This window comes from Siphateles boraxobius, unplaced genomic scaffold, assembly GCF_051911475.1.
Source record: "Siphateles boraxobius isolate OS27281-9 unplaced genomic scaffold, OSU_SipBor_1 56, whole genome shotgun sequence".
In the NCBI taxonomy this organism is placed as follows: domain Eukaryota; kingdom Metazoa; phylum Chordata; class Actinopteri; order Cypriniformes; family Leuciscidae; genus Siphateles; species Siphateles boraxobius.
In genome coordinates, this window is record NW_027509182.1 from 9,649,041 (window position 1) to 9,721,129 (window position 72,089).

General features: G+C 38.0%; 1 protein-coding gene and 1 long non-coding RNA gene across 2 annotated transcripts; both read left to right on the forward strand.

The window, feature by feature from the left end:
* The first annotated feature begins 8,928 nt into the window (after positions 1-8,928).
* Positions 8,929-55,213, forward strand: LOC143714820 (uncharacterized). The gene is made up of 57 exons (XM_077206253.1): positions 8,929-8,977; positions 10,232-10,315; positions 11,033-11,487; positions 11,645-11,879; positions 11,921-11,971; positions 12,074-12,168; positions 12,422-12,469; positions 12,587-12,965; positions 13,189-13,365; positions 13,557-13,682; positions 13,803-13,897; positions 14,181-14,228; positions 14,346-14,724; positions 15,055-15,114; positions 15,289-15,414; positions 15,534-15,628; positions 15,899-15,946; positions 16,064-16,442; positions 16,663-16,839; positions 17,023-17,148; positions 17,270-17,364; positions 17,635-17,682; positions 17,800-18,178; positions 18,402-18,578; positions 18,763-18,888; positions 19,010-19,104; positions 19,375-19,422; positions 19,540-19,918; positions 20,142-20,318; positions 20,502-20,599; positions 20,932-21,076; positions 21,253-21,453; positions 45,218-46,576; positions 46,679-46,773; positions 47,028-47,075; positions 47,193-47,571; positions 47,781-47,957; positions 48,387-48,481; positions 48,769-48,816; positions 48,934-49,312; positions 49,526-49,702; positions 49,887-50,012; positions 50,133-50,227; positions 50,498-50,545; positions 50,663-51,041; positions 51,262-51,438; positions 51,623-51,748; positions 51,871-51,965; positions 52,236-52,283; positions 52,401-52,779; positions 53,003-53,179; positions 53,364-53,489; positions 53,612-53,706; positions 53,977-54,024; positions 54,142-54,514; positions 54,738-54,914; positions 55,098-55,213. Exons 1-57 carry the CDS (start codon positions 8,929-8,931, stop codon positions 55,211-55,213), a joined length of 10,542 nt encoding a protein of 3,513 aa, XP_077062368.1.
* On the forward strand, positions 43,732-44,506 carry LOC143715057 (uncharacterized). The gene is made up of 3 exons (XR_013195669.1): positions 43,732-43,785; positions 44,189-44,288; positions 44,417-44,506. It is a non-coding gene; the product is annotated as an uncharacterized LOC143715057 (long non-coding RNA).
* Positions 55,214-72,089: the final 16,876 nt, after the last annotated feature.

Here is a 72,089-nt window from a genome sequence, read left to right on the forward strand (position 1 = left end):
TATCCAGGGTAAATCTTTATCCCTTACGTGTGTTTTATTTAACTAAATACATCATAATCGGCTAAAACGCATGCGCAGGATACTTTACTTCCTGAACAAGTGCGCATCCGAGTCCGTGTTGTTTTCACATACACGCGAATCGCAGCACGGTTCGGGAGCAACAGAACTCAGACCACCTCCTCCAGGCAGTCTCGAGTTCGTTACCCCAGTGCGCACCTGGGTCCCATGACAGCGTTCACATTAGCGATTTTTCATGCGAACCGTGCCCCGTTCCAAACTAAACTGCCAGTGTGAAAGTCCCCTAACATGATGGTATCTTGTGCAATGCCAACTGAGGGCTCAAAGGTCACGCACCTTCAACAGAGGTCTACTGCCTTACCCAACACAGACTGAGATTTCTCTGGATTCCCTGAATCTTGTGACAATATTATGTATGGAAGATGATGAAAGACATAAATTGTTTGCAATCTTGCATTGAGAAATGTGATTTTTTAATTGTTTGACAATTCTCTCATGATATTTGGCACAAAATGATGAGCCATGACCCATCTTTGCTTAAAAAGACTGAGAAGCACTTTTACACCCAAACATGATACTCTCAACTATTACCAATTCACCTGCTCATTGTGGACTGTTTCAAAATAGTTGGATAATCTAATTTGGATAATCTTTTCACTTTTATTTGGTCTCTGTCCCAACTTTTTTGGGCTGTGTTGCTGTCATCAAAATCAAAATTTGTTCATATTTACAAAATACAATTATGTTGGAAAACATTGGAAAACGTTTCTTTGTACTTTTGTCAGTTAATAAAAGGTTAAATAGAATGAACACATCACAGATTCTTGATTTTATTGCATTTTACAAAATGTCCCAACTTTTTCTGATTTGGGGTTGTAGTAAGAATTCAATTAGAGATCTCTACAAATAAATTTGTACTAGTCATATGTTTCCATTGACTTCCATTCATTTTAAATTTTAGGGCTCTCTAATTGAATTGTTACTAGTAAGAATGCAATTTCTGAACTCTCTAATTTAATTTTCCTAGTAAAAAAATGAATTAAAGATATGTATAATTGCAGAGCTCTGTAATTGAATTAAAGAGCTCTGCAATTGCATTCTTACTAGTAACAACTGAATTAGAGAGCTCTCTAATTGTAATTGCTACTAGTACGAATTGAATTGTAGAGCTCTCTAATTGAATTCTTACTAGTAAAAATGCAATTACGAGTAAGGCTGGGTAGAATTTAAGCTAAAACGGCTTGCATAAGAACACATTCTCATCGACTCGGCGATGCAGTCGAAAGTAATGCAACGTCTCCTTGTCACATCGGAGACATGCTCTCCTTCGTGTGTTTTCCATGTAGGGAAAACGCAAAAACTGTAACGCATGGTTCCTACGGTTTCCACGAAAATTGTGGTAGACACTGGAGCAGTTTTTCACACAACAGTGTTTTCCAGGCATTCTAAAATAGTGCGACAACCTCCTCTACTACAAATACAAACAATGAACGGTGCTGGCGGGTATCCTCCAGAAATGTCGGAAAGGGAAGGAGGTCTCTGGGGGCGGGGTGCTGTGTCGTGACGACATCTCCTCATTCTCAATAATTTCAAACCTGAACCTAACATATTTTTATTCAAAGATCAACAGTCTGTCATAGTCTTTAGTTTGCCGCAAAAAACAACAACATTAAAATCATGAACTCAAATGTCATTGTGAAAAAATATTTAAAATATTTTGAATGAAAATTAGCTTATCAATGCACATAGATATAAACACTACAGGTGTTTCTCAATGTCAAGGAAGGATCCTCGGAAGCCGTTATTTCGAGGATGCTACGTCATCGACATCCGTCGAAGGACTGTTCCAATGTCGAGGATCCTCAGAATTTCAACCAAGGACTATGCCCTTCGTTCGAAAAATATCCCATACACAGGAAAGGATGCATATGTGTAGCCTTCGCGCTCTCAAATCACCCACAATCCTATGCGCCAGCTTTACTATCTTTTTCAAAAAATAAAAAATGTCAGACGTTAGCGGAGTCGGAGCAATAACGGGGCACTATGCTTGTACATCTAAGTTACCATACATTTGTTATAACCGTTGTACATATAAGTAAAGTTTAACGTTTAAGTGCAAGTACAAATTACTACCGTATTGATATAACAAATTATACAGATATATACAAATTACGTTATTCATGGCTAACTGAACCGGACCTGTCATTTAGCTTGGTTGCCGTCAACGGCATTTCTTTTATAAATAACTAGTTAAGTTGTACAAAGTAATTTAACATGATTAGCAGAAGAGAATTCTTTTAAAAGCATTTAAAATCGTACTGGCCCCAAACTTTTGAACGGTAGTGTACATCACAACTTTTTGATCTTTTTGAATTTTTGCAGCGCCAAAAGCGGATCTTTTCACTGACGTAATGACGCAATGACGTGCACTTGCTAGCCTGTTCCATTTACGTGTTCTCCGAATGCTAAAGAGGAGCCTCGCCTAGCCTCTGAAGGAAATGACTTGGAAGGATCAATCCTGCCAAGGAAGTATCCTTGACATTGAGAAACTGCTTAGATGTCGCCTTGGCTACGGCAGTTCATTGGAACGAATGCATCAATAGAGCCGCCATCTTGAAACAGGGGAGCCCCTCCTCTTTGCATCAGTGTCAATGTAGGAAAAGGTCTAACGGAAATAAAATCACCATAAATCGTCATGAATACGATTTTCTAGTTGTTTTGGTTCCTTCCAATGGTCAGATATGTATTTATTATAGAGTCCAGAGAAATTAAAAAAAATGTAAAAAAATTTCACAATCTTGTGAAATGCAATCCCTTGCTGTCTGGTTTTTAGATGTCGTTTGTGTGAACATCCATATGCAGCACAAAAGCCCAGGATCATCCATGAATTCAGCGTTACCTGTCTACTTCCTATGACAAGAGCCCTGTTCCAAGATGGCGGCGGTTTTGACGCATGCTTAGAACCCCAAGGCGACATCGAGTGTATATATCTATGGTCAATGCATATCTAAGTTCGCCTACTGTAGAACGTCAAAAAAAATAAACAAAAAAGATCCTGCTGCCGGCAGCGGCTGGCTGCAGGACGACTCAACCTCCACGGACAGTTTTTAATGTTTTATAAGACAATAACTATTTAAGATTTTGCTTTAGTATAATTTCCGGGACAACAGCATAGATTTCGGGTCTGTCCCGCATTTTTCGGGACGTCTGGTCACCAGTGGCGGTTCTAGACCATTTAAACTGGGGGGGCCAAGATGGGGCCAGTTGTACTGTTAGAGGGGCCAGTTACATTTAGACTTTATTGTTGTCATATCATTTTCTGCACTGCACTGCAGGCATTAACAGGCAAAATACCATGTTTATAATCATTCAATGTATTTGCATTTCCATTATATTTTTACATTTGCATTACATATTCAGTATTAGTCACAGTAACTGTAATTGACATGATGTCCTTCTTTCTCTTCATTTTGGTGAGAACTATAGAGCAAAAGCAATGGGGACCAAGAAGCTTATTAATTCATTTACTGAAAATAACTGACTTGCTAGGTAACTATGTCTAACCGTTTACAGGGTTCCTGCACACTTTTTAAAGTCAAATTTAAGGCTTTTTAAGACCTGAAGAAATCTAAAATTAATACCGTACATTAGGGGTGCGCAATATTGACAAAAATATATCTCAATATTTTCAACGTTTTGTTGATAATAATTAGATGATACTGATTGTGTTTTTGTGCTGGTGCCATGGCTGGTTTAGGCCTGTTGTTGACAGCAGACTCACAAAGATATTCATATTTTTCATATTCTATGCAGTGGTCAGCTCACAGCAGTGACAGAAATTAATTTTTTAATTAAGGGCAAAATTTGCCACCTTAAATTGATTTCCAGGGGCAATTTCACCTATGGACATTCTTTCTAAACTTATTTAGAGTTATGCATCAACTTTTATGTCAAATACTAACATTCAAATTATACAGTAATTTTACTTATTTATACAATAATACTTAATTATACAATAATTATACAGTACCACTGTTACCAGTCAAATTAAATCATTCAATCAAAATCCATCTTTGCAGTGCAGAGGAGACACAGAAGCGGCATTAATATATTTACCCTCCATTTACAATTGCATAAATAAAGCTATGAGATTTTTTTTAATCAATGTTTAAATATGAAATGATTTCGAATTTTGAGTTTTAATTAAAGGGTACTTTAAATATGAAACTAAAACCGCCAGTAGGCCGCGGTAAGTCCCTGTCTTAAGTGAGTTGAGGGAGTCATTCATTCAACCGATTCGTTCAAACGGCTGATTCATTCGGGAAAGAAGCAAGTGATTCCTTTCCAAACGCGGATTTCAGTCAAGTAATCATCGCTGTCTGACTCTGCTACGGTTTCATTTTGAAATTCTAGTCGGCGAAATAAAGGGAAAACAAACAATATTGACAATATTGTGTCTAAAAAGTAACTCCCAATGTTAACTTATTGTTAATTTAACTGTTGTATAACATCAATCACAGTTGCAATTGTGCACGGGAAACAGCGCACTTGTTGATTTGATATTCTAATATAAGAACATAATATGATATAAATATAAGACAAAAACTAATTTGGGGGCATAGGCTACCTATGAACTGCACACAGCAGTGAAAGGACGATAGACAAATGCGATGTCAGCTCACAGTGCCTCCTACTATAGTTTTGATTACAATATCATAATAAAAAATACACATCGCACACCCCATACGCACATAAAGAATGAACTTACAACTGAACTGACATTTACCAGCTTTCTTCTTCTCTCCTCTCTCGCGTGCATGAGACAGACGTTATTCTGCCGCGATTCCCGCGAATGTGATGCGAATTGTCACGTCAACAAGCAAATCCACAAAAATAGAATAATAAAAAATGATAGGCATACAACGATAACAATGATAAACAACGATAGCAAAAAACAGTTTTGTAACTTTGTAAGTTTTGTAATTATTTCACACTCCACATTTAGGGGGGCCACAAGGGGGGCCAAGCTTGTTGTCACAGGGGCACTGGCCCCCCCTGGCCACCCCCTAGAACCGCCACTGCTGGTCACCCTAGCTACATTCCAGTCGTCGTCATAATATAATAGTAGCCTTATATGAATGCAATTTTTACACACACACACACACACACACACACACACACACACACACACACACACACACACACACACACACACACACACACACACACACACACACACACACACACACATATATAAATGTCTAACCACACCTAACATTACTTTTATTTTGAAAAGAAGGAAATGGGTGTAATCTGTTTTGTATCTAATGAATATGAGTTTTATTAGTAATAATTGAATTAGAGAGCTCTCTAATTGTAATTTTTCTAGTAATAATTGAATTCGATTATTAGTCTGTGCGCTGCCACGCTATTAAAACTTATTAATTCCCTGAAGGCCTATAGGTGTGAAATGCACGGCCCGCCACTGATGAATTTTATATAGATTATGTATTTTTAAATTGTTAGATGACATGACATCCATAACGTTCTGGCAAATAAACCTTAAATCTATATTTAACTATACAGTGTTTCGCCACATGTTCAATTCTGTTTTGTGAAGGACTAATCAAGGAAAATTTCAGTTTGTTTTGTTGTACTTTGTTCAATAGGTTCAAGGGGTAGACCAAGCTTAGACGTGACCAGGGAACCATTGACCATTCAGTGCAGCTGTTGCTTAAGCAGGGGTTCAAAGCCAAGGCCATGGCAAGGATGCTTGGATGCTCAACCTCCTACATGTACCACAAACTCCGTGCCCTAGCTGGGAATATGAATGAGGGACCGATTTACCCAAATTGATGATGATGCTCTAGAGCAGTGTGTACAAAGGCTTCATTGACAGTATCCCAAATCAGGTTATGAGGTATGTCTAAGCATATAAACACACACACACACACACACACACGCTGAACAATGTTGGTCAAACATTTTGTAGCTCTGTACGTGCTTACTTTCTTACTAATTTTTTTGAAAATAACTATTTGGGGGGGATATAAGTAAAATGATGTGCATATGAGACATTTCCAGGCTTAAAAAAGGCATCAACGTGTATTTGCAACTGTAGACATAGTTTGGATTCAATTTCAGTTGCAGATTTTTACTCGGCTTGTTAACATTAATGTGGGGCATTATTGTTTCTAATCAACCATGAACAAGCACTCTGTTTTCACAAGTTTCTGTTTCAAAACAGATGATGCAAGGATACCTGTCAGCTGAGGGGATTCATGTACAAAGACAACGTGTGCGTAAAATGCTCAGTAAAATTAACCCAGCAGCAGCAGCTGAACGGTGGAGCTGTGCTGTTGCAAGACGAACATACTTTGTCCTGCATCCAAACAGCACATAGATGGGCACATGCACCTTATAAGGTATTAATTTAAACATTTCATCTGTGCACTTAAATTCATTGTACATTCACTCTCTCACACATACACTTTAAATACTCTCACTCTCTTATAGTTGCAACACTCAATCTCTCTCACACACACACTTTGTTTCTGTCACATATAGTTGTGGTCAAAAGTTTGCATACACTTTGCAGAATGTGCAAATATGTTATTTTTAACAATTAAATGATCAAAAAGATATTGCATGTCTTTTTTTTTCTTTTTTCTTTTCCTGCCCAGAATGAGCTATTTCACATAACAGACGTTTACATCTGTATACTCAAGACAAAATTGCTGGATTTATAAAACCATTCTAAAGTTCACACCCACTTTGATTCTTAATATTCTGTTGTTACCTGGATATTTTCACATTCTTCGATAGTTGTTTACTAGTTCCTTATTTAACCCAAGCAGTAAAACTGTCTACTGTACTCAAATTCTCCAGATCCTGCAGATTCATGCATGATTTTGAGATCAATCATTCAAAAAGGGGGTGTAAACAATATTTGTGCAAAATTTAATAATTTAATTTATGTACACAGATGGGGAATAGTGACACATGGAGGGATTGATGGACACTCACGAGTCATCACTTACCTAAGAGCAAACCTTGACAGTGTTGGCCAGTTTTGTTGGAGCAACAATTCAGTATGGACTTCCATCCAGAGTGAGGTCTGACAGTGGTGGAGAAAACACTCAGGTCGCTTTGCTTATGAATCTGATTTATGGTGATGAACGGAGGAGTCACATCACAGGAAGATTTTCTGTACAACGAGTTTACCTGCCAGTCATTCAGGAAAGATTGGACACTTTCAGAGCAGCATGGAACAGTCACTGGCTACGTACTGAATCAAATCTTACACCCAACCAGATATGGATGGAAGGTATGGTTGCGAACCGTCAACAGGACACAACAGCCATTAACAATGTTTTCAGCAGAGACCCATACAACTTTTTTTTCTTGAGTTTCAATCAAGATGGGAAAATGAAAGGTCAATTAACAACATTTATGAATTGTGTGTTTATGAACACTATCTCTGCTTGGATTTTGGCTAAATTAAAGATACACTTTGTAAGAATCTACAAATGTGGTGCATTCAAAATTTAACAGACATCACAAATAAACTTTTTAAAAATATTTGTCCTCAGGTTAAAGAAAACTGTAATATGTTTTGCATGACGACCTTTAGTGTCAGTTTAGTGCTTTGAAAATCAACAATTACTAAACATTAAAGGTGAATCCAGTTTTCTGGGAAGCTAATTTGCATTCTAAAAATCACAACAATTTGGATAATAATGTGTTTAGAATATATAATAATATTGACTCATCCATTTTCTTAAAATAATGGTTAAAAGGGTTGAAATGTGTTGTTTATTATTTTATATACTTTTTTGTTTTGAGGACTGCTGATTCTATTTTCCCACCCAGAATTTAAAGTGCATCAATGTTGGTCTTCCCCTCCTTCTCACAACCTGTTTCATGAGGTTATGATGCTATTTTACTCAATGAGCAGCACAATTTTTTGTTTGTTTAAAACAGAGATCACAATTCAGCACGATTCTGAAGATAACTAAACAATATATAATATATTTACTAGAGGTTCTGACAAAATGTTAGTTGCTGCAGTCCATTAAAAAAATATTTAATTCATTTGAATAAATGCTTCAATGATTCATTCATAAAGACATCACTTGTTTCATTCTGGGTGAATCAGTGATTTTGATTAATGATTCAATGACAAATACAAAAACAGTCACTTGTCGCCACCCACTGGCGGAACGATGTAATTGATATAATTTTTATTTCCTTTCAAAAGTTGATCTACTCTATTTTGATCAATAACAATAACCTCAGTGTTTTTGTACATTAACAGGATGCAGTAATAGAGTGTAAAGGACTATATTTAATAAAATTATTAAATGGATGCTGACTCATTGGGACAATAAAGCCCTCCCTACACCAAACCTAACCGATAAACACTTTATTATTAAACAGTCTGGGCACTTTATTTCCACTTTTCAAGTATTTTCTTCATTTTTATTTAAAATAAATGCCATTCCGATAAGATATGTGATGGGCAAAAGGCGATTTTGTACTCTGGTCGAATGTGTCAAAGACTACATGCTGGTGCCACACTCCCTACGGCCTACTCCACAGCAGACGTAAAGTGGACTGCGTCTTTTAGACAAAATAAACAGGCTATTTACACTTAGAGCCACTCCATTATCAGAAATGTAAAAAAAAAGGAAAACATTTTTTTAAGTGTGCATTGGCCCCTGGCCCTGTGTCCATAAAATGTCCATTGGATAACCCAGCCCAAACTCTCAATAGCGGGAGTGTGGGGCTCGCTCCCATCCTCTCATACTCCACTGGGACTCCCACGACATTGGTTGTTACAGCCGCCTCGCACACCTGGTCAAACGGGCTTCCCTCAGACTCTGATCTTGTAGAAAGTACACAAACACAATGAAGACACAGAAGAGACCGACAGCAATGAACAGAAACAGGAACTTTGGTACACGTGCAAACAAGGATAATTAATGACACACACCTCAACTGAATAACAACTAATCTGAACCCATGACAACAAAATTCACTATGGAAACAATGCAAACTGAAAACAAAGTCCAGTGGGCATGACAGACTGCACACAATACTAGGCTACTATAAATAGTAATATTGATATATAAAAAAGCACTATTAAAACAAAACAACATAAATTATTTTGACTTTTTTTCTATGCTATAATGTGTTTATATAATAAAAACATACATGATATATGTTAGCTTTCAAGGAATATGGAAGCAAAATGACCAAACATAAAAAATAAACTTCACAGCCATGTTATCTTTGCAAGCACGGACTGTTAGTTGAATCAGTCTTTCTTTTTATTATATAATTAGCATTAAACAAACAATATCGTTTTTATACACAGTGATAAAAGATTATTAAAATGAAAGATTAAAAAATGATTACAACCACCAAATAGGTGGCGATATATTTACCAAGAATGTAAATCGGCATTAAACAAAAGAAGAAGAAAGTAGAATGGCGCGCTTGTTCTTAACGTCCGTTTCCATGGTGACTCGTCGATTCGTAGAGGATGCGAGTTAACTGTGAACATACTCAAGTTTGGCTGATGTTACTCCCGGATGAGTATTTAGAACCAGCATACCTCGAGTAAGCAAGGTTTGGTTTAATCAACCACGAGTTAAGTGTATGTTTGACGACAAGATAACATTGCTTTCTTCAGCGGCTGCGCAAATGCAGATTTGAATGTTCGCTATGATAGTAACGTTATAGCTATTAACTTACTTTTCAAATGTTTAATAGACACAGCTGAGTCGTTGTATACGTAATATCGCGTGTTTGTTTGAATCGAGATCACGATCTTTTAATGATTAATCGTGCTGCTGTTATACAGTATTTGTGTCTCAGTCTGATCTTTTCAGGCTAGACATCATTATTAAAAAGAGTTTAGTTTACATGAAATCCGATTAAACCTGGGTAATTTCAGATTTAATGCACATCAAATTGTCAGTTACGCAGAAGCCCCGCCCACAGAGTGACGATGACCAATGACGCAGTGACCAGCCTGCATAGGAATGCGATATAGAACGTGACGTCACAGTCGCATACAGGTCAATTAAAGCACAATTTCACACATTCTCTTCATTACTTTGCTGACCGTTTTCTACTGGCATTTCTTGCAGCGTAGTTTGTTAGCATTTGAAAATGGGTTCAAACATATCTTGTGTTAAATGTGTAGATGTTTCTGACAGTGTGGACAATTTACACAAAAAAGAGAAAGGCAAGAGGAAGGCAAAAACCAATGAGACCAGCTCTAGTCAAGGTAAGAAAGAGGATCAGACATGTCAATGTTATTGGTATATGTAGAATATGTAAAGTTCTGTTTTTAAAGTCTAATAAATAATAATAATAATGCTCAACCATAAATTGAAAACCTTTACTAGAGAATCAGTAACATGATATACTTGACATATAATGGACACTACACACCTTTAATGACAGATGCGTAAATGCCTTTTAAACAGACATTAAAATGTATTACCAAGGTGAAATTGCTCAAGAATAATACTAATTATTTATTAATTATGCCGCGTGATGTTTGCCCATTAGGCCAAATTCATTGTCTGAAAATGAAGATGTTGTGCTAATCAGATGGCAAATTAATGAATTCTACATTTGCGCATGTATCGTTACCTAAAGGGTTACCAAGCAACATCTGGATTGCCCAATTAATATTCACACAGACACAACTGAATGAAAATTAATGTATGGGTCTTGGTGTATGTTTTGAAATTTGAACTATTTTTAATTTGACACTTAAACAGAGAACAGAACTTTCCTGCATGTGCTTACTGACTGACAACTGAGAAAGCGGAATACATGAATTAGACCTGTGTGAATGCCCCAAAACTCGCTTCATAATTTACAGCAACCTTAGTTGTAGCAATATTAGTGTATAGTAATGTCTACGGTTATGCAATCTTTTATTAATAGTATTTCATTAAAACCATCTTTTGGTTGATATGATTTCCCCCTTTAGATCAGACTTCTCAGCATGTCACCAGTACCAGCGAGCCTGAACTCCTCAGCGTTGCAGAGGAACCTGGTCATGCTGAAGTCGACGACGAGTGGAGTGATGACGCCTTCCAGGACTTAGTCGGAGATTCGTCAGAATGGGGTGCCGACGTCCTCAACTCTTTGAGTTGTGTCTTCTCAGACTTTAATGTCAATACCATCCAAACTCCAGTCTGTGTTGCGACTGACTTGAGTGTTGACGTCCTCCAAGCTACAGTCTGTGCCACATCCGACTATAGAGTTCCAGTCCGAGATGTGGCCTACTATAGAGCCAATGTCCCTGGAGTTCCAGTCCGAGATGTGGCCTACTATAGAGCCAATGTCCCTCAAGTTCCCGTCCGAGGTGTGGCCTACTATAGAGCCAATGTTCCTCGAGTTCCAGTCCTTCCAGACTGCAGTGTGGACGTCCCCCAAGTCCCAGTCAGTACCACATCAGCTCCAGACTTGGATGTGGCTGACTGTTGTATTGATGTCCCTCAAGTTCCAGTCTTTGCAATATTAGACTGTAGAGATGATGTCCCTCAAGTTCCAGTCTGTGCAATATCAGACTGTAAAGATGATGTCCCTCAATTTCCAGTCTGTGCACATTCAGACTGTAGAGATGATGTCCCTCAAGTTCCAGTCTGTGCAATATCAGACTGTAAAGATGATGTCCCTCAATTTCCAGTCTGTGCAATATCAGACTGTAGAGATGATGTCCCTCAATTTCCAGTCTGTGCAATATCACACTGTAGAGATGATGTCCCTCAATTTCCAGTCTGTGCAATATCACACTGTAGAGATGATGTCCCTCAAGTTACAGTCTGTGCCACGTCAGACTGTTTAGTCAATGTCCCCCATGTCGGACCGACAGGGGACACTGTATCACCTCAGTTGAAGCAACTGGAGGATAATGAGATTATTAGTGAGTTGACTGTCATGACTCCAACATAACACAATACAGACAAACTTTTGATATTATATCTCTCTTTACTCATGTCAACTCCTCCTATTTTTCTTTTAACAGATGTCGGTTCATGCAGCTATGAAATCGGCAGGAAGCTCGGTGAAGGAGGCTTTGGAAGCATTTATGCCGGGATTCGCTTGAGAGATGGCCTTAAGGTATCACTTATTTTACTTACAATATATATTTTTTAATTGCCCTGTTTTACACTTGTCTCACTCTCCTTAGTGTATCTTATGTACACTACTTAGGGCAAACCTGTTTAAATTGTTAGACGTGCTCTTCAAGCTTAGAATTTGAATTCATGAATCTGAACATGTCTGTCCAAGGATAATGACTGAAATTATATGACCTCTGCACACATATTTTAAATAATTCTAACACAAATCCATTTTTTGTTTTGTTGATCAGGTGGCGATGAAATTCGCTGACAACGCGGGTATAGATTGGATCGACATTGTAAGTACTCTGTTTCTTTCAGTACATTTTTCAATAGACCAACTGCTATTGACAGTAGTTTAGTAGTGGTCTACATCTTTTCTCCAGGTAAGATCATAAGAATTGTCTTTCTTCTAGGAGGGTAATCCTGAACCCGTTCCACAGGAGATCGGTCTGCTAATGCTTGCCAACAAAGGCCACAGGGTTCCCCAGATCATCCAGCTTCTGGACTGGGTCGAAGAGCCTGAGCGATACATTATGGTTCTAGAGTGGCCTACACCCTGTGAGAACTTGATCGAATTTTTAGATCGCTACAAAGGCACCATCGAAGAGGACGTAGCATTGGTTATTATGCAGCAGGCAACACTCGCAGCTCAAACATGCTGCCATCGTGGAGTGCTGCACCGCGACATAAAGCTGGAAAACCTGCTGATCAACCCGTACACCCTTGAAGTCAAATTGATTGACTTTGGTTGCGGCGAAATCCTGACCAATGCGGGATACACGTCCTTTGCTGGTATGTATTATTTCTCAGAGCTGTAATGTGGGTCTCAAACTTTGATGATGAGTTTGAGACCGTTCGACTTGTATGAGGCAAGGTCTCACAAAGCATCACGTAATGGAATCCACCATTGTGAATCAATAGCATCAAAAATGTCTTCCATGTTAATCAATGTCTAGTCAAAAGGGTTTCTTTAATACAGGCTTATTATACAAGAGACAAAATCTCTGTCTTCCAGGCACAAAACCGTACTGCCCCCCTGAGTATGATTTAAACGGCGAGTATCACGGAGAACCAGCGACAGTTTGGTCACTCGGGATACTCTTGTTTGCACTGCTGTGTGGGCAATTTCCAGAGTCAGAAGACTTGGACGAGCTCAATGATAACATCTGGATCCAAGATGGCTTGTCACAAGGTGAGATATTCATTTCAGCAAAGGACACTTGTAATTATAAATCATACAAAATAGAACAAAGTAATAAAGTAATAAAATTGGTTGTGTGGGTAATGCAGTAATATTTAGATCTTTCAGCTTAGACTCTTAATCAAAGAGAGCGAGTGTGAAGTTTAAGATAATAATAGGACTTCTCTTCTCTTTCTTTACAGAATGCTGCAAATTACTTTGCTCTCTCCTGCAAAGAAAACCAGAGAATCGGCTTGAATTGGACAATGTCTGTCTCCACAACTGGTTTAAATATTTTAATTGTCAACCTGAGGATAATGAGATTATTGGTAAGTTTACTGTCATAACTCCGAAATTACACAAGACAAACACACGTTTTAAACAATATCTGCCTTTACTCAGACACAAAGCAGCTTTCATGTTAACTCTTCTTATTTTTCTTTTGACAGACGTCGGTTTCTGCAGCTATGAAATCGGCAGGAAGCTCGGTGGAGGAGGCTTTGGAAGCGTTTATGCTGGGACTCGCCTGAAAGATGGCCTTGAGGTATTACTTATTTTCTTTACATTGTTTGTCAAAATGTTCTTGCCCTATCTTATACTCGAATCACTCTCTTCTTTTAAAGCATTCTCAGTGTATCTTATGTTCACTACTTAGAGCACTTGACATTTCAGACCTGTTTAAATTGTTAGACATGCTCTACATGATTAAAATTTAAATTCATGAAAATGAACATTTTTGTTCAAGGTTAATCACTGAAATGATATGAACTCTGCACACACATTGTAAATAATTCTAACACAAATCCATTTTTTGTTTTGTTGATCAGGTGGTGCTGAAATTCGCTGACAACGTGGGTATAGAATGGATCGACATTGTAAGTACTCTGTTTCTCTCAGTCTATTTTTCAATAGACAAACTGTTATTGTCAGTAGTTTAGTAGTGGTCTACATCTTTTCTCCATGTAAGATCATAAGAATTGTCTTTCTTCTAGGAGGGTAATCCTGAACCCGTTCCACAGGAGATCGGTCTGCTAATGCTTGCCAACAAAGGCCACAGGGTTTCCCAGATCATCCAGCTTCTGGACTGGGACGAAGAGCCTGAGCGATACATTATGGTTCTAGAGTGGCCTGCACCCTGTGAGAGTTTGATTGAATTTCTAGGCCGCCACAAAGGCACCATCGAAGAGGACGTAGCATCCGTTATCATGCAGCAGGCAACACTCGCAGCTCAAACATGCTGCCATCGTGGAGTGCTGCACCGCGACATCAAGCTGGAAAACCTGCTTATCAACCCGTACACCCTGGAAGTCAAACTGATTGACTTTGGGTGCAGCAAAATCCTAACCAACACAGGATACACGTCCTTTCCTGGTATGTATTATTCCTCAGAGCTGTAATGTGGGTCTCAAACTTTGATGACGGGTCAGAAGCTGTTCGACTTGAATGAGTCATGGTCTTACAAAGCATCATGTAATGGGATCCACCATTGTGAATCAATAATAGCATCAAATAATTTCTTGTATACTAATGAATACCTAGTCAAAATGTCGCTTTTATACAAACTAAAAAAATCTATTTTTCCAGGCACAAAACCGTACTGCCCCCCTGAGTATGATTTAAACGGCGAGTATCACGGGGAACCAGCGACAGTTTGGTCACTCGGGATACTCTTGTTTGCACTGCTGTGTGGCCAATTTCCAGAGTCAGAAGACTTGGACGAGCTCAATTATAACCTCTGGATCCAGGATGGCTTGTCACAAGGTGAGATCTTCATTTCAGCAAAGGACACTTGTAATTCTAAATCATACAAAATAGAACAAATTGGTTCTGTGGGTAATGCAGTAATATTTAGATCTTTCAGCTTAGACTCTTAATCAAAGAGAGCGAGTGTGAAGTTTAAGATAATAATAGGACTTCTCTTCTCTTTCTTTACAGAATGCTGCGAATTACTTTCCTCTCTCCTGCAAAGAAAACCAGAAAAGCGGCTTGAATTGGACAATGTCTGTCTCCACAACTGGTTTAAGTATTTTAATTGTCAGCCTGAGGATAATGAGATTATTGGTAAGTTTGCTGCCATAACCCCGACATAACACAAGACAAACACAAGTTTGATACAATATCTGCCTTTACTCAGGCACAAAGCAGTTTTTATGTCAACTCCTCTTATTTTTTTTTAACAGACGTCGGTTTCTGCAGCTATGAAATCGGCAGGAAGCTCGGTGGAGGAGGCTTTGGAAGCGTTTATGCTGGGACTCGCCTGAAAGATGGCCTTGAGGTATTACTTATTTTCTTTACATTGTTTGTCTATCAAAATGTTCTTGCCCTATCTTATACTCTTTTCAAGCATTCTCAGTGTATCTTATGTTCACTACTTAGACCACGTGACCTTTCAGACCTGTTTAAATTGTTAGACATGCTCTACATGCTTAGTATTTAAATTCATGAAACTGAACATGTCAGTTCAAGGTTAATGACTGAAATATGAACTCTGCACACATATTGTAACTAATTCTAAAACAAATCCATTTTTTGTTTTGTTGATCAGGTGGCGCTGAAATTCGCTGACAACGTGGGTATAGATTGGATTGACATTGTAAGTACTCTGTTTCTCTCAGTCATTTTTTCAATAGACCAACTGATATTGTCAGTAGTTTAGTAGTGGTCTACATCTTTTCTCCATGTAAGATCATAAGAATTGTCTTTCTTCTAGGAGGGTAATCCTGAACCCGTTCCACAGGAGATCGGTCTGCTAATGCTTGCCAACAAAGGCCACAGGGTTCCCCAGATCATCCAGCTTCTGGACTGGGACGAAGAGCCTGAGCGATACATTATGGTTCTAGAGTGGTCTACACCCTGTGAGAGTTTGATTGAATTTCTAGGCCGCCACAAAGGCACCATCGAAGAGGACGTAGCATCTGTTATCATGCAGCAGGCAACACTCGCAGCTCAAACATGCTGCCATCGTGGAGTGCTGCACCGCGACATAAAGCTGAAAAACCTGCTGATCAACCCGTTCACCCTGGAAGTCAAATTGATTGACTTTGGTTGCAGCGAAATCCTGACCAATGCGGGATACACGTCCTTTCCTGGTATGTATTATTTCTCAGAGCTGTAATGTGGGTCTCAAACTTTGATGACGGGTCAGAAGCCGTTCGACTTGAATGAGTCATGGTCTTACAAAGCATCATGTAATGGGATCCACCATTGTGAATCAATAGCATCCAAAAATTTCTTCCATGCTAATGAATAGCTAGTCAAAATGTTACTTTAATACAAGCTTATAAATCAAACAACATCTTTGTCTTCCAGGCACAAAACCGTACTGCCCCCCTGAGTATGATTTAAACGGCGAGTATCACGGGGAACCAGCGACAGTTTGGTCACTCGGGATACTCTTTTTTGCACTGCTGTGTGGGCAATTTCCAGAGTCAGATGACTTGGACGAGCTCAATGATAACTTCTGGACCAAAGATGGCTTGTCACAAGGTGAGATCTTCATTTCAGCAAAGACACTTGTAATTCTGAATCATACAAAATAGAACAAAGTAATACAAATTGGTTGTGTGGGTAATGCAGTAATATTTAGATCTTTCAGCTTAGACTCTTAATCAAAGAGAGCGAGTGTGAAGTTTAAGATAATAATAGGACTTCTCTTCTCTTTCTTCACAGAATGCTGCGAATTACTTTGCTCTCTCCTGCAAAGAAAACCAGAAAAGCGGCTTGAATTGGACAATGTCTGTCTCCACAACTGGTTTAAGTATTTTAATTGCCAGCCTGAGGATAATGAGATTATTGGTAAGTTTACTGTCATAACCCCGACATAACACAAGACAAACACAAGTTTGATACAATATCTGCCTTTACTCAGGCACAAAGCAGTTTTTTATGTCAACTCCTCTTATTTTTCTTTTAACAGACGTCGGTTTCTGCAGCTATGAAATCGGCAGGAAGCTAGGTGGAGGAGGCTTTGGAAGCGTTTATGCTGGGACTCGCCTGAAAGATGGCCTTGAGGTATTACTTATTTTCTTTACATTGTTTGTCTATCAAAATGTTCTTTCCCTATCTTATACTCTTTTCAAGCATTCTCAGTGTATCTTATGTTCACTACTTAGACCACTTGACCTTTCAGACCTTTTTAAATTGTTAGACATACTCTACATGCTTAGAATTTAAATTCATGAAACTGAACATGTCTTTTCAAGGTTAATCACTGAAATATGAACTCTGCACACACATTGTAAATAATTCTAACACAAATCCATTTTTTGTTTTGTTGATCAGGTGGCGCTGAAATTCGCTGACAACGTGGGTATAGAATGGATCGACATTGTAAGTACTCTGTTTCTCTCAGTCATTTTTTCAATAGACCAACTGCTATTGTCAGTAGTTTAGTAGTGGTCTACATCTTTTCTCCATGTAAGATCATAAGAATTGTCTTTCCTCTAGGAGGGTAATCCTGAACCCGTTCCACAGGAGATCGGTCTGCTAATGCTTGCCAACAAAGGCCACAGGGTTCCCCAGATCATCCAGCTTCTGGACTGGGACGAAGAGCCTGAGCGATACATTATGGTTCTAGAGTGGCCTACACCCTGTGAGAGTTTAATTGAATTTCTAGACCGCCACAAAGGCACCATCGAAGAGGACGTAGCATCCGTTATCATGCAGCAGGCAACACTCGCAGCTCAAACATGCTGCCATCGTGGAGTGCTGCACCGCGACATAAAGCTGAAAAACCTGCTGATCAACCCGTACACCCTGGAAGTCAAATTGATTGACTTTGGGTGCAGCGAAATCCTGACCAATGCGGGATACACGTCCTTTCCTGGTATGTATTATTCCTCAGAGCTGTAATGTGGGTCTCAAACTTTGATGACGGGTCAGAAGCCGTTCTACTTGAATGAATCAAGTCCTTACAAAGCATCATGTAATGGGATCCAACATTGTGAATCAATAATAGCATCAAAAAAATTCTTCCATGCTAATGAATAGCTAGTCAAAATGTTACTTTAATACAAGCTTATAAATCAAACAAAATTTTTGTCTTCCAGGCACAAAACCGTACTGCCCCCCTGAGTATGATTTAAACGGCGAGTATCACGGGGAACCAGCGACAGTTTGGTCACTCGGGATACTCTTGTTTGCACTGCTGTGTGGGCAATTTCCAGAGTCAGAAGACTTGGACGAGCTCAATGATAACATCTGGACCAAAGATGGCTTGTCACAAGGTGAGATCTTCATTTCAGCAAAGGACACTTGTAATTCTAAATCATACAAAATAGAACAAAGTAGTACAAATTGGTTGTGTGGGTAATGCAGTAATATTTAGATCTTTCAGCTTAGACTCTTAATCAAAGAGAGCGAGTGTGAAGTTTAAGATAATAATAGGACTTCTCTTCTCTTTCTTCACAGAATGCTGCGAATTACTTTGCTCTCTCCTGCAAAGAAAACCAGAAAAGCGGCTTGAATTGGACAATGTCTGTCTCCACAACTGGTTTAAGTATTTTAATTGTCAGCCTGAGGATAATGAGATTATTGGTAAGTTTACTGTCATAACCCCGACATAACACAAGACAAACACACGTTTGATACAATATCTGCCTTTACTCAGGCACAAAGCACTTTTTTATGTCAACTCCTCTTTTTTTTCTTTTAACAGACGTCGGTTTCTGCAGCTATGAAATCGGCAGGAAGCTCGGTGGAGGAGGCTTTGGAAGCGTTTATGCAGGGACTCGCCTGAAAGATGGCCTTGAGGTATTACTTATTTTCTTTGCATTGTTTTTCTATCAAAATGTTCTTGCCCTATCTTATACTCTTTTCAAGCATTCTCAGTGTATCTTATGTTCACTACTTAGACCACTTGACCTTTCAGACCTGTTTAAATTGTTAGACATGCTCTACATGCTTAGAATTTAAATTCATGAAACTGAATATGTCTGTTTAAGGTTAATGACTGAAATTTGAACTCTGCACACATATTGTAACTAATTCTAAAACAAATCCATTTTTTGTTTTGTTGATCAGGTGGCCCTGAAATTCGCTGACAACGTGGGTATAGATTGGATCGACATTGTAAGTACTCTGTTTCTCTCAGTCATTTTTTCAATAGACCAACTGATATTGTCATTAGTTTAGTAGTGGTCTACATATTTTCTCCATGTAAGATCATAAGAATTGTCTTTCTTCTAGGAGGGTAATCCTGAACCCGTTCCACAGGAGATCGGTCTGCTAATGCTTGCCAACAAAGGCCACAGGGTTCCCCAGATCATCCAGCTTCTGGACTGGGACGAAGAGCCTGAGCGATACATTATGGTTCTAGAGTGGCCTACACCCTGTGAGAGTTTGATTGAATTTCTAGACCGCCACAAAGGCACCATCGAAGAGGACGTAGCATCTGTTATCATGCAGCAGGCAACACTCGCAGCTCAAACATGCTGCCATCGTGGAGTGCTGCACCGCGACATAAAGCTGAAAAACCTGCTGATCAACCCGTACACCCTGGAAGTCAAATTGATTGACTTTGGGTGCAGCGAAATCCTGACCAATGCGGGATACACGTCCTTTCCTGGTATGTATTATTCCACAGAGCTGTAATGTGGGTCTCAAACTTTGATGACGGTTCAGAAGCCGTTCTACTTGTATGAGTCAAGTCCTTACAAAGCATCATGTAATGGGATCCACCGTTGTGAATCAATAATAGCATCAAAAAATGTCTTCCATGCTAATGAATAGCTAGTCAAAATGTTACTTTAATACAAGCTTATAAATCAAACAAAATTTTTGTCTTCCAGGCACAAAACCGTACTGCCCCCCTGAGTATGATTTAAACGGCGAGTATCACGGGGAACCAGCGACAGTTTGGTCACTCGGGATACTCTTGTTTGCACTGCTGTGTGGGCAATTTCCAGAGTCAAAAGACTTGGACGAGCTCAATGATAACATCTGGACCAAAGATGGCTTATCACAAGGTGAGATCTTCATTTCAGCAAAGGACACTTGTAATTCTAAATCATACAAAATAGAACAAAGTAATAAAATTGGTTGTGTGGGTAATGCAGTAATATTTAGATCTTTCAGCTTAGACTCTTAATCAAAGAGAGCGAGTGTAAAGTTTAAGATAATAATAGGACTTCTCTTCTCTTTCTTCACAGAATGCTGCAAATTACTTTGCTCTCTCCTGCAAAGAAAACCAGAGAAGCGGCTTGAATTGGACAATGTCTGTCTCCACAACTGGTTTAACCCTTTGACTGTCCCTTTTTTCGCATAGACATAAAAATCACTATCTAAACTTAAATGGTTGTAATTCAAGAATGCTTTGGAATATAGACCTATGGTTGTTCTTGTTTTAAAGAAGACATTTTCTTTATGACATTTAGACATTTAGAAATTATTTAAAATAAAACAGAAAAAAAGTTATATAAGTTTGAGTTTATGAACATGTGCAATGTAAAAATATAAAAATTAATATTTTATATAAATTATCCCAGCCTGGATCAACCTCAGGGTTCTGAGAAATGAGTGTTAGTTCCCAGGTTGGAGGTAAGGCGTAGGGTAGTATATATAACCTCTCTCCATTTTCAGGCCATATCTGCCTTGGCCTACGTCCACGATGGTTTCAGCGGCTCTCAAGAATTCCAAGCCAGCTATAATGGGAAAAGCCAGGTGGGCGTCCTTCATTATATAGGTGTCCACACTGCATACTTTATCATGCCACTTATAACTGACTGTTTGTTTCCTGATGCATAGCCTAGTGAACTTCAGTCATGATGAATCTTTGAGAGGAAACTGGAGTGCCCGATGAAGCCTCTCCTCCCAACTGTCTTCACAGGTTCTCCTGTATCAGGTTGTAAGTACTCCCTGTATCCAATACCGCCTTCACTTCTTTACCTTTTACTGTTACAGGTACCAAGAGAAGGAAGGTCATTGAGTGGGGTTGTGCTATGGAAAGTCCTGCCAGTTTTTTCCCGAGCCTTGGTGCACAAGCCCACCTAGACAAGGGTTTGTCTGGACTTCCTCGAGTTGTGTTGACACGTCTGGACAAACTAAGGCGTGGGCAGAGGGAACCGCAACTTCAGATTCCAGACTCGGAAAAATATGTGGCTGGTAACTACATTCAAATGAAGACAGGCCTGTGGACGATACTGGTAACGAGTTATGCTCACTCATGTGAGATGCTGACTCCAAGAGGGTGGATTCGAAGACACCGAACATCGCAACACTCGTTCCAAATCTTGGCTTGCCCTCTCCGTTTGACCGTTGCTCTGAGGATGGAACCGAGAGGAAAGACTAACCTTCGTCCCCAATAAATAAAAAAATTCCTTTCAAAATTTGGATACTAATTGGGGTCCCTTGTCCGAGGCCATGTCCATCGGGAGGCTTTCTGAATCCTAAAAACGTGGTCTATGACAGCTATCAAGGCGTAACCCCGTCTAAATCGGCCCAATGGAGGTTTTCCGATAAAACGGGTGAAGGTCTCTGTGTGTTACTGTCTTTCCACGTGGCAAAGTAATTTGATTAAATGAAATACATTTTTTCATATAACTCTTTATTTCATCTGACTCCATAAATGAAAAGGTTTTAATGATATCTGTGCATCAATAAATGTGAGCAAATGATTGAAAATATTTTTAGTAAAGAGTTAAAAAGAATAGTCAGAGTCAGTTCGAATAAAATCAAATGTTTACAATTTATTATGTCAGATAAATGTATCATACCAATTTATTTCATTATCATTTCAAAGATAATAGATACAAAACATCAAATGCTCTGGAATAAAGAGAAAAGATGTGAACCTTGACATTATGTCATGATGCGAAGTGTTAGTCTGGGTTACAGAATCGCCCCGAGCTTCCTGGGGCCGGTTGCCCCAGCTGTGCGTAAGTTACAACTTAGCCTAGTTTTGACGTAAATGGGAACTAAGTTACAACTTACGAAAGTACTAAATATTTTTACGTTGCACCATTAAACTTAGTTTAATATGGAAGCCCGTTTCTATGGAAGCCCGTTTCCGCCATAGTTGAGAAAAAAAAAGATTATCTAAGTCATAATAATGAGAAAGTTTCTCATAATTATGACTTAGTATCTCATTATATTGAGAAAGTTTCTCATTATTATGACTTAGTATCTCATTATATTGAGAAAGTTTCTCATAATAATGACTTAACATTTCATAATAATGAGAAACTTTCTCATAATAATGACTTAACATCTCGTAATAATGAGAAACTTTCTCGTAATTATGACTTAGCATCTCGTAATAATGAGAAATTTTCTCATAATAATGACTTAACATCTCGTAATAATGAGAAACTTTCTTTTAATAATGACTTAACTTAACTCATCTCACAATAATGATTAACTAATTGTGATGCATTGTGCGCTTATGGACGCATATGTCTTCATGGCGCCGGTTATGGATGCTGGTTCTTTTGGGCTTCTGCGTGATGGATTTTAAACAAATAGAGCAGTATTTCAGACGAGGACTAACAAATCGTGAAATACTAACTCTACTGCAAGAAGTACATGGAGTCAAATTTAGCAATCGCACCCTTGAGCGACTTTTGAGTAAACACCAGCTTTGGAGGAGGAAGAACAAGACTGATGAAGCTGATGTGGCAGCTTTCATTCAGCAACAACTACAAACATCAGGACAGTCGCATGGTTACAGGTGGATGCATCAGAAATGCTGGCTCAATGGAATTATCACTGACAGAGAGACAGTGCGGGTGATTTTGCGGTTGCTAGATGGCGAGGGAGTTGACCTGAGGTCTAGGAATCGACTTCGTCGGCGAGTGTATTTTAGCCGTGGACCTAATTATGTGTGGCATATCGATGGATACGATAAAATAAAACCATACGGAATTGGTATAAGTGGGTGCATAGACGGTTTTTCAAGAAAAATGATGTGGCTTGAAGCTTACAGAACAAACAATGATCCATCGGGTTATTGCTGGGTACTTTATGACAGCTGTCATAGAGGCGGAAGGCTGCCCTAATATGGTGAGATTGGATCTCGGCACAGAGAACGTCAATGTTGCAGAGATGCAGAAATTTCTGCATCACGGAACGCATCCCGACTCTGCTTGCGTCAGTTTTGGGCCAAGCACCAGCAATCAACGGATTGAGAGATGGTGGCTTACACTTAGAAGTCAGTGCATCCAGTTTTGGATGAACCTGTTTGACAATCTAAAAGAGGATGGATATTATGCTGACACTTTCCTGGACAAATGTTTGATCCAATTCTGTTTTCAAAACTTAATACAGGTAAGTCACACGTTTTCTTTTGTTAATTTGTTTTTAACCCAAAATGAACATTCTGTCATCATTTATTCACCCTCATGTTGTTCCAAACCTGTAGGCCTAAATATGTTTCTTTCTTTTGTTGAACATAAAGGAAGATGTTCTGAAGGATGTTTTGTCCCCTTTGACTTCCAAATAGTATAAAATATACTATGGAAGTCAGTGGGGACCCAAAACTGTTTGGTTATCTACATTCTTCAGAATATCTTTCTTTATGTTCAAAAAAAGAAAGAAACTCATATTTAGGCATACAGGTTTGGAACAACATGAGGGTGAGTAAATTATGACAAAATGTTCATTTTGGGTGAACTATCCCTTTAAGTCTATTAAATATTATGTTTAAACATGTTGACAATAACTTTGTATCTCTAAAGTATGATTCTAAAGTAGTTATGAAATGCAATCTGGTAGTTACATGGCACAACACATTAAACTGCAAGACTCCTCAAAAGATGTCTATTCAACTGTGGATTTTTACATCAAACTCAGGGAGTTGATAAATAACGAACTAAGTGCCACAGACTAAAATTATTTGTGAAGCATAAAAAAAACAAATGTTATTCTCTGCTTAATAGATAAAATGTCGGGCAGCAATATCTTGATATGATCACACAATGCATCTCATTTGACTTGTACACTGTATTTCACTTTACTGGTGTAAACCTTAACACCTAGTATTGTAATGCTGTGGAGCATTTAACTGAAATGAAAAGGCAGGCCTACTATGTTCAAAATATAAAAATAAAATAAAAAAGCTGCATGGGTTTTGTGCTGCATAAATGCAAAGCAAGCAGGCAATTCTTTAAACAAAAACAAAAAATTGTAAAGTTTATGGTACAGTATTCATGAAACAGCATTGGGTGTACTGTTGTTGGAAAACAGCACAACATATCTTTGCATTGCAACATATCCTTAAGACATTACATACTGAAAGGAAAGCAATGCTTACTGTAGCAACAAACAAATGTTCAACTAACAGTAATGCTATAAACACAGCAACACTAAAACAGGTTTGGATGTAATGCAACTGGGTAAAAAAAAAAAACATCCATATCTTTGCACTGGAATTGTGCAATATTTGTATATCTGTAAGACATCATATAAGTAAAGGAAATGCTCATCAGTGAGCAGCAACAGCGAACAGTCTTACAATTGACAATAACATTGCCACTTTATAATAGTTTTAAAAATCTTTAAAACTTTTTCAAATTAACAGTACAGCTGTACATTCACACAATTCAGAAACAACAGTTTAAAACAAACAATACACAAGGCAAGACAACTTTTATGGTGGTGCATAATGTGACTTCACACAGAGTACAGTTTTACATTTAGAAGCAGTACTCTTTTCTCACTTCATTAGTTAGATAAAGTCCATCACCCACACATTGCATTCTAAGACTTTGTTCATTTCGGATCTGAAATCAGGATAACTGTCATAGAAAACTGACAGCTCCAAGACACAACCACAAGTGTGTGCAACTGGGCGTCGTTGGAAGCCTTGAACCTGTGTAAAGTCAACGACGATAGTTTTCCCCCAAAAAAGATTCGAACCAGTGCAGAATCTAAGAAACCGAGACAGACCTTGTGTGCCAGATTCCCTAAGGTAAGCGGTTAAAAACCTTTGAATCTCCCTCTGCTGGGTATTCATGTTCTCTGGGAAAGAAAGAGCCCTCAGAACCTTTCTCACAGTTGGCTGCAAGTTTTCATACACAGAGGAAATGTCATCAAGATGACTGATGGCAGTGGAAAGCATGTTTGCCCACTGCTCAATGACAAAGGCAGGCTCTTGAATCAGTTTTTTGTGGGCAAGTTCTTGCAAGATGTCCTCTGCATTGTTCTCTGTTGGAGTTTTACGACAGCTATGGCCATCCAAAACCTCAAGCAGTTCTACTTTGTCAACAGTGTTGAAGTCAGATCGCCAGGCTTCAAAGACTGCTTGTTCTGATTCTGGAACAAACTTCAGGAAAGTCTCAATGACATTGCTTTTCGCACTTCCAAAAGCGGCCTGCTCCAAGATTACTGGAGCTATTTTAGCAGGAAGGTACTTTTCCTTTTGCCATCCAAAGGCAATTATACGGCCTACACTTTCCCAGTGCATTTGTCCAAAATCATGCCTAAGGAAAGGCACCTTGAAAGAGCTGCCCATAGTGCACTGTTCATAAAACTCATTCCAGAACTCAGAAAGACAGTCTCTCACTACTCCTCCTTCATCATGGCCCCTCTCAAGTTTTCCATCTGGTGCAATAATTTGAATTTTTATTTCACACCCTAACACGCTTTCATCCAAAAAATGAGCAATGAGTTCTGGGAGGACATGACCACGGTGGACAACTAAGATCCTCTTTATTTGTTCACTATGTGCAATGGTGTTCAGAGGTGAGAGAGGTAATGTATCATCCAAAATTTGATCATCCCCATTAAAAATGTCTCCAGTGACAAATGTGACAGTGTTGCTGTCATCCAAAGCATTCTCATCTAGGTTGGTGGAAATTATCTCTGTTGAATAAAGGAAAGGCATCTCTGGTTCCATGTTGCTCCCTATGTAAACCACATCTGTGTTATCTGTATTTCCTGATCTTTCAGCTGGCATTTTTGTTGGGGAACTGTTCAGTTCTCGTGTAGTGAGAGCCACATCCATTTCCTGTTGCATATCTGAGCCAGAGTTATTTTTCTTCTTTGTTGTGAGGTAGAACCGTAAAACTGGCAACCTGGTGTCTGCATACAGTTTTCCAACTGTAATCTCGTCATCAATAGACATTTCTTTGTAATCCATTAAATCTACCTCAAACTCAGTGATGTCTCCATCTGGGCTTTTTCCATCTCCAAAAAACAGCTTGATTGCTTGCTGAATCAAATCAGATTTCTTGGATTCTTTTGATACATCTACCTTTCGTGTGCCACCACCCCTTCTTGTTCTCACTTGTTTGAAGATTTCATTTTCTGTATCGTAATTCATCCATCCTAATTCTACCTTTCTCATATTCTTCTGAGCATTCTTTGCTGTGTGTTGTTGACTTGTTGTGGCAGAATCATCATACTTAAATTTTTTGGATATTTTAGATTTCAGTCGCTCAAAAAGTTTTGATTTCCTGTTATTGGGGTCATTCCTGCTATTGGCTTTCTGTCTGCAAAATCCCAAAATGGCCAAACGATCACCATATGATGGAAAGTATGTCTTTAGCTGTTCATCTGTCATTAGTTCGATGACACTGGCATCAATCTAGAAAAAAAAGGAAATGCAGGTTTAATATTTGACATTTGAGTTTGCATGTCAACATACAATTTTCACTGATAAATGGTTGGGTGCATATATATATATATATATATATATATATACACACACATTAGTGATGTCAATGTTAACGCATAAGATACTTTTTTGTCCAGTTTAACGCGCTATAATATTTAACGCAATTAAAGCAGCTTCCGTTTTTTCTGTCGTCCTTTAGCTAGCATTATATTATATGACCACGCTATTATTCATGCAATGCTTTTAAACCATTCAAGAGAATGGTGAATTCATGTGTCAGAATGTCTTGACACACACACGTCGCACAGAAAGACGCGCGCCATTATCCTGCGCCAGAATAGAGTTCTGAGATTGAACGAACAATAACACACAACCCAGTCAACCAGTTAATCTCACAGTGATGTCACCATGTGGTCACAACGTCAGCAATCTGGGGTCACAGTGAGCTAAAAGTTTAACTCACTGTGTGCTCAAACTATGGCCACAATATGAGCTCATCCCAGCTAGGAAGGTTATTATTCTATAAATGTTTTGAGAGCATTACGTTATGTTCTTGTAATCTTTTCTGTACCTAATTTTATTTTTTGTTACCAGAATGTTCTCCTTAAAAGTAGAGATGCACAGATTACAATTTTCTAGGCCGATTCCGATTTTTCATGAGTTTGGCCTGCCGATACCGATTTTAGATTCCATTGTTTCTAACCACTTTACAGCAAACACAAATATTTATTTCTATCTTTTCTTTAATAGAACATAGAACATTTTTTGAACAAATTAAATAAAATAGAACTATATAAATTATTACTCCTGGTGTGGGAAATTCACATATCTAAGTGCAGTGTTATGGTATGGAAGAACCATTTTCACTTCCAATATTCAACAAAAAAAAAAAGTGATATAGGCCTATTTACTTATTTAGGAAACTAAACTTCTGTATGAAATCAGGTAATGCCAATAAAATAATATATAAATAGCAAATAAAAATGAAATAAATATAGCCTTGCAGTATAAAGATATTTCTCATAACACACACACACACACAGGCCTATTGCAATCACAAGTTTAAATGGGTAAATTTTCTATAAATATTTTTGAGTCTTCATTTTCTTTTCTGACATGGTCTACTATTCCATGCAAATTCTGTGCATTTTGGGTACTTTTCCGTGTGCACATGTGATGCTGATGTTGTTGCGCGATGTTATTCATGCGGCGCCCGAGTGCATTTGACCAGCATAAAATTGGAATATGTCAGACTGACCGGCCGGTCGCCGATCATGGCCGATCACGTGAAAATCGTCCGATTCCGATCACCAGCCGATCAATCGGTGCATCTCTACTAAAAAGGTAGGATAACCCTCTCTAAAAACATTTTAAACATGTTTAGTGATAACATTGAAAGAACATTATCCCCTAACATTCTAAATATTTGGCGAGAAGTTTCCAAGCAGACACAGGACTTAACCTCTTTAAAGAAGTTTGATTGTAATTAATAGTTTGGTCACCATTGTGGAGGTCAGTGTTTGCTTTAGTTGGGCTCTTTGGCCTTGACTATTTAATGTTAGTTTTTCTCTGACTCCTAATAAGTGTCTGTTATAGCAAGAGAAAATGTGATCAAGTAATAGTATGTTGGCTACTTGTTGATAATAAAGATATTATCATAATGTAGTGGCCTGATTTCATCCAGGGAATGGTCTCTAATATCAATTGAAAAATCCTGATCATAAAAATCCAGGATTTATACAGAATGAGATCCTGCAGAATTTTAATCTTTTACATTTTTAATGCAGAGTATTTAATACTAAAAAACAAAATCTGTGTACATTGTTTTAAATCCCTTCATAGAGACAAACACAAACCTCAAGAATCAGTGCGTGAATCTCAATAAGAATGCACCAAAAATGCATTGCAGCATTAAGCATGTCACCGTTATTGAGATTCACACGCTGATTCTTGATGTTTGAGTGTGTCTAAGTGAAACAGTAGTTCAAAATGTTAGGTTTTGTTTATTATTATACAGATTGACCTATTTAAACAATGTTCAAAGTCATGCTATATGAAAATTACTATAATAAATTACTAGAAATTAATAACACTGATCAACTGATCAGAGCACTACATGATCATTATATCATTATCAAGTAACTAACATGATCTGATCACATTTTCTCTTAATATTCTTGCCATAAGACAGTTACAGCTGCCAGAGGAAAATCTAAGATTAAAACTTTTAGAGTCCAACTGCCCAACTAAAACAAACACTGATCACCATAATGGTGGCATCAAACCAAACTATTAATTTCAATAAATCATCAACATCTAAACCTCTGCTAATCTCAATAAGAACTTCTGTACACATATGACAAATACATCTGGTTAGTATAGTAATAAGTGAAGCTTGTAATGCTGTTTGTGGAGTTGTTTAATGAAGTTGGAGCCTGACATCAGATGTTTGGATGTCAACCCAAATTTAATTTTCAACCCAAATTTGAAGTATGGGCGATGTTGGAGTCCATGTCCAATAACATTTCTAGCTGAGGTGACTCACATTTTGGCCATATTATGAGGACACCGTGAGTGCGCTGTGCGGTTACACTTTTAGCTCACAGTGGTCATATGGAGAGAAAAATGTCAGTTTTGTTGAGTATCCTCATAAGAGCAGTCTTAAATGAGTTAAATAAAGTCTTAAATGAAAGTAAAGACTAAAGAGTTTTGGGAATGTGATAAGAGATTGAGATCCTCGTCTCTGTCACATGTTTGTGTGTTTCAGACATAACTTTTGTACTCATAATATTATGAATAAGTACATAAATTATTTTTTATAGTTATACAAGTATAAAGTGTTTCATAGAATCATACATTTATTTATTTTACATGGACCCTTTTCACAGACTGTGCTGATTCTTTTCCAAAGTTATCACCAACACAAATCTAGTAAGGTTAATTTAGCCAAATTAAGTTAATACATTTATAATGCTATATATTGTGTTGTATTACCTAAAAGTTTGGTTTAACTAGAAGAAATTGACTGAAATAATTATATTAGCCTACTGTTGTACAGTAGATTTAACTACGTCTTAATGTAATAAAAATACTACTACTACTAATAATAAAGTGTGCATAGAAGGTTGCTTATTTTTCACTTGATCTTTTTTTAAGCAATGTTAACTTTTAAACAGCATGTAGCCTTCATATGTATTATGTACTTATGATTACCATCATAAATAATAAAGTAATTGCATTTCATTTAATATTTTTTTCAAATAGTTAAATAAAATAGAAAAATAGTTCCAACAGATTTTGCTGTGGTATCGAAAATGGTACCGAGAACCGTAAAATTGTAATGGTATTGGTACTGAATACTAGAATTTTGGTATCGTGACATCCCTAATAAGGCCTAATTCTGGCTTAGTCTAAGTCCTGTCTGTGAAACAGGGCCTAAGTGTACTAAATGAACTTAAATGTAATTAAAGAAAGTATAAATTACCAGTTTTTGAAACCATTAAGTATAATCCTAAACCCCTGCATCTATGCTGCATTTTTGTCCAGCTGCATTGTCTCACCTTTTCTTGTTCCAGTTTCTCAATGGTTTCCTCTGGAACATTCCTCATTCGCAGAAACTCAATTAGTTCATCCATCCTGTAGACATACATATGCCAGTTTTTATCCTCTCTAGGCCTTCACTCACATGACAAGTTTGATTACCACCAGTATATATTTAAAGAACACACACACACACACAAGGAGTATATCAAAAATATAGTTACTACAGTAAACTCATGGTCATGAGTTTTTTATGGCTGGTGTATTTTAAATCGTAGATTTGTAGATTTAAGTTGTAATTTATATGTGCACAATTAAAAGGATTTTTTGTCCTGTTTTCTCTGAAAATGTTGTTTAGATTGGGGCTGTTTTGAACTTGCTTCAAAAATACCTCAATGAGGTCTGCATCGAGAGTTTAGGTACAGTCCCTAGTTTGGGCAGTGTTTAAAATGTTTGGTTCTGCGCTTTGCTGTTGATAAAATGTTCCATGATTAAACGCACCTGTTCAGCTCGCGCCGCGCGGTTCAAACACAGCAGTTTTTCGTCTCACTTTTCACTTTCGTGTTTAGTGTTCGATGATTAACAAACGCGACATAGCCTAATCAAAGAGATTTGGTAAATTTAGTAATCTACCAATGGGAACGACAACTAAGAGAATCACAACCTGGCCCTCTGTTCACGCAACCGTAATCGATAAACCATGCAAACGTTTATGATATGCTACGTTTTAACTTACAATTACTTTTAAAAAGTGTTCAGCTGTTGTTGTACATGCATACTTACATTCAAAACAGTTCTTCACGCAGCACACCTCGCTTCAGTCGCTTGCTGACCGCATGACGTGCACACAATGCACATTGCGCCTGCGTGGATTAAGTCATAATTACGAGAAAGTTTCTCATTATTACGAGAAGTTAAGTCATTATTACGAGAAAGTTTCTCATTATTACGAGATGTTAAGTCATTATTATGAGAAAGTTTCTCATTATTATGAGATGTTAAGTCATTATTATGAGAAAATTTCTCATTATTACGAGATGTTAAGTCATTATTTCGAGAAAGTTTCTCATTATTATGACTTAGTATCTCATTATATTGAGAAAGTTTCTCATAATTATGACTTAGTATCTCATTATTATGAGATACTTAAGTCATTATTACGAGAATTTTTCTCATAATTATGACTTATTATCTCATTATTATGAGAAACTTTCTCAGTATAATGAGATACTAAGTCATAATTATGAGAAACTTTCTCAATATAATGAGATACTAAGTCATAATTATGAGAAACTTTCTCATTATTATGACTTAGATAATCTTTTTTTTTTTCTCAACTATGGCGGAAACGGGCTTCCATAGGTTTAAATGTAACTCTACGTTCCAAATAAATATTTACGGCAGCCTTCGATCAGGAGTAACGGTTGGAATAAAATATCAGACAGACTAAACTGCATCAATAACTGCCTCTTCTTTTACCTGACAGACTTCAATTCTTTAGACATAATGCTGACATTTACACTTGCTTACATTTTAAGAGAGAGAACATTACGTGAAAAGATAACTTTGTTAGCGGCTCTCTTTAACACCAATCCGTCCTAAACAGCGCCGCTGTGTGCATCGGTCCATTTTGTGCATATCAGTCATAATCCATAAACGTACTAATATCTTATGTTTTTTATATCAATATTTATTTATTGATACTTATTTCGTTTCAAATACAGTTTCTGAATGGTATTTACATATAAAAACACTTATGTTATTCATGATCAAGTATCGTATTTAATGGAAACTTATTTTTACAGTTAGTAACATTAGGCAAAAGTTGTTAGAATGAAGGATAAACTGAAATTCACAGCAATTCAACACAACTTCTGCTCACGTATTTGAAGGATGCTACTGGGTCATCGAGGCTAAACGTCATATTATGCGACTACGCATTACTTTACGGAGAGCTTACGACCTACTAACTGAGTTCTGCCTTACGAACAAATGGTGCAACGGAATATAGTACAGAGTTAGTTACAAACTAGCTAGTAGTTACCAGAGCCATATAGAGTGAGAGTTTCGACAACTCCATTGACTTCAATGGAACGGTTTTTTACTGCAATGGCGGCTCGCGGAGCCTCTCAATAGTTCCCGGAAGTAGCAGCAGCGCGGCAGAGTTACAGCAGAACAGTCCGTTTGTGATGCTCTTTTATAAGGTAATGCGTTTAAAGAATAAGATTGTATATTATCAGTACATCTGAATCAAATTAACTTATGTATTAAAGCATGCTAGTTGATTATTGCTCTCTAAATTAGTAGTTTTAAGGGACGTTATCAGGTAAAATGGAGGTCTTTGGATAAAGTTAATACCGCATAACAAACCACGAACAGCCTATTAATGGTTAAACCCGTTCTATTAATGCATGTTTAGCCTTTGTTGTGTAATAAGAGGGAAAAGACTTCTAAACAGGGGTTAAATATAACATTGGGAGTTGTAATTGATTAAATGAGAATATCGGTTTCATTCCATATTAAATGTTCAATAACGGGACAAAATCCTTATTTTAGATTTCATATTTGAGTAAGCAAAAACGTATGGTTCGAGTTTTTTATTCATTGTGTTTCTGTTGACTATTAGCCTACCTGTCTATTATGTTTCAGCTCAGCTGATTTGTATTGATGGGAAAGGGAGATGAAAGTTTATAAGTAAGATTAAAAACCATGCTTAAAACGGCAGCAAGCCATTTTCTAGATCAAATCACACTAGGCTAAATGGGGTATTATAAATACCATAACTGTATTATATACTGACTACTATATACAATTTATCCCGTTTTTGTTTCCTTTATCTCTTTCAACACAAGAAGCACAAAGGGGATTCAGTGGATCCTGAAGACTCCTGCACTGACTCTGTACCCTCACCTTCAGTCTCAGCTCCCTGGATTTTGCAAGACTTTACTTGCTCCTTTTTTTTAATAAACATTAAACTTCCCAGTGTTGGTCTTTGTGAAAAAGTGCAGATACACCTAAGTATGATTAGCACAAAATGTTTAGTTCTATTTAGATTGTTCCTGACTTGAGCATATTTCTGCTCTCTGTGTCGGACTGTACAAGAACAACATAGAGGAAAGGACAGACAACATGCTTGACGTGCAGTTTATTAGACATTTATAAATCCCTTTGTGCTAAATCAGTGCAAAAGTGTGTGTGTGTATATACATATATATATATATATATAGGTCATAGACGAATAAACAAATAAATGTTTTTAAATCTTTTCAAAACTGATGTAATGTATATTTTTGTGTCATGAACAATGTATTTAAACAAGTTTCAGTTGTGAACATTTCTAAGTGTTTAAATTCACCTGAAAGTGTACCAACCTACACATACTTGAAAGCAGTTTTTACCAGTATTTGATAGAGATCTACATGGATCATTAAGGCTCCTCTGGACAATGCTTTATCGTGCATACTGTAATTACCATAATTAAAACATCATTTAAATTAGTATTTTAGTCTGTTCATTTGTGCGGACAGTTGCACAACCTGACATTTTGGGGGGTTAAGATATAACAGGACTATAAAATATATCATGTATTCATTTATATAGTAATAAGCTTGCATAAGCATTGTAAAAATTAAGATGAATGCAATTTTACATTTTACTTGTTTGCAATGGCTTTTTAAGACAATCAACTGTTTCCTGCAAGTCTCCTGTCCTTGTGAAACCATAGTGAACATTACGTGATAACCCTTAAATAACATACACGTTTAAGAACACAAAAATTCTTCAAAACAACTGCAAAACGGTCTTTAACCAAGGTAAAGTTAGCCAGAAAATATGTTAAAGGCAGGCAACGCTGGTTGACCACAATAAACATTAAATATTAGCAGACTTGTATCTTTTAAAAACAATATTGCTGTAACTACATACACATACTACATCCAAATGTCAATGTATTATATACATATTGTAAACCAACGCATTTATTGACTACAAACTACCAAAAATCACAGTTCTGCTCTCTAACTCCATTGATTTGAATTGGCGCCGAAGCACTTACTGGAACTATCTGAAGTCTACGCGAATCACGTGACAACCAAGCATTTAGAACTTCCGTTGTCGCAACTCTCTCTCTCTGGGTGCTTCTCAATATCCCTCCTCGTCTCCTCGTTCCTCTGTCCTCCATCCTATGACCCGGAAACCGATCGAGCTCAGCCATCTTGAAGGACATCTCGGCCGTTTCTCAATATGCGTTCTTGTCTGTACTTGTGTTCTTGTGGACTTGTGAAACGTCATCAGTCGCTGCCCAAGTACTGTCTCAATACACAAGTTTGCATTTTGGCAAGAACGGTTAAAAATCCCGGAAGTGTTCTTGACAGGCCCATTTTACCGAGGATGCATCGGTTGGTAACTTGTGTGAACTTGACGGCAGAAATATCCCAGCATTCATTTCGGCATTCAAGGAAGGAGCGGGGAGCAGAAAGGCAGAACAACAGTACGTCGTTTTTCTACAATTTCGTATGCTATTTCATCACTAAATTCACTTCTGAGAACATTTGATGCGAGAAATCTACTGTGTAGATTTCAAATATTGCTATTTTTACGAAAATTTATGGCGAATCGAAAATATGCTCAAACATTTTCGGTAGTGAAGAATCTCCATAAGCGCACGGGGGTGTAGCTAGCGAGCCAACCGGCCAGTCATGCTAAAAACCTGGCAGTTATCATCAATAATTCTTGTTATGTTTGGGTACTGAAGACGGAGCTGTGCGGGGGTATTGCGCAATACCAGCAAGACCACATCGCCTCAAACTGTCAGCAGGGTTCTGTGTGCTCGTCACCTTGTAAGTTCATTCTTCCAAGAACAACTAGCAAGAGCGTTCTCCCCAAGAACACAAGTCCGTTCTTTGCATTCTTGGTTTTGAGAAACGGCCCTCAATTCTCTAAATGAACCGCGAAGAGGCGAGGATCGAGGAGTGAGGAGGCTTCCAGAGGGGTCATGAGCGAGGATACACAGGTGTATCCTATGCGGAAGAGTTTTATCGACTAAACGTGACGCGCGTATACATTCTCCTCCCCCTTCACATCGATCACAATCTGTTTTAATGTACTTTACCTTTGCAGTTTATATAAACCACACATTACACATATTTCAACAGGGTATCTTGCTTTATTATTATTTAATTTGAATTTCTTAAATAAACAAACTTCAACAACATAAGGGCAGATCCTTTGAGCGCTGCTGATGACGCTATGAAGTGACGCTCGAGTGATCAATATTCCAATGTATAAAAAAAGCTTTCATTCGATTCCTCCGTCCTCATTTTCTTTCCTTGCGTCCTTCCCTCAAAACCTACAGGGGGTGGAGCTGAGACGCTAGGAAAGGAAGCGAGGAATGGAAACGAGGATGCACAAATAAGAAATGAGAAGCACCCTCTATATGGCTCTGGTAGTTACTAAGCCTCTAGTGTGGACTTTACGTTCCAATTTAAGAAAGAACTTACGAATGGCTTGTGCAACCCTACCCTGGTGCATTTCATAATATAGACAGACCAAGGCAGAAACCTCTTTTCAAATGTAAACATGAGTTCACAGTGGTAATTTTCCTTATTACCTGATTTGAGTTTACACCTGCTGAGAGCCGGAGACAATTTGCCTGGAAGACCCACCCGTCTTTATGTGAAAGTTATCTCTAAACTCTTATTACCTGTTGTTTTACTCTTTGGGAATGAGATCTTTGTACCAGTCGCACTGAGACATTTCAAATGATATCAAATGTGTAATACGGTATGATAATTATTCACATTAGACTATATTCTTGGGTGAATTCAGGTAGGGGTTGCTGAAGGGATTCACCAACAACAACATAGTCTTGACGTCGCATGTCTAATTTCATTACCATCAAATTACCAACTGACAACGTCGTCAGTAGCATATGGTCTCCTAAGTTTACAAAATTAACCAAACGTCAGTTACGTACTATATTTGTGATGTTTTGGTAATTTCATGACTTGACAGACACCTGTTAATTCCTAATTGAATTAGAGTGCTCTGCAATTGTAATTCTTACTAGTAATAATTGAATTAGAGAGCTCTATAATTGAATTCTTACTAGTAAAAATGCAATTACGACGAGTAAGGCTGGGTACAATTTAAGCTAAAATGTCAACGTAACCACTGAGACCTCGTAACCCATTGCTTCACCCAAAGGTTCATTACTCGAAGCTTCATTCAGCATTGCTCACTAGTGACACCTAGCTACTGTGCAAAGAAGTAGCAGACAAATTAATTAATCCCCCCCCCCCCTTCTGTTTCATTTATTTATTAATTTATTTTCTTCTTTCATTTGCAATAATAAAAAGACCTGAGCAGAATTGTGTCCTTTGCCTGGGTATAAAATGAAATATGTAGCCTATCTTTCTCTGTCTGAATTTACTTGTGCAGAGACAACTGTCACACACACAGTCAATTAATTATTCATAAATTGTTTGGATAGTGACAGTATGAACAACAAAAGTGACACTTTGTTGAGTGCAGTGCTTATGGTGGAGGGAGTGTAATAAAGTAAACTACAACAGAATAGTCTGGGGTGGAAAAAAATTAAGAATTGTTTCTGGGGGGGTTTGTGCAGTGAACTGTTACTAGTTTTAGTGCTGTAGATAGAGGAGCAAACTGCAACACTGCAGTTTGGGGTGGGTGGGTGAAGGAAGGATTACAACAGATTTTTATTGAGAAATAGAATTTTTGTGTTGGGGTTTAGACCTCTTCTTGGACAAAACCTCTCCAGCCTTGGAAAATATCATTTCACAAGGAAAAGAGGATGCAGGGGAACACAAAAATGCCAGTGCCAGCTGGTATAAATGAGGATACTGATGCTTTTGTTGAGGCCAGACATTCGAGGATCTCCTCTTTCTTGCCGGCTCCATTATCAGGAAAAATGAAGAGTCGCAAAAAAATCCAAAAGGGCAATTTAAGACAAAAAGCAGTCCAGATCCAACAATCCAAAGCAATCCAAATAAGACTATAATATACCAACTATAATTAATAATAACAATATACTATAAGTATTCTAACCTGATATATTGTAATAATATACAGCCCTAACACATATGACTCAATAACGACAATGACAATGAGAGTTCTCTGACTCTAGGGTGGCCATACGTCCGGATTTTGGCCGGACAGTCCGGATTTTAAGCCCCCTGTCAACATAACAACATAACGTTAAACACATTTAAAGAAATTTTTAGAGAGCTTAACCGAATGAAAATGTAGAGAACACTATGGCAAGCCGTTTTACCTTAAATTGTACCCAGCCTTACTGGTCGTAATTGCATTTTTACTACAACCCCAAATCAGAAAAAGTTGGGACATTTTGTAAAATGCAATGAAATCAAGAATCTGTGATTTGTTCATTCTATTTAACATTTTATTAACTGACAAAAGTACAAAGTAATGTTTTCCAATGTTTTCACTGACCAACATAATTGTATTTTGTAAATATGGACACATTTTGATTTTGATGGCTGCAACACAACCCAAAAAAGTAGGGACAGAGACATGTTTACCACTGTGTCACATCACCTTTCCTTTTAATTACACTTTTTAATCATTTGGGAGTTGAGGATACTAATTGTTGGAGTTTTGCTAGTGGAATATTTGCCCAATCTTGTCTGATACAAGACAGCCGCTCAACAGTCTTTGGTCATCATTGCCTGATTCTCCTTTTCATGATGGGTCATACATTTTCCATAATAGACAGATCTGGACTGCAGTAAACAGGAGGCACATCCCTTCTATGGCGCAGAGTGTCTAGAAACCACTCAGTTTTAGCATGTGCAGAATGAGGCCTGGCATTGTCTTGCTTCCCAGGAAAGATGTCATCTTGATGGTAGTTTATGTCTCTGTACAATCCAAATACATGCCTCCATGTCAATGGTACCTTCACAATAATGCAAGTTACCCATACCGTTTGCAATGATGCACCTCAATACCAGCACATATGTTTGCTTTTGGACCTGTCGCTGGTGAAAGTCTAGTTGGTGCCTTTCGTCTTTAGGACTGAGAACTCGGTGTCCATTTTTTTCCAAAAACAAGCTGAAACATGGACTCATCTGACCACAGCACACATGTCCACTGTCTTCTAGACCATCTGAGATGAGCTCAGTTCCAGAGAACTCGCCGGCATCTCCACATAGAACCGATGTAAAGTTTTCACCTTGCGTAACAGAGATTCAAGTGGCATTTCTTGATGTAGCGTCAGACTGTGTTCAGTGAAAATGGTTTTCCAAATTACTCCTGAGCACATGCGTCTGTATTTAACAGAGTAACATGATGGTATCTTGTGCAATGCCATCTGAGGGCTCAAAGGTCACGCACATTCAACAGAGGTCTACTGCCTTACCCAACACAGACTGAGATTTCTCTGGATTCCCTGAATCTTGTGACAATATTATGTATGGAAGATGATGAAAGACATAAATTATTTGCAATATTGCATTGAGAAATGTGATTTTTTAATTGTTTGACAATTCTCTCATGATATTTGGCACAAAATGATGAGCCAATCAAGACTCATCATTAAAGAGATTAAAGAGACTAATCAAGGAAAATTTCAGTTTGTTTTGTTGTACTTTGTTCAATAGGTTCAAGGGGTAGACCAAGCTTAGACGTGACCAGGGAACAACTGCAGCTGTTGCTTAAGCAGGGGTTCAAAGCCAAGGCCATGGCAAGGATGCTTGGATGCTCAACCTCCTACATGTACCACAAACTCCGTGCCCTAGCTGGGAATATGAATGAGGGACCGATTTACCCAAATTGATGATGAAATAAGTAAAATTATGTGCATGTGAGACATTTACAGGCTTAAAAAAGGCATCAACGTGTATTTGCAACTGTAGACATAGTTTGGATTCAATTTCAGTTGCAGATTTTTACTCAGCTTGTTAACATTAATGTGGGGCATTATTGTTTCTAATCAACCATGAACAAGCACTCTGTTTTCACAAGTTTCTGTTTCAAAACAGATGATGCAAGGATACCTGTCAGCTGAGGGGATTCATGTACAAAGACAACGTGTGCGTAAAATGCTCAGTAAAATTAACCCAGCAGCAGCAGCTGAACGGTGGAGCTGTGCTGTTGCAAGACGAACATACTTTGTCCCGGATCCAAACAGCACATAGATGGGCACATGCACCTTATAAGGTATTAACTTAAACATTTCATCTGTGCACTTAAATCCATTGTACATTCACTCTCTCACACATACACTTTAAACACTCTCACTCTCTTATATATTGCAACACTCAATCTCTCTCACACACACACTTTGTTTCTGTCACATATAGTTGTGGTCAAAAGTTTGCATACACTTTGCAGAATGTGCAAATATGTTATTTTTAACAATTAAATGATCAAAAAGAAATTGCATGTCTTTTTTTTCTTTTTTCTTTTCCTGCCCAGAATAAGCTATTTCACATAACAGACGTTTACATCTGTATACTCAAGACAAAATTGCTGGATTTATAAAACCATTCTAAAGTTCACACCCACTTTGATTCTTAATATTCTGTTGTTACCTGGATATTTTCACATTCTTTGATAGTTGTTTACTAGTTCCTTATTTAACCCAAGCAGTAAAACTGTCTACTGTACTCAAATTCTCCAGATCCTGCGGATTCATGCATGATTTTGAGATCAATCATTCAAAAAGGGGGTGTAAACAATATTTGTGCAAAATGTAATAATTTAATTTATGTACACAGATGGGGAATAGTGACACATGGAGGGATTGATGGACACTCACGAGTCATCACTTACCTAAGAGCAAACCTTGACAGTGTTGGCCAGTTTTGTTGGAGCAACAATTCAGTATGGACTTCCATCCAGAGTGAGGTCTGACAGTGGTGGAGAAAACACTCAGGTCGCTTTGCTTATGAATCTGATTTATGGTGATGAACGGAGGAGTCACATCACAGGAAGATCTGTACACAATAGAGGATGACACGGGAGTGGATTTTCACTCCTGTCCCGTCCCACTCCCATAGAAAGAAATCTTGTCCCGTCCCACTCCCAGACCAAAGTTTAAAAAATAATCCCATCCCATCCCGCTCCTGGTAAATTGACTCCCACTCCCATCCCGCTCCTGTTTAAACTGACTCCCGCTCCTGTACCGCTCCCATATACGGCAATTTTCGCTTGATGAACGAAGCGATGCTTGGCTGATTTTTTCTCGAATTTGCCTTGCAAGTGTGCCTCTTCAGACCGCTCGTCCCTGAATCACTTGCGTACTTGACTAAGACTAAGCATGTCTTACAAGCAGCGTACATTGTGCTATCACCGTCACATTCTACTCTCATAAACTTAATTAATATTTCAGACTATCCGACCAGTTCTGTGAACTTAATAGACATGCCATTACTTCTGACTTTGCGCTGTAAATCATTTTTTGCCACATCGACTTCTCCGCGGCTGTTAGCTCCCTCCATCACTGCTCTTTGAAATTCGGCGGTAAGCCGTGACAAAAAGCACTGATGGCTTCTGGGACGGCTGGGTGGTGTAGGTATTTTTTAATTGCGTTACATTGTAGGCGTATTAAAAGGAAACTACAAAATGGTGCATTTTACTTTTTTCTTTTTTTGTCGTCTTTGCTATTGGTTGATTCCCGCTCCCGTCTGCTCCCGTTAACCATTTATCCTGTACCGTCCAAATCCCGTGATTAATAGCAAAGATGACTCCCATCCTGCAGGAATCCCACAGGAATCCCGTGACCCGTGGGATTCCCGAAAAAATGTCAGCCTCTAGTACACAACCAGCATATCGAAAGGCTCTGGAGAGATGTTTTTACCCAGGTTATTCAATACTTCTACCACCTGCTTTATTCCTTTTAGGATGAGCAAATTCTGGATCCAGACAATGACATACACAGATTTTCTGTACAACGAGTTTACCTGCCAGTCATTCAGGAAAGATTGGACACTTTCAGAGCAGCATGGAACAGTCACTGGCTACGTACTGAAACAAATCTTACACCCAACCAGATATGGATGGAAGGTATGATTGCGAACCGTCAACAGGACACAACAGCCATTAACAATGTTTTCATCAGAGATCCATACAACTTTTTTTTCTTGAGTATCAATCAAGATGGGAACATGAAAGGTCAATAAACAACATTTATGAATTGTGTGTTTATGAACACTATCTCTGCTTGGATTTTGGCTAAATTAAAGATACACTCTGTAAGAATCTACAAATGTGGTGCATTCAAAATTTAACAGACATCACAAATAAACTTTTTAAAAATATTTGTCCTCAGGTTAAAGAAAACTGTAATATGTTTTGCATGACGACCTTTAGTGTCAGTTTAGTGCTTTGAAAATCAACAATTACTAAACATTAAAGGTGAATCCAGTTTTCTGGGAAGCTAATTTGCATTCTAAAAATCACAACAATTTGGATAATAATGTGTTTAGAATATATAATAATATTGACTCATCCATTTTCTTAAAATAATGGTTAAAAGGGTTGAAATGTGATGTTTATTATTTTATATACTTTTTTGTTTTGAGGACTGCTGATTCTATTTTCCCACCCAGAATTTAAAGTGCATCAATGTTGGTCTTCCCCTCCTTCTCACAACCTGTTTCATGAGGTTATGATGCTATTTTACTCAATGAGCTGCACAATTTTTTGTTTGTTTAAAACAGAGATCACAATTCAGCACGATTCTGAAGACAACTAAACAATATATAATATATTTACTAGAGGTTCTGACAAAATGTTAGTTGCTGCAGTCCATTAAAAAAATATTTAATTAATTTGAATAAATGGTTCAATGATTCATTCATAAAGACATCACTTATTTCATTCTGGGTGAATCTTTGATTTTGATTAATGATTCAATGACAAATACAAAAACAGTCACTTGTCGCCACCCACTGGCGGAACGATGTAATTGATATAATTTTTATTTCCTTTCAAAAGTTGATCTACTCTATTTTGATCAATAACAATAACCTCAGTGTTTTTGTACATTAACAGGATGCAGTAATAGAGTGTAAACCACTATATTTAATAAAATTATTAAATGGATGCTGACTCATTGGGACAATAAAGCCCTCCCTACACCAAACCTAACCGATAAACACTTTATTATTAAACAGTCGCTGGGCACTTTATTTCCACTTTTCAAGTATTTTCTTCATTTTTATTTAAAATAAATGCCATTCCGATAAGATATGTGATGGGCAAAAGGCGATTTTGTACTCTGGTCGAATGTGTCAAAGACTACATGCTGGTGCCACACTCCCTACGGCCTACTCCACAGCAGACGTAAAGTGGACTGCGTCTTTTAGCCAAAATAAACAGGCTATTTACACTTAGAGCCACTCCATTATCAGAAATGTAAAAAAAAAGGAAAACATTTTTTTATGTGTGCATTGGCCCCTGGCCCTGTGTCCATAAAATGCCCATTGGATAACCCAGCCCAAACTCTCAATAGCGGGAGTGTGGGGCTCGCTCCCATCCTCTCATACTCCACTGGGACTCCCACGACATTGGTTGGTACAGCCGCCTCGCACACCTGGTCAAACGGGCTTCCCTCAGACTCTGATCTTGTAGAAAGTACACAAACACAATGAAGAAGACACAGAAGAGACCGACAGCAATGAACAGAAACAGGAACTTTGGTACACGTGCAAACAAGGATAATTAATAACAGACACCTCAACTGAATAACAACTAATCTGAAACCATGACAACAAAATTCACTATGGAAACAACACAAACTGAAAACAAAGTCCAGTGGGCATGACAGACTGCAATACTAGGCTACTATAATGAGTAATATTGATATATAAAAAAGCACTATTAAAACAAGGCAACTGAAATTGTTTGACTTTTTTTCTATGCTATAATGTGTTTCTATAATAAAAACATACATGATATATGTTAGCTTTCAAGGAATATGGAAGCAAAATGACCAAACATAAAAAATAAACTTCACAGTCATGTTATCTTTGCAAGCACGGACTGTTAGTTGAATCAGTCTTTCTTTTTATTATATAATTAGCATTAAACAAACAATATCGTTTTTATACACAGTGATAAAAGATTATTAAAATGAAAGATTAAAAAATGATTACAACCACCAAATAGGTGGCGATATATTTACCAAGAATGTAAATCGGCATTAAACAAAAGAAGAAGAAAGTAGAATGGCGCGCTTGTTCTTAACGTCCGTTTCCATGGTGACTCGTCGATTCGTAGAGGATGCGAGTTAACTGTGAAGATACTCAAGGTTGGCTGATGTTACTCCCGGATGAGTATTTAGAACCAGCATACCTCGAGTAAGCAAGGTTTGGTTTAATCAACCACGAGTTAAGTGTATGTTTGACGGCAAGATAACATTGCTTTCTTCAGCGGCTGCGCAAATGCAGATTTGAATGTTCGCTATGATAGTAACGTTATAGCTATTAACTTACTTGGCAAATGTTCGCTATGATCGTATAGCTATTAACTTACTTTCCAAATGTTTAATAGACACAGCTGAGTCGTTGTATAAGTACTATCTCGCGTGTTTGTTTGAATCGAGATCACGATCTTTTAATGATTAATCGTGCTGCTGTTATACAGTATTTGTGTCTCAGTCTGATCTTTTCAGGCTAGACATCATTATTAAAAAGAGTTTAGTTTACATGAAATCCGATTAAACCTGGGTAATTTCAGATTTAATCCACATCAAATTTTCAGTTACGCAGAAGCCCCGCCCACAGAGTGACGATGACCAGTGACGCAGTGACCAGCCTGCATAGGAATGCGATATAGAACGTGACGTCACAATCGCATACAGGTCAATTAAAGCACAATTTCACACATTCTCTTCATTACTTTGCTGACCGTTTTCTACTGGCATTTCTTGCAGCGTAGTTTGTTAGCATTTGAAAATGGGTTCAAACATATCTTGTGTTAAATGTGTAGATGTTTCTGACAGTGTGGACAATTTACACAAAAAAGAGAAAGGCAAGAGGAAGGCAAAAACCAATGAGACCAGCTCTAGTCAAGGTAAGAAAGAGGATCAGACATGTCAATGTTATTGGTATATGTAGAATATGTAAAGTTCTGTTTTTAAAGTCTAATAAATAATAATAATAATGCTCAACCATAAATTGAAAACCTTTACTAGAGAATCAGTAACATGATATACTTGACATATAATGGACACTACACACCTTTAATGACAGATGCGTAAATGCCTTTTAAACAGACATTAAAATGTATTACCAAGGTGAAATTGCTCAAGAATAATACTAATTATTTATTAATTATGCCGCGTGATGTTTGCCCATTAGGCCAAATTCATTGTCTGAAAATGAAGATGTTGTGCTAATCAGATGGCAAATTAATGAATTCTACATTTGAGCATGTATCGTTACCTAAAGGGTTACCAAGCAACATCTGGATTGCCCAATTAATATTCACACAGACACAACTGAATGAAAATTAATGTATGGGTCTTGGTGTATGTTTTGAAATTTGAACTATTTTTAATTTGACACTTAAACAGAGAACAGAACTTTCCTGCATGTGCTTACTGACTGACAACTGAGAAAGCGGAATGCATGAATTAGACCTGTGTGAATGCCCCAAAACTCGCTTCATAATTTACAGCAACCTTAGTTGTAGCAATATTAGTGTATAGTAATGTCTACGGTTATGCAATCTTTTATTAATAGTATTTCATTAAAACCATCTTTTGGTTGATATGATTTCCCCCTTTAGATCAGACTTCTCAGCATGTCACCAGTACCAGAGAGTCTGAACTCCTCAGCGTTGCAGAGGAACCTGGTCATGCTGAAGTCGACGACGAGTGGAGTGATGACGCCTTCCAGGACTTAGTCGGAGATTCGTCAGAATGGGGTGCCGACGTCCTCAACTCTTTGAGTTGTGTCTTCTCAGACTTTAATGTCAATACCCTCCAAACTCCAGTCTGTGTTGCGACTGACTTGAGTGTTGACGTCCTCCAAGCTACAGTCTGTGCCACATCCGACTATAGAGTTCCAGTCCGAGATGTGGCCTACTATAGAGCCAATGTCTCTCGAGTTCCAGTCCGAGATGTGGCCTACTATAGAGCCAATGTCCATCAAGTTCCAGTCCGAGATGTGGCCTACTGTGGAGCCAATGTCCCTCAAGTTCCAGTCCGAGATGTGGCCTACTATAGAGCCAATGTCCCTCAAGTTCCAGTCCGAGGTGTGGCCTACTATAGAGCCAATGTCCCTCAAGTTCCAGTCCGAGGTGTGGCCTACTATAGAGCCAATGTCCCTCAAGTTCCAGTCCGAGGTGTGGCCTACTGTGGAGCCAATGTCCCTCAAGTTCCCGTCCGAGGTGTGGCCTACTATAGAGCCAATGTTCCTCGAGTTCCAGTCCTTCCAGACTGCAGTGTGGTCGTCCCCCAAGTCCCAGTCAGTACCACATCAGCTCCAGACTTGGATGTGGCTGACTGTTGTATTGATGTCCCTCAAGTTCCAGTCTGTGCAATATTAGACTGTAGAGATGATGTCCCTCAAGTTCCAGTCTGTGCAATATCACACTGTAGAGATGATGTCCCTCAAGTTACAGTCTGTGCACATTCAGACTGTAGAGATGATGTCCCTCAAGTTCCAGTCCGAGGTGTGGCCTACTGTGGAGCCAATGTCCCTCAAGTTCCCGTCCGAGGTGTGGCCTACTATAGAGCCAATGTTCCTCGAGTTCCAGTCCTTCCAGACTGCAGTGTGGTCGTCCCCCAAGTCCCAGTCAGTACCACATCAGCTCCAGACTTGGATGTGGCTGACTGTTGTATTGATGTCCCTCAAGTTCCAGTCTGTGCAATATTAGACTGTAGAGATGATGTCCCTCAAGTTCCAGTCTGTGCAATATCACACTGTAGAGATGATGTCCCTCAAGTTACAGTCTGTGCACATTCAGACTGTAGAGATGATGTCCCTCAATTTCCAGTCTGTGCAATATCACACTGTAGAGATGATGTCCCTCAAGTTACAGTCTGTGCCACCTCAGACTGTTTAGTCAATGTCCCCCATGTCGGACCAACAGGGGACACTGTATCACCTCAGTTGAAGCAACTGGAGGATAATGAGATTATTAGTGAGTTGACTGTCATGACTCCAACATAACACAATACAGACAAACTTTTGATATTATATCTCTCTTTACTCATGTCAACTCCTCCTATTTTTCTTTTAACAGATGTCGGTTCATGCAGCTATGAAATCGGCAGGAAGCTCGGTGAAGGAGGCTTTGGAAGCATTTATGCCGGGATTCGCTTGAGAGATGGCCTTAAGGTATCACTTATTTTACTTACAATATATATTTTTTAAATTGCCCTGTTTTACACTTGTCTCACTCTCCTTAGTGTATCTTATGTACACTACTTAGGGCAAACCTGTTTAAATTGTTAGACGTGCTCTTCAAGCTTAGAATTTGAATTCATGAATCTGAACATGTCTGTCCAAGGATAATGACTGAAATTATATGACCTCTGCACACATATTTTAAATAATTCTAACACAAATCCATTTTTTGTTTTGTTGATCAGGTGGCGCTGAAATTCGCTGATAACGCGGGTATAGATTGGATCGACATTGTAAGTACTCTGTTTCTTTCAGTACATTTTTCAATAGACAAACTGCTATTGACAGTAGTTTAGTAGTGGTCTAAATCTTTTCTCCAGGTAAGATCATAAGAATTGTCTTTCTTCTAGGAGGGTAATCCTGAACCCGTTCCACAGGAGATCGGTCTGCTAATGCTTGCCAACAAAGGCCACAGGGTTTCCCAGATCATCCAGCTTCTGGACTGGGTCGAAGAGCCTGAGCGATACATTATGGTTCTAGAGTGGCCTACACCCTGTGAGAACTTGATCGAATTTTTAGATCGCTACAAAGGCACCATCGAAGAGGACGTAGCATTGGTTATTATGCAGCAGGCAACACTCGCAGCTCAAACATGCTGCCATCGTGGAGTGCTGCACCGCGACATAAAGCTGGAAAACCTGCTGATCAACCCGTACACCCTGGAAGTCAAATTGATTGACTTTGGTTGCGGCGAAATCCTGACCAATGCGGGATACACGTCCTTTGCTGGTATGTATTATTTCTCAGAGCTGTAATGTGGGTCTCAAACTTTGATGATGAGTTTGAGACCGTTCGACTTGTATGAGGCAAGGTCTCACAAAGCATCACGTAATGGAATCAATAGCATCAAAAATGTCTTCCATGCTAATCAATGTCTAGTCAAAAGGGTTTCTTTAATACTGGCTTATTATACAAGAGACAAAATCTCTGTCTTCCAGGCACAAAACCGTACTGCCCCCCTGAGTATGATTTAAATGGCGAGTATCACGGAGAACCAGCGACAGTTTGGTCACTCGGGATACTCTTGTTTGCACTGCTGTGTGGGCAATTTCCAGAGTCAGAAGACTTGGACGAGCTCAATGATAACATCTGGATCCAAGATCGCTTGTCACAAGGTGAGATCTTCATTTCAGCAAAGGACACTTGTAATTATAAATCATACAAAATAGAACAAAGTAATAAAATTGGTTGTGTGGGTAATGCAGTAATATTTAGATCTTTCAGCTTAGACTCTTAATCAAAGAGAGCGAGTGTGAAGTTTAAGATAATAATAGGACTTCTCTTCTCTTTCTTTACAGAATGCTGCAAATTACTTTGCTCTCTCCTGCAAAGAAACCCAGAGAAGCGGCTTGAATTGGACATTGTCTGTCTCCACAACTGGTTTAAATATTTTAATTGTCAACCTGAGGATAATGAGATTATTGGTAAATTTACTGTCATAACTCCGAAATTACACAAGACAAACACACGTTTTAAACAATATATGCCTTTACTCAGGCACAAAGCAGCTTTCATGTTAACTCTTCTTATTTTTCTTTTGACAGACGTCGGTTTCTGCAGCTATGAAATCGGCAGGAAGCTCGGTGGAGGAGGCTTTGGAAGCGTTTATGCTGGGACTCGCCTGAAAGATGGCCTTGAGGTATTACTTATTTTCTTTACATTGTTTGTCTATCAAAATGTTCTTGCCCTATCTTATACTCGAATCACTCTCTTCTTTTAAAGCATTCTCAGTGTATCTTATGTTCACTACTTAGAGCACTTGACATTTCAGACCTGTTTAAAATGTTAGACATGCTCTACATGATTAAAATTTAAATTCATGAAAATGAACATTTTTGTTCAAGGTGAATCACTGAAATGATATGAACTTTGCACACACATTGTAAATAATTCTAACACAAATCCATTTTTTGTTTTGTTGATCAGGTGGTGCTGAAATTCGCTGACAACGTGGGTATAGAATGGATCGACATTGTAAGTACTCTGTTTCTCTCAGTCTATTTTTCAATAGACAAACTGTTATTGTCAGTAGTTTAGTAGTGGTCTACATCTTTTCTCCATGTAAGATCATAAGAATTGTCTTTCTTCTAGGAGGGTAATCCTGAACCCGTTCCACAGGAGATCGGTCTGCTAATGCTTGCCAACAAAGGCCACAGGGTTCCCCAGATCATCCAGCTTCTGGACTGGGACGAAGAGCCTGAGCGATACATTATGGTTCTAGAGTGGCCTACACCCTGTGAGAGTTTGATTGAATTTCTAGGCCGCCACAAAGGCACCATCGAAGAGGACGTAGCATCCGTTATCATGCAGCAGGCAACACTCGCAGCTCAAACATGCTGCCATCGTGGAGTGCTGCACCGCGACATCAAGCTGGAAAACCTGCTTATCAACCCGTACACCCTGGAAGTCAAACTGATTGACTTTGGGTGCAGCAAAATCCTAACCAACACAGGATACACGTCCTTTCCTGGTATGTATTATTCCTCAGAGCTGTAATGTGGGTCTCAAACTTTGATGACGGGTCAGAAGCCGTTCGACTTGAATGAGTCATGGTCTTACAAAGCATCATGTAATGGGATCCACCATTGTGAATCAATAATAGCATCAAATAATTTCTTGTATACTAATGAATACCTAGTCAAAATGTCGCTTTTATACAAACTAACAAAATCTATTTTTCCAGGCACAAAACCGTACTGCCCCCCTGAGTATGATTTAAACGGCGAGTATCACGGGGAACCAGCGACAGTTTGGTCACTCGGGATACTCTTGTTTGCACTGCTGTGTGGGCAATTTCCAGAGTCAGAAGACTTGGACGAGCTCAATTATAACCTCTGGACCAAAGATGGCTTGTCACAAGGTGAGATCTTCATTTCAGCAAAGGACACTTGTAATTCTAAATCATACAAAATAGAACAAAGTAATACAAATTGGTCCTGTGGGTAATGCAGTAATATTTAGATCTTTCAGCTTAGACTCTTAATCAAAGAGAGCGAGTGTGAAGTTTAAGATAATAATAGGACTTCTCTTCTCTTTCTTTACAGAATGCTGCGAATTACTTTCCTCTCTCCTGCAAAGAAAACCAGAAAAGCGGCTTGAATTGGACAATGTCTGTCTCCACAACTGGTTTAAGTATTTTAATTGTCAGCCTGAGGATAATGAGATTATTGGTAAGTTTGCTGCCATAACCCCGACAAAACACAAGACAAACACAAGTTTGATACAATATCTGCCTTTACTCAGGCACAAAGCAGTTTTTATGTCAACTCCTCTTATTTTTCTTTTAACAGAAGTCGGTTTCTGCAGCTATGAAATCGGCAGGAAGCTCGGTGGAGGAGGCTTTGGAAGCGTTTATGCTGGGACTCGCCTGAAAGATGGCCTTGAGGTATTACTTATTTTCTTTACATTGTTTGTCTATCAAAATGTTCTTGCCCTATCTTATACTCTTTTCAAGCATTCTCAGTGTATCTTATGTTCACTACTTAGACCACGTGACCTTTCAGACCTGTTTAAATTGTTAGACATGCTCTACATGCTTAGTATTTAAATTCATGAAACTGAACATGTCTGTTCAAGGTTAATGACTGAAATATGAACTCTGCACACATATTGTAACTAATTCTAAAACAAATCCATTTTTTGTTTTGTTGATCAGGTGGCGCTGAAATTCGCTGACAACGTGGGTATAGATTGGATCGACATTGTAAGTACTCTGTTTCTCTCAGTCATTTTTTCAATAGACCAACTGATATTGTCAGTAGTTTAGTAGTGGTCTACATCTTTTCTCCATGTAAGATCATAAGAATTGTCTTTCTTCTAGGAGGGTAATCCTGAACCCATTCCACAGGAGATCGGTCTGCTAATGCTTGCCAACAAAGGCCACAGGGTTCCCCAGATCATCCAGCTTCTGGACTGGGACGAAGAGCCTGAGCGATACATTATGGTTCTAGAGTGGCCTACACCCTGTGAGAGTTTGATTGAATTTCTAGGCCGCCACAAAGGCACCATCGAAGAGGACGTAGCATCTGTTATCATGCAGCAGGCAACACTCGCAGCTCAAACATGCTGCCATCGTGGAGTGCTGCACCGCGACATAAAGCTGAAAAACCTGCTGATCAACCCGTACACCCTGGAAGTCAAATTGATTGACTTTGGTTGCAGCGAAATCCTGACCAATGCGGGATACACGTCCTTTCCTGGTATGTATTATTTCTCAGAGCTGTAATGTGGGTCTCAAACTTTGATGACGGGTCAGAAGCCGTTCGACTTGAATGAGTCAAGTCCTTACAAAGCATCATGTAATGGGATCCACCATTGTGAATCAATAGCATCCAAAAATTTCTTCCATGCTAATGAATAGCTAGTAAAAATGTTACTTTAATACAAGCTTATAAATCAAACAACATCTTTGTCTTCCAGGCACAAAACCGTACTGCCCCCCTGAGTATGATTTAAACGGCGAGTATCACGGGGAACCAGCGACAGTTTGGTCACTCGGGATACTCTTGTTTGCACTGCTGTGTGGGCAATTTCCAGAGTCAGAAGACTTGGACGAGCTCAATGATAACTTCTGGACCAAAGATGGCTTGTCACAAGGTGAGATCTTCATTTCAGCAAAGGACACTTGTAATTCTAAATCATACAAAATAGAACAAAGTAATACAAATTGGTTGTGTGGGTAATGCAGTAATATTTAGATCTTTCAGCTTAGACTCTTAATCAAAGAGAGCGAGTGTGAAGTTTAAGATAATAATAGGACTTCTCTTCTCTTTCTTCACAGAATGCTGCGAATTACTTTGCTCTCTCCTGCAAAGAAAACCAGAAAAGCGGCTTGAATTGGACAATGTCTGTCTCCACAACTGGTTTAAGTATTTTAATTGTCAGCCTGAGGATAATGAGATTATTGGTAAGTTTACTGTCATAACCCTGACATAACACAAGACAAACACAAGTTTGATACAATATCTGCCTTTACTCAGGCACAAAGCAGTTTTTTTATGTCAACTCCTCTTTTTTTTCTTTTAACAGACGTCGGTTTCTGCAGCTATGAAATCGGCAGGAAGCTCGGTGGAGGAGGCTTTGGAAGCGTTTATGCTGGGACTCGCCTGAAAGATGGCCTTGAGGTATTACTTATTTTCTTTACATTGTTTGTCTAACAAAATGTTCTTGCCCTATCTTATACTCTTTTCAAGCATTCTCAGTGTATCTTATGTTCACTACTTAGACCACTTGACCTTTCAGACCTGTTTAAATTGTTAGACATGCTCTACATGCTTAGAATTTAAATTCATGAGACTGAACATGTCTGTTTAAGGTTAATGACTGAAATTTGAAATCTGCACACATATTGTAACTAATTCTAAAACAAATCCATTTTTTGTTTTGTTGATCAGGTGGCGCTGAAATTCGCTGACAACGTGGGTATAGATTGGATCGACATTGTAAGTACTCTGTTTCTCTCAGTCATTTTTTCAATAGACCAACTGATATTGTCAGTAGTTTAGTAGTGGTCTGCATCTTTTCTCCATGTAAGATCATAAGAATTGTCTTTCTTCTAGGAGGGTAATCCTGAACCCGTTCCACAGGAGATCGGTCTGCTAATGCTTGCCAACAAAGGCCACAGGGTTCCCCAGATCATCCAGCTTCTGGACTGGGATGAAGAGCCTGAGCGATACATTATGGTTCTAGAGTGGCCTACACCCTGTGAGAGTTTAATTGAATTTCTAGGCCGCCACAAAGGCACCATCGAAGAGGACGTAGCATCCGTTATCATGCAGCAGGCAACACTCGCAGCTCAAACATGCTGCCATCGTGGAGTGCTGCACCGCGACATAAAGCTGAAAAACCTGCTGATCAACCCGTACACCCTGGAAGTCAAATTGATTGACTTTGGGTGCAGCGAAATCCTGACCAATGCGGGATACACGTCCTTTCCTGGTATGTATTATTTCTCAGAGCTGTAATGTGGGTCTCAAACTTTGATGACGGGTCAGAAGCCGTTCTACTTGAATGAGTCAAGTCCTTACAAAGCATCATGTAATGGGATCCACCATTGTGAATCAATAATAGCATCAAAAAAATTCTTCCATGCTAATGAATAGCTAGTCAAAATGTAACTTATATACAAGCTTATAAATCAAACAAAATTTTTGTCTTCCAGGCACAAAACCGTACTGCCCCCCTGAGTATGATTTAAACGGCGAGTATCACGGGGAACCAGCGACAGTTTGGTCACTCGGGATACTCTTGTTTGCACTGCTGTGTGGGCAATTTCCAGAGTCAGAAGACTTGGACGAGCTCAATGATAACATCTGGACCAAAGATGGCTTGTCACAAGGTGAGATCTTCATTTCAGCAAAGGACACTTGTAATTCTAAATCATACAAAATAGAACAAAGTAGTACAAATTGGTTGTGTGGGTAATGCAGTAATATTTAGATCTTTCAGCTTAGACTCTTAATCAAAGAGAGCGAGTGTGAAGTTTAAGATAATAATAGGACTTCTCTTATCTTTCTTCACAGAATGCTGCGAATTACTTTGCTCTCTCCTGCAAAGAAAACCAGAAAAGCGGCTTGAATTGGACAATGTCTGTCTCCACAACTGGTTTAAGTATTTTAATTGCCAGCCTGAGGATAATGAGATTATTGGTAAGTTTACTGTCATAACCCCGACATAACACAAGACAAACACACGTTTGATACAATATCTGCCTTTACTCAGGCACAAAGCACTTTTTTATGTCAACTCCTATTTTTTTTCTTTTTAACAGACGTCGGTTTCTGCAGCTATGAAATCGGCAGGAAGCTCGGTGGAGGAGGCTTTGGAAGCGTTTATGCAGGGACTCGCCTGAAAGATGGCCTTGAGGTATTACTTATTTTCTTTGCATTGTTTTTCTATCAAAATGTTCTTGCCCTATCTTATACTCTTTTCAAGCATTCTCAGTGTATCTTATGTTCACTACTTAGACCACGTGACCTTTCAGACCTGTTTAAATTGTTAGACATGCTCTACATGCTTAGAATTTAAATTCATGAAACTGAACATGTCTGTTCAAGGTTAATCACTGAAATATGAACTCTGCACACATATTGTAAATAATTCTAACACAAATCCATTTTTTGTTTTGTTGATCAGGTGGCCCTGAAATTCGCTGACAACGTGGGTATAGATTGGATCGACATTGTAAGTACTCTGTTTCTCTCAGTCATTTTTTCAATAGACCAACTGATATTGTCATTAGTTTAGTAGTGGTCTACATATTTTCTCCATGTAAGATCATAAGAATTGTCTTTCTTCTAGGAGGGTAATCCTGAACCCGTTCCACAGGAGATCGGTCTGCTAATGCTTGCCAACAAAGGCCACAGGGTTCCCCAGATGATCCAGCTTCTGGACTGGGACGAAGAGCCTGAGCGATACATTATGGTTCTAGAGTGGCCTACACCCTGTGAGAGTTTGATTGAATTTCTAGACCGCCACAAAGGCACCATCGAAGAGGACGTAGCATCTGTTATCATGCAGCAGGCAACACTCGCAGCTCAAACATGCTGCCATCGTGGAGTGCTGCACATAAAGCTGAAAAACCTGCTGATCAACCCGTTCACCCTGGAAGTCAAATTGATTGACTTTGGTTGCAGCGAAATCCTGACCAATGCGGGATACACGTCCTTTCCTGGTATGTATTATTCCTCAGAGCTGTAATGTGGGTCTCAAACTTTGATGACTGTTCAGAAGCCGTTCTACTTGAATGAGTCAAGTCCTTACAAAGCATCATGTAATGGGATCCACCATTGTGTATGAATAATAGCATTAAAAAATGTCTTCCATGCTAATGAATAGCTAGTCAAAATGTTACTTTAATACAAGCTTATAAATCAAACAAAATTTTTGTCTTCCAGGCACAAAACCGTACTGCCCCCCTGAGTATGATTTAAACGGCGAGTATCACGGGGAACCAGCGACAGTTTGGTCACTCGGGATACTCTTGTTTGCACTGCTGTGTGGGCAATTTCCAGAGTCAGAAGACTTGGACGAGCTCAATGATAACTTCTGGACCAAAGATGGCTTATCACAAGGTGAGATCTTCATTTCAGCAAAGGACACTTGTAATTCTAAATCATACAAAATAGAACAAAGTAATAAAATTGGTTCTGTGGGTAATGCAGTAATATTTAGATCTTTCAGCTTAGACTCTTAATCAAAGAGAGCGAGTGTAAAGTTTAAAATAATAATAGGACTTCTCTTCTCTTTCTTTACAGAATGCTGCGAATTACTTTGCTCTCTCCTGCAAAGAAAACCAGAGAAGCGGCTTGAATTGTTCAATGTCTGTCTCCACAACTGGTTTAACCCTTTGACTGTCCCTTTTTTCGAATAGACATAAAAATCACTATTCAAACTTAAATGGTTGTAATTCAAGAATGCTTTGGAATATAGACCTATGGTTGGTCTTGTTTTAAAGAAGACATTTTCTTTATGACATTTAGACATTTAGAAATTATTTAAAATGAAACAGAAAAAAAATTATATAAGTTTGAGTTTATGAACATGTGCAATGTAAAAATATAATTATTATTATTTTATATAAATTGTCCCAGCCTGGATCAACCTCAGGGTTCTGAGAAATGAGTGTTAGTTCCCAGGTTGGAGGTAAGGCGTAGGGTAGTATATATAACCTCTCTCCATTTTCAGGCCATATCTGCCTTGGCCTACGTCCACGATGGTTTCAGCGGCTCTCAAGAATTCCAAGCCAGCTATAATGGGAAAAGCCAGGTGGGCGTCCTTCATTATATAGGTGTCCACACTGCATACTTTATCATGCCACTTATAACTGACTGTTTGTTTCCTGATGCATAGCCTAGTGAACTTCAGTCATGATGAATCTTTGAGAGGAAACTGGAGTGCCCGATGAAGCCTCTCCTCCCAACTGTCTTCACAGGTTCTCCTGTATCAGGTTGTAAGTACTCCCTGTATCCAAAACCGCCTTCACTTCTTTACCTTTTACTGTTACAGGTACCAAGAGAAGGAAGGTCATTGAGTGGGGTTGTGCTATGGAAAGTCCTGCCAGTTTTTTCCCGAGCCTTGGTGCACAAGCCCACCTAGACAAGGGTTTGTCTGGACTTCCTCGAGTTGTGTTGACACGTCTGGACAAACTAAAGCGTGGGCAGAGGGAACCGCAACTTCAGATTCCAGACTTGGAAAAATATGTGGCTGGTAACTACATTCAAATGAAGACAGGCCTGTGGACGATACTGGTAACGAGTTATGCTCCTACTCACTCATGTGAGATGCTGACTCCAAGAGGGTGGATTCGAAGACACCGAACATCGCAACACTCGTTCCAAATCTTGGCTGGCCCTCTCCGTTTGACCGTTGCTCTGAGGATGGAACCGAGAGGAAAGACTAACCTTCGTCCCCAATAAATAAAAAAATTCCTTTCAAAATTTGGATACTAATTGGGGTCCCTTGTCCGAGGCCATGTCCATCGGGAGGCTTTCTGAATCCTAAAAACGTGGTCTATGACAGCTATCAAGGCGTAAGCCCGTCTAAATCGGCCCAATGGAGGTTTTCCGATAAAACGGGTGAAGGTCTCTGCGTGTTACTGTCTTTCCACGTGGCAAAGTCATTTGATTAAATGAAATACATTTTTTCATATAACTCTTTATTTCATCTGACTCCATAAATGAAAAGGTTTTAATGATATCTGTGCATAAATAAATGTGAGCAAATGTTTGAAAATATTTTTAGTAAAGAGTTAAAAAGAATAGTCAGAGTCAGTTCGAATAAAATCAAATGTTTACAATTTATTATGTCAGATAAATGTATCATACCAATTTATTTCATTATCAGTTCAAAGATAATAGATACAAAACATCAAATGCTCTGGAATAAAGAGAAAAGATGTGAACCTTGACATTACGTCATGATGCGAAGTGTTAGTCTGGGTTACAGAATCGCCCCGAGCTTCCTGGGGCCGGTTGCCCCAGCTGTGCGTAAGTTACAACTTAGCCTAGTTTTGACGTAAATGGGAACTAAGTTACAATTTACGAAAGTACTAAATATTTTTACGTTGCACCATTAAACTTAGTTTAAATGTAACTCTACGTTCCAAATAAATATTTACGGCAGCCTTCGATCAGGAGTAACGGTTGGAATAAAATATCAGACAGACTAAACTGCATCAATAACTGCCTCTTCTTTTGCCTGACAGACTTCAATTCTTTAGACATAATGCTGACATTTACACTTGCTTACATTTTAAGAGAGAGAACATTACGTGAAAAGATAACTTTGTTAGCGGGTCTCTTAACACCAATCCGTCCTAAACAGCGCCGCGTTGTGCATCGGTCCATTTTGTGCATATCAGTCATAATCCATAAACGTATTAATATCTTATGTTTTTTATATCAATATTTATTTATTGATACTTATTTCATTTCAAATACAGTTTCTGAATGTTATTTACATATAAAAACACTTATGTTATTCATGATCAAGTATCGTATTTAATGGAAACTTATTTTTACAGTTAGTAACATTAGGCAAAAGTTGTTAGAATGAAGGATAAACTGAAATTCACAGCAATTCAACACAACTTCTGCTCACGTATTTGAAGGATGCTACTGGGTCATCGAGGCTAAACGTCATATTATGCGACTACCAGTTTTTTTTTTTGTGGCTTTATTTTTTATATATATATATATATATATTTTTTTATTGCAAATTAAAACAAAAAATACAATAACAGAGAGCAGAAGAGAGAAAGAAAAATAAATAAATACACTAACAATAAGAGAGGGGTTACAGACATCAAAATAGAATGCATTAGGTTATACAAAACAATACAATATTACAATTTGTTAAAATAACAAATTAAAGGTTCTTTACAACAGACTCAAGGATATTATTTGTTCTAGAAACCTTAGAGTTTAAAGGTTTTGTAAGATTCATAAAGGAAGAAAAGGGGGACTTTATATCAGATGAAAAAATTCTAAAATCAGGATTACAATGAATGGTTCTGGCTTTGTGAAAATGAAACTTGCCCAGACGACAAAGCAAAAATACCGTATAATTCAGGTTAACATCGTTAGACGGAAAATCTTATAAAAAAATAATAGGTTCTGAAATTTGTACCAATTTGTTGCAACATTAAAAAATTAACAAGGTAACATCTGACCAGAAAGATTTAGAAAATGGGCATTGATAAAATAAATGTAGAATATATTCTTCTTCAATATTGCAAAAGGATCATAAAGAAGAAACATTCTCAGAAAACCTGCTCAAAAATAAATTACAAGGGTAATATCTATGAACAATTTTGAAATGGAGTTCTTTTATTTTATTAAGAATAAACAGTTTGTAAGAAAAAGCCCATAAGTAATTCAAATCAGAGTTTGGATAACAGATACTCCATTTAGAACGAGCTTTAGGAAGAGTTCTTGTAGCTGAAGAAAGAGCATTCCTAATAAAGAAGTTGTTGCATTTTTTATCTAATACATTAACACCATTGAATGCAAGTGTAGGAATACAGTTGTTTAAACGGTTGTAACTTAAATGCGCTTTAAACAAGGCTCTTACACTTACAGGAATACTTTTAGTCACCTTATTAAAATCTCTTACAGAAATTACAACACTTTTCAGGGACATAAAATCATGAAAAGAAAGAAGGTCTCCTTGAGCACTAAACAAATCAGAAACAAAAAGAATATTTTGATCCACCCATTCTTTGAAAAAAAGAGATTTGTTACCACACAGTACATTTTCATTATTCCAAATAATACACATGTGTGGGGAGAAATTATGTTTGAAAGCAATCTTCCAGGATTCAAGAGCTTGTTTATGAAAATTTGAGAGTTTAATAGGTAATTTGCTGCACTTAAAATTACAAGATAATAAGAATTTAAGGTCACCACAGTGTTTAAAGATTAAATTAGGGATCCAAAACCAGGGTAAACTATTGTTAGAAATACAATACTTAATCCAATTAATTTTGAATGTCTGGTTAATAGTTTGAAAATCTAAAGCATTAAGACCACCCTCCTTGTAACTTCTTATCAAAGATCTCCTTTGAACACATTCTGTTTTATTTTTCCAAATAAAACGGAATAGCAGAGAATCAATAGATTTAATCGTTTTTTTATCAACATATAGGGAAAGAGCAGGGTAAACTAGGCGAGATATGCCATCAGCCTTAGACAGCAGGACTCTCACATAAATTGTCAAGTCTCTCTGCAGCCAGCAACATAATATTTTTTTGGTTTTATATATCCTTGGTTGAAAATTGTTATGAAGACGTTCTGAACCTGATTTGCAAATATCGACCCCAAGGTATTTTACCTGATGTTTAACTTTAATACCATCAATAGAAACTTTATCTGAATCATGCACATACAAAATTTCACTTTTCGTAGGATTTACCGCCAATCCAGAAGCTTTGGAGAAAAGATTTAAACTGCTTAGGGCACCAGAGACTTGTGAATCATTTTTAAGAAAGAGACAAGTATCGTCAGCTAACTGACTAATTATTAAAGTGTTCTCTCCAATATTTATACCCTCAATATTTGAGCGTTTTATATAGCCTACAAACTTAGAAGCTCAGCAGCCAATAGAAATAGAAAAGGAGATATGGGACATCCCTGGCGAATACCTCGACCCACTGAAAATCGGGGAGAAGTACCGGAAGCTGAGGAGACACAACTGTTAATACCATTATAAAGAGTACGAATCATATTAATAAAGGAACTACCAAAACCAAATTTAGAAAGGGCTTCAAAAATAAAGGAATGCTCAACTGTATCGAATGCTTGGTAGAAGTCGATAAACAAAATTAAAGCCTCTTCGTTTATTAATTCAGAATAATCAAGAATATCTATAATTAATCTAATATTATTAGAAATATGTCTACCTTTTAGAAAACCAGATTGAGTGTCAGAAATTATGTCTGCCAAACAAGGCTTAAGCTTTTCAGCATATATAGACGCCAACCCAGATAGCAAGGTGACATTGATTAAATGTTGAAATTCCATCAGAATCATCATTTTGGTTGAGGTTGAAAATTCAGTGCTAAATAATATTGGATCAATGTTGAAAAATCAATGCTAAAATAATATTGGAACAATGTTGAAAATTCAATGTTAAAATAATATTGAATCAATGTTGATAATTCAATGTTTTTCAGTGTTGAAAAGACAAACATTGAATCAATGTTGATAATTCAATGTTTTTCAGTGTTGAAAAGACAAACATTGAATCAATGTTGATTTTTGGTCAGCTTAAATTTCTCCACTGGTTGCCTAGACAATCCTAACATTGGTTGCCAACAGCCAATCAGAAAGCGCGGCATATCAAGCGCGAAACAGACAGACAGACAAAGCATTCGGGCAACGACAGAGTGTTTTTTGAGGTAAGTTAATCTTAAATCTCAATTTCATTTCTCATTTTTATTTAACTATATTTTTTACAACTTGTTTGCTTTTCCTGAGTATAAACTGCGATGTTAAATGTATTAGTCACATGAACGCGCGCCGTGCACAAACCAACGGCCAGGATTTTCCCTAATAATATATTGAATTTCAATTTGTCTTTTACCAAACGTCATCGCGGGTAAAACCAACAGTGGGTAAATTGTTAATTTTCATTCTAGGGTGAACGTAGAATTTGCCTGAGTCAAAAAAGGCGCAAAGAAGTGGGAGCTCATCACGCGAATGGGAGATGACGGCAAATATCATTTTTGTATTTCAATAATAGCTAACTATAAATAGCATTTTTATAATGCATGTTATATCTTGTTTTATTTTTTAAAGCATGCTATATCTTTTAATGTTCTTCTGTAAAGCAATTTGGTCTGTTGTAATACATAAATAAAATTGAACTTGAACTATTTATCAGATTAATGTTTCATTATTTCTTACCCGTAGGCCTAGTAGGCCTACTGAGCTGTTTTTGTCTTTGTCACAAAATGCCATGTTTTTTTCTGAATGTGATATTTCCTGTTCCGTTTTGGGGCCATAAATAAATAAATTTGCTTGAAGGATGTAATGGCATTTTGATTAAAAAACATATTTAATGGTTACTGTCTGAAGGAGTCATTTAAAAATTCAAGCATAGTACAAGCCTAATAAACTAGCATAGAATCTCGCTGTACTTAAAGCAAGATTGATTTTATATTGTTTCTATGTTGATTCAATGTTAAATAACTGATTTAATTATGGTTGAAATAATATTGATTTTATGACCATATTGATTGATTTTTCATCGTTGAAATAACATTATTTCAGGGTGCAAACCTGATGAAAAATCAATGTTAAATTTCAACATTGATTCAATGATCTTTTGGTTAATGCATTAACATTGATTCAATGTAGATTCAATGTTGGTCTGCTATCTGGGAATAACTTATAGTCAGAGTTCAAAAGCCTGATCGGGCGCCAATTATCTAAAATTTTGTTATCCTTATTAGGTTTGGGTATAAGAGAGATGAGACCTTGTTTCATAGATTCTGCCAATTCACCTTTCATTGAACACTCAATAAGGGCATCGTAAAGAAGATGTTTAATAGAGTCCCAAAAGACTTTAAAAAATTCAAAAGGTTAACCATCTGGCCCAGGGATTTATTATTTGGCATTCTTTTGACTATATTATAAAGATCGTCTATATTAAAAGGATCCTCACAAATTTTCCTATTTTGGTCATTAATTTTAGGAATAACAGATTGAATCTTATGAAAAAACAAAGATGAAGCGTTGGGGTCAAAAGAGGAGGTATAGGCCTACCAATTTTGATAAAATTTAAAAACATGGGCAGAAATCAAAGAGGAAACATTAGATAGCGTATTATTAATATACAGAGAAGAGATTTTTTTATTACTGCCGCGTTTCTTCCTCAGGTTGAAAAAGTAGGCAGAATTTTTTTCCCCAAACTCAAGCCATTTTGACCTCGATCTAATAAATGCGCCCTTTGCCTTTTCTAGAAAGACATCATCCAGACAGGCTTGTGAAGTATAAAGAGATTCCTTATCATCCTCACCCAGGTTAGGGTTCTGTAAAATTTCATTTATTTTTTTAATTAAGTTTTCAATTTCCTTATTTTTAACAGACATTCTATTTTTCCCAAATTTAACCGAAAATTTCCTACATTCGTATTTAAATAGCTCCCATTTAGAAATAGCCGAGATATTAGCCTGAGATTTAACACTCTCTGCGATTTTCTCAATCTCCTGACAATATGATTCAGAGAGTAAAAAGGAGCAATTTAATTTCCAGTACCCGGGGTTCATTTTTCTTCTTCGCTTGGATTTATCATCCGATAACGTAATGTCAATTACTGCATGATCAGTTAAAGGTGAGGGTGAAATTTCTGCTGATACCAAAAATGAAATTAAAAAGTCTGACATCAGCCACAGGTCTATAGGCTACGTGATTTTTGAGAAAAATCTGATTTAAACCAAGTATACATGTGTATATCAGGGTTTAAATATCTATGTGCATCGATCAGGTTCAGACAATGACAGAGATTTGCTATCAGGGGGTTGACGCTATTAGACACTTATAGGCGGGAATCTATCAGCAACTAAATCTGGTGCCTCGTTGAAATCGCCACCAAATAAAATAAAAGCAGAGGGATATTTAAGTTTTAAATTACTTATATAACTGACTATACTGTCAAGTAGAGTTTTGTTGTTTGCAGAACTATTGAACCCATATATGTTAATCATTATAAAAAAATTGCTGTCCAAGTGAACAACTGAGATAATCCACCTTCCAATCCCCGAAGAAAGCGTTTTTTTTTCTTTCCTTGAAATCCACTATTAAGCAAAATAGCGACCCCACCTGATGAACTAGAGTTATGACAGAAAGAAATAGTACTCCCCCACTGATTACGCCAGAATTTTTCATCGTTTACACAAGAATAGGCCTATGTCTCTTGCAAAAAATATATGTCCCTTTTCACGGATTTACAAAACAAAAATAAAGCTTTTCGCTTGTTTAAGTCACGTAGCCCCCGAACATTCAAAGAGAAACATGAGAAATATGAACTAAACATAAAATCAAAACTCAAACTCTTGAGTAGCCTAATACGACTGTCAGAACAAGTACAGTAATTAAATATGCTTCTTAGAAGATATGCGGAGCTTATAAGGCTCGAACTCCCAGTAAAATTAGGAAGGTCAACACACCCTGTTATGGACCCCAAAAAAAAAATACGCCTCCCCATTTCGCAAAATTCACATTATAAGGGGCATATTAAAGGTGGGGTATGTGATTTTCTTTTTTGACTATTTTTTCAAAATTACTTGAAATCCTATTCCTGACCCACTTGCTGGCTGTAAATTAGAAGCACTGAAATGAAAATTAAGCTATTTAATCATCTGTGGAACGGGCAGGACTCGAAAAACTCCAGCCAATCATTTTCAAGACCGTCTAGAATCATTGGACAGAGAATGCGTCACTCAAACGGTCTTACCATGCCCCCCTCCCCCCACGCGCATGTCCCGTTCGTGCGTATACTCAAAGCTCGTGACCCAGTCACAGGAAGTGCAAGTCGCCCGGGTACAGAGAGAGAAGGAGAAGGAATAGTTGCTTCCGTTTGGAGAATGTCAGACAAGACACCATCACAGAAAAGGAAATCTATTTTCGAGAGAGCAATTGCGAACAAAACGGCCGAAAGAGAAAGGTCTAAAACAAGGGTCATTCTAGGCGATGCTTTTCAAGGTTGGCGGCAACTGAAGGACCAGGAAGGACTACCAACAGATGCGGCTGTGGCATTTTTTCTGCTTGACAGGTGAGAAGCCGATTATCTTGTAGTATTTACTACTAATCAGGGAACTGTCTTTACTCACGATATGCGTAGAGAATTGTAGCTGTTCTAACGTTATAGCCCAGCCATATGTAGAACTAGCTAGCTAAACAACCTGTTTGGGGAGAAAGCTAATGTGAGCGATTGTATCTATGTATGGGCATCTGAGTTTTCGCTCGTGCTTGATTGCGCGTCCATGTTTTTCGAATGGGTGGAGTCAGAGCCAGTGTTGCAGGAGAAGTAGGTAGGACCTTATGAGTTGTGTATTTTCAAAATCTGCGGGCCGTTTTGCAAATCACATACCCCACCTTTAAATATTGTAAACAGAAATTCTCTTCCTGTTAATGAAGGCAACGGGCCCATTAAACCCAGCTTTCTTTCCTTCCCTTCTTGCCTTTTCAACGAGTGTCCAAAGTTTGTTTCTCGCCTCTTCGTAAGATCTTCCAAGATCCGAATTTTCTTCTGTTTCAAAAGTTCGGAACGTTTGGCTTCAGCCCAAATTGCATCTCGACAAGTGCGGGATAAAAACTGAACGATGATCCGTCGCAGAATGGTGTTTCCAGACTTGGGACCAAGCCGATGCGCGATGTCGACCATGTCCTGCAGTTTGTCTGTGGAGTGTGGAGAGAGGTTCCTGAACAGCTCGATGACAACCACTTTGACGTTTTCCCCTTCGTGCTCAGGTATCCCTGCTACACGGAGGTTCCATCTGCGCTTGTAACTGTCCAAACCGCTGCATTTCTCATTGAGAGCTTTATTGTCCTTTTCCAACTTCACAACTTTAGTTTGCAGAGAAAGCACCTTATCCGTCACGTCCTCCACCTGCTTGTTGATAGATTCAAGCGAGCAGGTGAGGTTACAGATTGAAGCAGTGTTTCCTTCACCGATGCCTCGACGGAATGCAGTTTTACCAAAGACTCTTCTTGTAGCTTGCTAACCTTTTCGATTGCCGCTAGCAGCACAGAATTAGAGACAGTGTCGGAGGCATTAGAACGAGATTTCTTCATAGCAGGGGACTTACTAGGAGTGTCGGGAGAGCCCCCAAATGCATCTTCTAGACGTCTTGTGTAGTTATGTGCCTTCAGATTTTCGTTGTTTGCAGAAGCCTCGACAGAGGCTGTATCCATGTTTTCTTCCATGGTTATATCAACGGCGCTAATTTACTTCTCACAGGCGTAGAAATAACCTAACTAAAATAAACGCAAGGAGGGTCCCAATAAATGTTAAAAACAGACTTAAAAGGATATGTTAAGATTCCACTACAAGTTATATAAAAAATTGAGCATAGAAGTTCAAGCCTTAAGCACAGCACATAATAAAGGATTAGAGCGTAATAAGGTTGCTGTTAACACGGCGCCATCTTGACCCGCCTCCGCGACTACGCATTACTTTACGGAGAGCTTACGACCTACTAACTACGTTCTGCCTTACGAACAAATGGTGCTAGTAGTTACCAGAGCCATATAGAGTGAGAGTTGCGACAACTCCATTGACTTCAATGGAACGTTTTTTTACTGCAATGGCGGCTCGCGGAGCCTCTCAATAGTTCCCGGAAGTAGCAGCAGCGCGGTAGAGTTACAGCAGAACAGACTAGGGCTGCACGATTAATCGAATTTTAATCACGATCACGATTTTGGCTCCCCACGATCAAATTCGCGTGATCGAGCGATATTTAAAATGCGTCATTGCGTTCCTTATCAAAGCTTTTTGTAAGCGAATCTAGGCTCTGTAAACCACTGTCTGATCACGTGATTCCATGCACCGCGCGCGCGCGCAGCTTGGTTGACAGTCACAGAGAACAGAGTAACGTATAACAGATAGCGGGTCATAAGGCTATAAACAAAAAAAACAAAAAAAATGTCTAACGTAGCAGAGGGCGAGGCTGAGGAGCTTGTACCGAGAATCGGATCGTCATCCATTGTGTGGAAGCATTTTGGGTTCAAGGCAAGTGACACAAAACAACAACAGGTTATATGCAAAGAGTGCCGTAAAGTTGTGTTGGCGCCACAAAGCAACACAACGAACCTCTTTAACCACTTAAAAAAAACCCATAAAGTTCAATACGATGAATGTATAAGGAACAAGAAATGCATTGCAAAGACTAATCATCCCACATCAACTCAGACATCCATTGAAGCAAGCCTTTTTAGCGCATCGCCATACCCATCCACCTCCCAAAGACACAGTGAAATAACGAATGCAGTCGCATTTTATTTGGCCAAAGACATGTGCCCAATAAACACGGTGACAAACGAAGGCTTCAAATTCTTGGTCAACACTCTGGATAAACGATACGTGATCCCCTCGCGCAATTATTTTTCCAAGGTGGCACTACCTGCGATGTACAAAAAACGCAGAGGGGAAATAGAGAGTGATCTTGCCAATGTACAGTACTTTGCAACTACAACGGATCTTTGGTCAAGCAGGACAATGGAACCGTACATGAGTTTGACAGTTCATTACATCGATGAGGATTTTGCAATGAAGAGTCGATGCTTGCAAACGTCTTTTTTCCCGCAAGATCACACGGGAGAGTCAATTGCCCAGGGTCTGAGGGAGGCGATGGCCTCTTGGAGCTTGCAGGAGGAGAGGCTTGTCTGCATTACAACAGACAACGGAGCTAATGTGGTTAAGGCAGCTTCTCTAAATAACTGGACTAGGCTACAGTGCTTTGGCCACAGACTACATCTAGCAATAGGTGAGTAAAAGTTATATTAACCCTTACAAACTGCTGTCCCTGCTGTAAATATTTATTACATTAAATATATAAATTTAAAATATAAATTTATATTTTTTTCCAAAATATATTCCAATATATTCTTAGCAAAATATACTTAAATTACTCCGTAATTTATGGTCATACAGAATAAAATAAATATGAAAAAATAATCTGTAAGATGTCTACTTTTGTATGTATCTACTTACAATAAAAAAAAACATTGTGCTTTTGTAAAATTGCAAACATGCATGATCAATATATCGTTATAAACATGTAATTGTCTTCTTTTAAATTCTCTAATTAAAAGTGAAAACAAATATTCTCTGTTTATGTAATCTGTATGAAAAGAGAGATGTCAGTCTAATGTGAAACCGCCCACGGAGAGCGCGCGCTATTCAAACGCAAATTATCTGAGGTGATCCATCAGATTCATGTACTTTATGCTTTGAGGAATAAGAATAGCCTAATATTAATAATAATACTGGAGAAGTTTACCTCAGAAGTGTTGGTTTTGGTTTCATTTCGAGGAGCAAAATGAATTAAAATAATTGTATATTAATTAAAAATATATTATTAATTAACCATTTATGCTATATTTGTGATAATTAATTTTAGTTAATCAGTGCCTATTATGTTAATGTGTGTGAATATGTTACTGATAATAACAATATAGCCATAACAACTGTTATTTCTGCTAGTGTTGAGAAACCAAACAGTTTTACTCATGTTGTCTGACATAGGATTGAACTAACTTAAATCTTGAATAATATGATTGTGGTTGTTTACCAAATATTTGGTTTAATTTGGCATATTATTTGTTCATGTTCTTTCTTAGAGTATGCAATGAGAGATCCTCGGATTGACCGAGCAGTGGGTCTCTGCAAAAAGCTGGTAAGCAGTTTCTCGTACAGCTGGCGACATAAAAAGCAGCTAACAAAGGCACAAATAGAACTGAAGCTTCCAGAGCATACACTGAAGACCGAGTGTCCCACAAGGTGGGGATCAAGGCAGGCTATGATTGCACGAGTCCTGGAGCAGCAGAGGGCAATATCTCAGGTCTTGTCCGATGACAGAAAAGCCCGACACCTCATCCCCACTTGGCAGGACATAGAAGTTCTTGAGGCCATCAATAAATCCCTCAGCCCTCTGTCAGAATTTACTGATGCGCTTTCCAGTGAGAAGTATGTCAGCGTTTCCTTTGTGAAGCCAGTCCTCCACCTTTCCAGATCCTCCATCTTGAAAGTGAACGATGATGAGACAGACCTAACCTGCACCATCAAGACAAAAATCCTGAGCTATCTGGATGAAAAATACAATGACCCTCTGACACAAGAACTGCTTGATCTGGCTTCTGCGCTTGATCCACGGTTCAAGCTGAGCTACGTCAGTGAGGACAATGTTGCACAAATTCATGCCAGACTGACTTCTGAAATGGCGAGGACTGCACCTGCAACCATGGCTGTAAGTAATAATATTGATTTTAGATTCACAGAATGTATGATAAATTAATGATTTTTTTTAAGTGGATTAAAATGATATGAAATCCAGTGGTGTAATGTACTCTCTGGAAATGAGTCTTGAATAGATTTAGATTATTAGGGCTATTCATTATTCATATCTTATTTACTACACACTTCAAGGAGATGGGCCCAACTGATCCTCATGGTGAGACTGCTGAGGATGCCAATGCACCCACAACAAAAAAGAAAAAGACTTTGGGGAGTTTCTTTAAGACTGCTGCTGCTGAGGGAGCCACACAAAGACTCAGTCCTCTCCAAGAACAACAAGCTATATCTTCTGAGCTTCAGTCGTACCTACAATCAGGTAACCTAGACAGTGAGGAGGACCCGCTTGACTGGTGGAGGGAACATCAGAGACTCTTCCCACGTCTCTCAAAACTGGCGAAGAAGTACTTGTTCTCATTTGTTTACATTCTGTTATGTTATATTTGTTTTTTATCGACTGTATATTTTGTGTTTTATTCACATCCATTGCAGGTACAATGCAAGTTAATATTTTGCTTCCTTAAATACTGTATATTTACACAATGGAAAATAGTGCCCTGTTGAATTTTTTTTTTTTTACATTTTCTTTATGGTTTTATTTTGTTTTTATTTATTCTTTAAGGAGATGCGCTGAATTTTGGTAAATAAGAAGACCTATTTTATTTTAATGCACATATTTGTTCAGCAGCAGGAATGTAGCACAAAATGGATGTGAATGCAGTTATAATTAGACAATAAAATTTGTTTTGGTTAATCAACAAATAATCGTGATAATTAATCGTGATCTCAATTTTGATCAAAATAATCGTGATTATCATTTTGGCCATAATCGTGCAGCCCTAGAACAGACCGTTTGTGATGCACTTTTAAAAGGTAAGACGTTTAAAGAATAAGATTGTATATTATCAGTACATCTGAATCAAATTAACTTATGTATTAAAGCATGCTAGTTTGCTCTCTAAATTAGTAGTTTTAGGGGACGTTATCAGGTAAAATAAAGGTCTTTGGATAAAGTTAATACCGCATAACAAACCACGAACAGCCTATTAATGGTTAAACCCGTTCTATTAATGCATGTTTATCCTTTGTTGTGTAATAAGAGGGAAAAGACTTCTAAACAGGGGTTAAATATAACATTGGGGAGTGTGATAGTTGTAATTGATTAAATGAGAATATCGGTTTCATTCCATATTAAATGTTCAATAACGGGAAAAAATCCTTATTTTAGATTTCCTAATTGAGTAAGCAAAAACGTATGGTTGGAGTTTTTTATTCATTGTGTTTCTGTTGACTATTAGCCTACCTGTCTATTACGTTTCAGCTCAGCTGATTTGTATTGATGGGAAAGGGAGATGAAAGTTTATAAGTAAGATTAAAAACCATTTATATATTTATATTTATAATTTATACCTTGCTTTATATTGTAACTTTGCTATTAGTTTTGGTTTAACTTTTATTTTTGGAATATTAATAAATAACTATTATACTAATTGCAAGCAATTGTCTACCAGTATTGTTGTTAATAAACCTTGAGCAAGAACTAAACCACAGAGGAGTCTTCTGAACAAGTTGTAAGTACCATTTGAACGCTTATGATTTAGGTCAGATTTGACTTGCTCTACCTAACCTGAGGATAATAAATAATAAGGTTAAAGGTGTAAGGTTAAAGCACACACCGTAAAACAATATATATATATATATATATATATATATATATATATATATATATATATATATAGGTCATAGACAAATAAACAAATAAATGTTTTTTTAAATCTTTTCAAAACTGATGTAATGTATATTTTTGTGTCATGAACAATGTATTTAAACAAGTTTCAGTTGTGAACATTTCTAAGTGTTTAAATTCACCTGAAAGTGTACCAACCTACTCATACTTGAAAGCAGTTTTTACCAGTATTTGATAGAGATCTACAAGGATCATTAAGGCTCCTCTGGACAATGCATTATCATGCATACTGTAATTACCATAATTAAAACATCATTTAAATTAGTATTTTAGTCTGTTCATTTGTGAGGACAGTTGCACAACCTGACATTTTGGGGGGTTAAGATATAACATGACTATAAAATATATCATGTATTCATTTATATAGTAATAAGTGCATAAGCATTGTAAACATTAAGATGAATGCAATTTTACATTTTACTTGTTTGCATTGGCTTTTTAAGACAATCACCTGTTTCCTGCAAGTCTCCTGTCCTTGTGAAACCATAGTGAACATTACGTGATAACCCTTAAATAACATACACGTTTAAGAACACAAAAATACTTCAAAACAACTGCAAAACGGTCTTTAGCCAAGGTAAAGTTAGCCAGAAAATATGTTAACAAAGGCAGGCAACGCTGGTTGACCACAATAAACATTAAATATTAGCAGACTTGTATCTTTTAAAAACAATATTGCTGTAACTACATACACATACTACATCCAAATGTCAATGTATTATATACATATTGTAAACCAACGCATTTATTGACTACAAACTACCAAAAATCACAAGTTCTGCTCTCTAACTCCATTGATTTGAATTGGCGCCGAAGCACTTACTGGAACTATCTGAAGTCTACGCGAATCACGTGACAACCAAGCATTTAGAACTTCCGTTGTCGCAACTCTCTCTCTATATGGCTCTGGTAGTTACTAAGCCTCTAGTGTGGACTTTACGTTCCAATTTAAGAAAAAACTTACGAATGGCTGGTGCAACCCTACCCTGGTGCGTTCATAATATAGACAGACCAAGGCAGAAACCTCTTTTCAAATGTAAACATGAGTTCACAGTGGTAATTTTCCTTATTACCTGATTTGAGTTTACACCTGCTGAGAGCCGGAGACAATTTGCCTGGAAGACCCACCCGTCTTTATGTGAAAGTTATCTCTAAACTCTTATTACCTGTTGTTTTACTCTTTGGGAATGAGATCTTTGTACCAGTCGCACTGAGACATTTCAAATGATATCAAATGTGTAATACGGTATGATAATTATTCACATTAGACTATATTCTTGGGTGAATTCAGGTAGGGGTGGCTGAAGGGATTCACCAACAACAACATAGTCTTGACGTCGCATGTCTAATTTCATTACCATCAAATTACCAACTGACAACGTCGTCAGTAGCATATGGTCTCCTAAGTTTACAAAATTAACCAAACGTCAGCTACGTATATTTGTGATGTTTTGGTAATTTCATGACTTGACAGATGCCTGTTAATTCCTAATTGAATTAGAGTGCTCTGCAATTGTAATTCTTACTAGTAATAATTGAATTAGAGAGCTCTCTAATTGAATTCTTACTAGTAAAAATGCAATTACGACGAGTAAGGCTGGGTACAATTTAAGCTAAAACGTCAACGTAACCACTGAGACCTCGTAACCCATTGCTTCACCCAAAGGTTCATTACTCGAAGCTTCATTCAGCATTGCTCACTAGTGACACCTAGCTACTGTGCAAAGAAGTAGCAGACAAATTAATTAATCCCCCCCCCCTTCTGTTTCATTTATTTATTAATTTATTTTCTTCTTTCATTTGCAATAATAAAAAGACCTGAGCAGAATTGTGTCCTTTGCCTGGGTATACAATGAAATATGTAGCCTATCTTTCTCTGTCTGAATTTACTTGTGCAGAGACAACTGTCACACACACAGTCAATTAATTATTCATAAATTGTTTGGATAGTGACAGTATGAACAACAAAAGTGACACTGTGTTGAGTGCAGTGCTTATGGTGGAGGGAGTGTAATAAAGTAAACTGCAACAGAATAGTCTGGGGTGGAAAAAAATTAAGAATTGTTTCTGGGGGGGTTTGTGCAGTGAACTGTTACTAGTTTTAGTGCTGTGCTTATGGCACTGGGGATATAGAGGAGCAAACTGCAACACTGCAGTTTGGGGTGGGTGGGTGAAGGAAGGATTACAACAGATTTTTATTGAGAAACAGAATTTTTGTGTTGGAGTTTAGACCTCTTCTTGGACAAAACCTCTCCAGCCTTGGAAAATATCCTTTCACAAGGAACAGAGGATACAGGTGTTGTGAACTTTTTCTTCTCAAGTGTAGAAAAGATAGAGTTGCAGACCAGGAGATAGTTGAGGTATAAGTTCTTTATTTTGTCGCTGTAGTCATCTTAATCACGTCTAACTAAGGCAGTATACATTTAGTTCATATACCCTTTCAAGGGGGTTGGATTAATTTCATAGAGGAGGGGACTCTTGAACAAAA

What these genes read in the sequence shown, in the direction of transcription:
- LOC143714820 (XM_077206253.1), top strand. Translation starts at nt 8,929, where the DNA reads ATGAAGACACAGAAGAGACCGACAGCAATGAACAGAAACAGGAACTTT. An exon ending in GAACAGAAACAGGAACTTTG is followed by an intron (nt 8,978 to 10,231) that starts GTACACGTGCAA and finishes TTAAATGTGTAG; the next exon opens with ATGTTTCTGACAGTGTGGAC. An exon ending in AGGATACACGTCCTTTCCTG is followed by an intron (nt 49,313 to 49,525) that starts GTATGTATTATT and finishes CTATTTTTCCAG; the next exon opens with GCACAAAACCGTACTGCCCC.